This window comes from Dipteris shenzhenensis, chromosome 20, assembly GCF_047967505.1.
Source record: "Dipteris shenzhenensis isolate YYH24624 ecotype China chromosome 20, Dip_SZ_1.0, whole genome shotgun sequence".
In the NCBI taxonomy this organism is placed as follows: domain Eukaryota; kingdom Viridiplantae; phylum Streptophyta; class Polypodiopsida; order Gleicheniales; family Dipteridaceae; genus Dipteris; species Dipteris shenzhenensis.
Window position 1 is genome coordinate 21,559,154 of NC_141615.1, and position 72,089 is coordinate 21,631,242.

At 41.4% G+C, this 72,089-nt stretch overlaps 1 protein-coding gene across 1 annotated transcript; it reads left to right on the top strand.

Annotated features, from left to right (window-relative positions):
- The first annotated feature begins 10,846 nt into the window (after positions 1-10,846).
- On the top strand, positions 10,847-31,475 carry LOC147889409 (calcium-binding protein CBP-like). The gene is made up of 5 exons (XM_087391509.1): positions 10,847-11,724; positions 14,728-14,774; positions 21,894-22,066; positions 31,049-31,067; positions 31,194-31,475. Exons 1-5 carry the CDS (start codon positions 11,268-11,270, stop codon positions 31,296-31,298), a joined length of 801 nt encoding a protein of 266 aa, XP_087247635.1. The 5' UTR covers positions 10,847-11,267; the 3' UTR covers positions 31,299-31,475.
- The last annotated feature ends 40,614 nt before the right edge of the window (positions 31,476-72,089 follow it).

Consider the following 72,089-nt stretch of genomic DNA (forward strand, 5'->3'; position numbering starts at 1 on the left):
ACTCCACCATCCACTATGGCTTGGAATTCATTATATGCCTTGTGGATCAAAGGCACATTAATGTTGCATATGTCATCTCTCTCACCCATCCGCACAGGGATATCTTCAATGTCATTCATAGGTGGAGAGGGATTTGCGAGTTCAATCCATCCTTTGAAACTCTCCCAGAGATTGGGACAATTTTGTAGGAGGATTCCAATGGGAATTGACACAGGGCAACTTAGGATGCTAGAGAGTGCGGCTCCTTCAAGTTGACGTGATGGTGCATTATGTTGTGGAGTTTGTTGTTGGAACAGAGGCTCGAGTATAGTATTAATACTTTGTGGGGCCAAGTCATGGATTGGGTCTTGAGCTTGTTTCTCAACCTCAAATTGAGCTTGTTTCTCATCGTCAAATTGAGCTTGTTCCTTTTGTACCCATTGTTGAAGTGCCTGAAAACGAGCCTTCTCCACCTCTGCATAGTATCTACGTTAGATCTCAAGCTGATATTGTTGGACTGAGACTTTCGTTGAGGCAGGAAGATGAGATTTTGGACAGTGAGTTGGTAGATGACACGATTGTTTTTTTGGATGCCACACCACAAATGCTCACTTCTTTCAGGACAGCCTTGGATTTGTTTTGCATGGTGGCAAGGGCACATATAAACTACTGCAAATACAATGGCATTTGGATCAACGATGAGGACACTCTAGACTAGAGAGCTGATTTTGGTTTTACATGGATTTAGAGGGGTGTTTCACTTAGGTAGGTGTGGTTCCTATGTGGGTGTTTGGGATACCAGGTAGGTATAGGGGTGTTTCCATTAGGTATTTGGGATGCTAGGTAGGTGTGGGCATCTCTCTTGCACATCAGTTTTCTCATGTGCTGGTGGAGAGCATAAGGAGGAAACTCCTCTTCTAGAGTTCGGCCAAAGTAGACTTGGCATCTAGTGTTGTGGGGGTCAACCAGGTGTTATTGGCCACTGCTTGGTTTGATTGTTCATGCTAGTGCCAATCTAAGGAAATTATCAATCCGCTCAAGAGACCTATAAGAAAAATTATGTGGAGCAGACTTGATGGGACCCAAGCAAGCCATGTATCTTAGCACTTTTGGTCCCTTGTGTTTTTGCCCCTGTAGACGAGGCTCTGTGCAAGGAGTTCATTGAATCTTATGACAAGGCATCTTGCACATTCTTCTACATTGGCTTCAGGTAAGTAGTTACCTATGAATCGTGGTATCTTTTCAGCCCAGGTGGTGCTATTTGGTGACAATAATTTTTGCTAATGTCATATTTCCCTAGCTCTTTTTGCTCTTCATTGTAGTGGAACTGCAAGTTTCACCATTATTAGGTGCATTAAGTACTTTGTTGCATTCTTGTGTCATTCCAAACAAGTGTTTGATTATTACTTAGGAGGTGATCCTTCAATGACTGACTAAATTCAAACTAATAATTCTTTGTAGAATCTGCCACTCAATCATCAAAAGCTCAATAGTACCAGAACCCATAACCTCTATTGGTGCTTTCTGTGAGGGTGATACATAATTTCCATAGTCTCGATATTGTTCAACCTTGCTCAACAACCATCGAGCAGTGCATTGATCACTCCGTAGGCTGCTTATATCATAATGATAGAATCAAACTACATTAACAGATGAGTGAAGAGCTAGCAAATTAATACTAACATCCAGGCATCCACTAAGGCTCTGAAGAGAAGCATTAAATTGCCAAGATCAATGTAAAACAAACAACCCAAAGGAGACCAAAAACCAATTAACATGATAGCCTAGGGAAGAGTATATACTAACTTTGTCTTGCATCATCCTAATGCAAATCGTTATCTTGCTCCTCAATTGATCTTTTTCCTTAAACATGACTAGTAAAATGAACAACTCGCAATTCCAACCGCTATAAGGAGGACAAAATTAAAATTAATTTCTAACCTCAGCTCAAACCACGTTAAAAGGTGAACACTGCTCAAATAAACCGTTGTGAAACTTTACCGTCAGGATTCATAAAAAATGGCAATATCATTGATTATTGTCATGGATACCTAGCCTAAATCTATCAAGTTATTCACAAAATCATTGGCATTCAAAGGTTGCATACCTTCAAAAAAAGTTGCGCATGTTAGGAGCACGACTTCGAATTGAAAGACTAAAATTGTGAGGGACATATATGTTTCATATTCACCACATCAATACTAGTGTTAATGCCGGTGTTGATCGATGAGTAGTCATAGTCAAAATCTAGTGGGATGGTGATCACATCTATTCCACAAAAGCTTGAGGTCGAGATGATGAAGCCCTTCATATTATAACATGTCAGAATTAGTAAGTAAGTGAAGTCGCAATTGAGCTAAGAAACCAACATCGCATATAGAGCAAAGGAGGGCTACTGATCATATCTATCTGACAAAAGTCTGAGATTGAGATGATGAAGCTTTGTACACTATAACGTGTGGGCATTATCGCAACATCTTTGAAACCCAACTGTTTCTTTAGTATATCTCACAGAAAGAAGTGGTCACTGTGCAACTGCAACCCATTCCAATTGTAGTACAAGACCATGAGAGTGTCCACCCCTTTGGCAAGGTCCTCTGAAAGTGAGATTTTGAAGTCCGTCAAAGTTGCCATGGCCATCGTGCAACAAGTACACATCTCTTCCTAGGAGCAAGCATCACTTGCATATCCATTGATGCTAGCAAGAATTTGCAGGCCCTAAGCTTGCGAGTCCAGCAAAAGAAGAAGTTTCAAGATTGCACACTGATCTGATTCTTTATCTACTTAATGGAGACGTGATTGTGGTGATGAGTATGGGAAAGGAATCGAGAGCAATGAGAGGCTGCACACACTGTGGCTCGACTGAAAAAGAGTAGAAGCCAATTAAAATTTCAAACTCTACAATTTGAAGATTCCTTGCAAATTTGGAGCTTGAACTTTATTTAAAGGTGAAGGTGCCAAGTGGCTTCATGCAAGAATGTAGAACACGATAAAACAACAATTTAAAAAACTAATATTAGATACACAAACTGCAAAAATAACAAATAAAATAACCTTGCATCAAAAAAATATAGTACCACACTTAGCTTTGTAAATTACATAGAAACAACACATAATACATTTAAATACCCCAAACATTGTTAAATTATTGCATGTAAAACAAGTCATAATTTAAAACAAACTATTTAATGAAAGTATCATACATGGTAAAACAAATTATAAATGTCAAATAATATCATGGTAAAATGATAGAAAACAAATCACATACACAATAAATAAATTAACTTGCATTTAGCAAAATTAGAGGCACACTTAGTTTTAGTAAATTAAACAAAACACAAATCACATTTGAAAATGACAAACATTATTAAACAGTAACTGTAAAAAACACCAAAAACTTATGAATGAACAAATACCAAATTCTTAGAGCAAGGATCGTTAAAGAAAAAATGTGATTAAACTTGTCCTTCCTAATGGCCCCTCATGTATTCTAGGCTACTAAAGTTGAGGATCTTGCTCCAAAACAAATTATATGCTCCCAAACATCTTGAAATCTAGTTCAAACTAACTTTTATAGAAAACTATAGATAGTAAGATTGTATGTGTTTGAAACTATTTACTTGCTACAGCGATTGAGGGGAAGGAGGGGGATTTGTAGGGCAAAAGTTTACATCTACAGAGCACCAAGCAAAGAGCATCTAATAAAATCTACAAAACAATGGTTGTCCATTGAGACTTTACATAGCCCATTAGAAACAACCAAAACAACCGTTTTTAGCTGAAGATTTTATACCGAGTTTTGATGACTCATTAACATTTATGGTGGCTTGACATTATTAGACAATCAAATTGATATGTTAAGAATAGGATAGATTTAAATAGAGTTAAATCTCCTAAAAAGAATTAAATAGATAGAGTTAAATAGTATAATTTTACATCTATAGAGTACCGGGCAAAGAGCATCTAATAAATTCTATGGAGTACAACATGTTAACAATGAACATAGAAGAATATTCAATTGATCAAAATGCAAGATACAAGCATGCAAGGTAGTGTGCAACCAATTATAGAGAAGGGCACATATGGGTGGAGTTAGATGAAACTGATGGAGTCAGATGAAATTGATGATGTGGACTCTTCCAATGTGGATGCCCATGCATAAGTTTAAGAATTTATTTGTAATTTTAGTTATGTGATTTGCAGTAAAGTCAATGTATAGAGGCTATGAATTGTAATACACAAGGGAAAGTTTTTTTTTTTTTTTTTGTGCAAAAAAGTACTTCTATTGAGTATGAAAGAAAACCATAGAGAGGCCATAGAGCAAGCTCAATGCAGAAGTACATCATGTCAATAAATACACGAGAGGAATAAAAGATCAAAAAAAGCTAGCAAATAACCAAGGATGAGGCTGATAATGCCAAGTCAAATCAGAGAAGAAAGGACATCCCCTTCAAACTGTGAAGAAAGTGTTCCTCATAGTAGAGGTTGGTCTTGATGACCCCTAGATGCTCGCCCAGATGGCCATCAAGGTATGTATAATACCCGTCCAAATACTAGCCAATATCTAAGAGGGGTGAACCTGGGAACCATTCAATGCCTCTGTACATCTGGCTCTCCAAATATGCCAAGTTGTAATACTAGCTAGAATTTTCCATGTGATGTGTTTATCGAAGCATGTGCAGCTCTAAAAGGAGTAAAAGCAACATACTGTAGGAAACATGACTGTACTAAGTATCAACAAACCCAAAAAGCCCCATCTAAATCATGTGCCTCGAAAAAGGCCCGAGGCCCCATAAGAGAATGCCAAGCTACTGAACCCCGGGTCATGAAGAAGGGTAAAGTATGGAAGTATATAATATCCTCGCAACACTCTTCTAGATTGTCCTCACATGTCTATACCCCCAAAGACAATGTTGAAATGTCTTAATCGCAGAATGGCAACGAGGACATGTAGGGTTACCTCCGAACTTGTTAGACCTCCACAGGTTCACCGCGCAATCCCTCTGTGAATAGAAAGCCAAAAGAAGAGAGCGGTTTTTCTATTCCTGAGGGATTTCAAGAGTCTCCTCCAAAAGCTTTTCTGCACATCTGTAGAAATGTGAAAGCTATCCCAATGAGGAGATCTAGAGGGCCCCCAACCTCTACAACTAAGCTGAAATCTCCTATCATTTCTAACCATGTAACAAAAGAAGGGGATGCTCTTCTCTCGGTGCCCTTCATCAATCCACTCACTCTCCAAGGTCCCACTGCAAAGATCTGATAGGGACACGTCCATAGAGCCAAAGTCTCCATGAACCTAGATCTAGAAGAAGAGGGTCAGGATCTAGATACCACTGTGAATTTGTACCTTGCTCCATATAACTCGCAATCTTGACCAGCTGGAAGGGAAACCCCTGAAGGATATCATCAGAAGACATATGTAGCCTCCCTTTAGATTGAACATAAAAAACTAGGGCATCATCATGTGCCTCCTATAAAGCAATAACCTTAATAGGAAAATCGCCCTAGTGAAAGCACCCAACCAAGTGGAATCCATAAGGGGCATATCATTTGTATCCATCCACTCCACTGGAATGGCTGCATCAATCTGCTGAATCCTCCCTACACTTCCTCTGAGATGACCAACTAAAAAAAGCCTCCGATCCTCTGAAAGCTTTTTGAATTCTTTCCAAGATCCCATAGTGGATGCAGGGCCTCTCTCCCATCTAGACCACTGTGTATAGTGCGAACTGCCTAGTGGTCTGCCATGGTCATCAAGTATGCTTTCATTCCACATAATGGGATGCCTATCAATTCATTTGTGAGAGCTGAGTGGAACTCTTTGAATTGTACTTCTAAAGCTATCCCAAGCTTTCAGAATGGTAGCCATAAGAGGACTTGAGTGAGGTCTGAGCGAGGCTGAAGTAAACATCCATCCATCCAGTCTCCTCCCAAGGTGGGAGTACATGTTTGTATGCTACGTATGAAAAAATACTTCCAAGGCTCCTATCTAGGCATCAAGCCTCTAACCACTTTCTTACAGAGCAGGGCCCTGCATTATAAGTATGGATCAATGATATTAAGGACCCCTTCCCCAATGGGGAGTATGAGGGTCTCCCAAGCCACCCTGGCTAGGGAGGGGTGTATAACTAAATCATTCTGAGGAACAAATGTGACTCTAAGTGTCGGTTGAGATGTAAGGGGCCAAGATGTCATGGAAAGTGATTGGGACTACCCGTTTGTGTGGTCCTCATCCATGCTAGTTGAATTCTGAGATGGGTGGTTACTCAGCATCTACATAGTGGTGGGAAGCAGCTTCTTCACCATGAGAACACGATCTCCTAAAATTTGGAGCTGCAAGGTCTTGTTCATCATCGGAATTGGAAAAAGATTTTGTGGGATACTTAAACCCGAACAAGGACCTAGGTCCCCAATAGATGGGGCCCCTATTTGTCTATTTGACTATGCATTGTGACCCGTTGTAGCCGAGTCACATATCCTTAGCTACCTTGTGTTGAGATTTCCAATTTGGAGCCATGAGGTGGAAAGGAATTTGCAAAGGCAGTCGAGTGATGAAGAGGGGGAAGAGGGTCTTATGACCATCAGTCTCAATTAGTATGTACGATTAGGAGTGAGTACTAAGGTACCCATTGCTGTAAATAATTCCTGCCAGAAATGACCCATCAAAATTTGCATCTCTATCATTTACTGAGGGAATCCATGACGCTTAAATACTTGATCAACAAGCAAACTATGAAGTTGAATATCTAGTGAAGTAGGCGTCTTTTGTAAAAATGGACATCTTGCACTATCGATCACGTTTGTAGTACATATTTTGTGGTTCTTAACCATTAGTGTTAGATTGGATGCTGTATTGGCCTTCATGTGGGTAGGATTGATCTAAAATCCTCTTGGCTATTTGTTTACTATGGTATTCAATTTTGTTTTGCAGAGCAAGCTTATTGTGTTATTTCTTCTTCTATTTATCCATAAGTTTCTACCACTATCCTCTATCATAGATTCAAACTGGAGATCATTGACCATGTCTCACAAGGCTTGCTCATGTACTCACACTATCTAACAAACATTCAAAAATGTAATCTATCAATTCAAAACCAATGGACTGATGGATCGTTATATCGATACATCAGGAGGAAAGGGCCCGTTCTTGGTTTTTATAGCTCTCAGAAAGGAAGCAGGCCATATCTCCAACAACACTATGTGTGTCTATATAATATTATATAATAAACTCATATTAACTTAGATATATTTAATACTAAGAAACTGCACTCAAATATCCAATCTAGCTCTATCTTATGTTGATTACCTCATTCTCATTGCTTTAATATGGAGATTGTAATAGCAAGCGGTATTTTTTTTCTAAAGTGAACCATTTCAGGACCATCGCACAGATCGCATCCCTCTTCAAGATAGTGTTGACAGAAGAGCAAGTGGCCATGTTTAAAAACATCAACTAGAGCGAGACTGGCTTGCATGCCAACAACTAAGTTAAACGGGTGTCAAGTACTAATTCATAAAGACACCAAGTATGACTTTAGATGAATGCTACCTAGAAATTCGAACCACGCCTTGCAACATCCTAGTTTAGCATGTTTGATACCATCATTAGATAGTTTGTTTCAAACTTTGATTTATTTTACATGCAATAATTTAACAATGTTTGTGGCATTTAAATGTATCATGTGGTTTTTCTATGTAATTTACTAAGTTAAGTGTGTTACTATATTTTTCTAATGCAAGGTCATTTTATTTATTGTCTTTATGGTTTATGTGATATTAATTTTATCTGTTATCATTTTACCATGTTTTACATATTGATGTTATTGACATTTATATTCTTATGTTTACCATGGTGGTTGATTTGGGTAACCACCATCACGAGATATTTTAATTCTTATTTCTATTGAAACTTTTCATTCTTGTTGCTAAGTATGTGTGTTTTGGAATCTATAGATTTCACTCATTAGCTTTTGTATGCAATTGGGATTTTCTTTTTACTTGCTTTGATACTTTCTTAAAACGTGTCATGTTTGTATGTTGTTTACTGATATCAATGCTATGTTATATTAGGTGGAAAGTGTATGAAACCACGAAGGTTCTTAGGAATAAGAAAAAGGTGGACATCCATTTTCAAATCAATGCATAGAATCCACCATTTTTGGATGAGGAATGAATGCTCCTTAGCAAGTGAAATTGCTTTAGCAACTCTTTGAAATCAAGGAAAAACACATATGGATTCATGGTTAGATGGGAAGATATATCTAGTAGATGCACAAACTTGTTAGGCTCCTCAATTCCATGGGTTGACCAACTTAATAAAGTTTATGTGTAAGGGTGAGAATGGTTTGTTAGTATATTGGTGAAGGTTGATTGCTCAAGGAGTAAATAACTTCACACCCAATATCAATCTTTAATGAAAGAGATAAAAGGATTGCAATGTTACAGACTTGGAATTAACATTTGATATCATCTATGCAAGCTATAAGTGTTCAAATGGCTACGAAAGAAACATAGTATGTTGCCATAGAGAAAAAAATAGGTAAAAGTTCAAACATTAGATACTCAGTTAGAAGAGAGAACTATAAAAGAAATTCACTTATAGATGTAAAACACATCTATGAAAGATGAGATTCAAAAAAAAAAAAAAAAAAAGCATTCAAAAAGATACTCCTATATAAGAGAAAATTGTGTCCAAGGTTATATATCCAAGAAAAGTGGTCACAAAAAGTATTGAGGACTTGCAGGATTGTTTCAGAACTCGTGTCTATCCATAATGAACACGTTGTTGCTATGGGTGAAGTGTTTAGAACAAAGTTGTGGAACAATTCAATGCAACTAATACACATGGATTATATAATACAAGGATACATATAAAGACATGTCGGCTCATATTTAAGACCTTAAAAAAAGCAAGTCTTTCTATGAGTGGGGAAAGAATCATTTCACACAACATATGGTGATCTCTGATTTGGATATTGATATGTACATATTGAATGGTCCTATACTAATTTGTTTCAACACATTTTATATACTCATGTACCATACATGGCGTGGCATTATGATTATGGAAGCATTAGAGTGTGGTCCACTCAAAGCATTGAAAGATCACATTGATGCAAGAACAATACACATGTCACAAGGGCTAACAATGGCCAGCGTAGCATTTGACCCAGAAAACATTCAAAGCCATGGGCTACCCTACACAGCTCTATCATGGATTTTGTGCACAGATAATTTGTTCTCACTCAACACATTAGAGAGAAAACACATCAAAGTTGATAATGTTGTTCTCGACGAGATTTTGCAACTACAAACAATAGCAAAATGGGAATGCTTGCAAAGAAACATGCCATCTCGCACACAGTCATAGAATCTCTAAACTCAAGTCACTCAATGCAAACATCCATGACATACTACAGATAATAATCTCATGGTTGCGGACATTCTATGTCTTCAAACAAAACAATAACTAAAACCCTCACAAGCAATTTCGATGAAATATCGTGCTTTGCCAAAAATGGTCTTTTGCTTCTATACAAGACAACACATCTTCTTACTAGTGTAGTGATAACAAGAAATGACATTGAGATGATAAGTGCTACATTCAAGAACCAAATATTTGATAGAACACAAAATCACCAAAAGCACCGATCTCAAAATTCCTGGTAAGCATTCAAAGAGATCCTATCCACTTTGGATAACAATAAGCCAACGGAGACTTCAACACTAGCTGGGCTCACACCTCACATGCTTCCAATGCCCTCTCTAGTACCTTGCAACAAGTCTCTTGCTATACTGAGTTATTAATCAACCAACAACAATTTATCGCTTGACACTGGACCACATTTGGACAAACATCTACAATGAAACAACCATTGTAGAGTCAAATCCCTTGTGTCACTCTACTGCCACCTACATCTGCTTAGGTTTTGAGAGTGGTGAGAGATCACAGATGCCCCCGCTCCCCTCCTAGATCCCACACTTTGCCTCCATGCTTTCGTGGCTCTCCAAACAACTTTGTAGCCCTTGAAAAGGGTGAGGAGAAGGAGCCTCTTTAAGAGGAGGGTGGAGCTGATGATGCCATAGTTGGAGATCTTGGTCCTTAAGACTGGTGATGAGGTTTGGGACCTTTGCTGAGGATCTTGGTATATCAAGATCTTTTTACCTCTCATGGTATTCTTTAGACTCCAGTTCCCCATGCAGCCCAACGTGCCGATCCTCACTCTTTAGCTTGGATCATCAGACCTTCTCTCTCTCAAATGGAATAATTCATCTCATCCCAAAAGGGGGACACATGATCCTCATCTCATAATGGAGTTAAGGCGGTGAGCTTGAGATGTGAGCCCCTTATTTGTGAGCTTATACATTGCTAAATAAACACAATAAACCCACATAACTACAGCATGAGTATAACTACCTTCTTGTAGCCTTAGCAACGCTTCAAATTTGGCAAAGCAGAAATTAGGCATTTTTAGAAATTTTGGAAGTGCATTTTTCCTACAGGACAATATGTTAACTCTTCTTCATTGGACTTGAATGCAGACTTTAAAGTGGTTGACTCTCTCTCTCTCTCTCTCTCTCTCTCTCTCTCCCCTTCTTTGTCTAATTCAAGCCATGTGTCTAATTCAGCTTCCTTGCATCTCTCTCTCTCTCTCTCTCTCTCTCTCTCTCCTCAAGCACTATATGACTCATTCCTCGTTATCTCCTCAAGTCCTCTTACAAACCATCTCCACGTTTTCTCCCTCCCCCCCAAGCCCCTCCTTCCCCCGCCCCCCTCTCTCTCTTGGGCAGGCCTTATGAATGATCCTTGTTCCCTCCATGAGAAAGGGAGAAGTGAGAAATATCCTTCTAGAAATGGCAAGGAGTGGTAGCTCGAATGGGGTGGCAAAAACGAGGAACGAGCTTGAGAAGAGAGAGATAGAGAGAGAGAGAGAGAGTGCAAGGAAGCTGAATTAGACACACGGCTTGAATTAGACACACGAGGAATGAGGTCGGCGTGGAGGTTTGTTCATCTTCTTCAGGCAACACTTCAAGGTTTCCTGCGTGCAATTCAGCTCTGCTGCATCGCTTGCTCCACCTGCCTCATGCCCAGAACCCGAGTCCTTGTTGCCATCTGACAGCATCTAAACAACCTCTTTGAAGCGCCCACAAACATTTGGTTTTGAAGCAATTGCTATCCGATTGTCCCTTCCAGATCTCCAAGCACGCAGCATCAAGATTTGTCCTCGGGAAATCTGAAAGCAAGCACCCACAATTGCTCTCGAGCCAGCCAGTGTTTTTGAATCAGTATGTCTTACCCAGATGGATACCCCTCTGCCCCCCCTCTTCCGCCCTCCTGGGAGCCTGATCAACAGACCCCTCCTCCCCAATATGGCTATGGCCACCCCCGTGCTCCTGCCTCCTCCTCCTCCTCCCCTTATTCGCATCCCCCTTCCACTTCTCCCTACTCCCAGCCTTACAGTGCTCCCTGGGGTCAACAGTCTGGCCCTGGTGCAGCTTCCCTTGCTGACTACCCTCCTCCTTACGGATACCCTCCGCAAGCCTACGGTGCCCAGGTGCAATCACACTTCCCTCCAGGCACTGACCCAGAGATCGTTAGGGCTTTTCAAGCTGCCGACAGGGACGGCAGTGGGCTTGTGGACGAATTCGAGTTGCAAAAGACGCTCTCTGTTGGTCAGCCTTTTAACTTGCGAACTGTTCGATTGATGATCCTTCTGTACAGTACCAAGGATTCTCGAAAGATAGGCGAGTATCTAACTTTGACTCGCTAATGTGGATTCTTTAACAGCAAACCAAGCGTTCTGATTGCCGCGCGTCTGTGTTGAGAGAGAGAGAGAGAGAGAGAGAAAGAGAGAAGAGAGAGAGAGAGAGATTGATTTTGGGTCCACAGATGCCAAATTTTCAAAGTCACCATGAAGGAAAAATTGCCCTACCTGGATTTATCCTAATAAAAAATATTGGAGCATGCAAATGAAATAACCCATGTGGGCTGCGATATGCCATTAAAACTAGCGAGCACATGTGGTAAGAAAGAAAGTCTATTAATGTCCACAGGAGGCCAACAGGTGTGTCCAGCTGTCAAAAGAAAGAAAGAAAGTCTATTAATGTCTATAGGAGGCCAACAGGTCTGTGGGACAACAAAAAAACACAGTTAATACACCCGTTCAGGGAGGGCACAAGGCAACTCACAAGGAGTGCATAAAGGGAAAAAAATTTGAAAATGCACATATTACGTTTAGGTTTATGAATTCAACTTTTTTCTTTGCCATAATGTGCAGAAAATGTGGAGCATCCTGTGTACAGGGCTTGACGGACTGCTACTCAACCCATTTTCCCCTTGTCGTATGAAGATGATGTGCAGCTCTGACTCCGCCTCTGCTAATGGCATATGCAATACTTAATCCAATCCCTTGTTCTTTTATGCTCCTTCAAAGAGTTTCTTAGAAGAGGATAGACCCACAAAACCAAAAGTGAGGCATCCAATCACCAGCTTCTACAAGGCCCACAAATGGCATCAACATCCACGAGGAAACTTCTGCCAGAGCTGCTTGAGATTGGGCAGAGGTGGTGGAAGAGTTTCTGGCATCAATTCTCTCAGCTGTTATTGCCTTGTCTCCATATATTCTGGCACAAGTTATGCAGAGATACTGTTGGAAAACTCAATGCTCTCAAAGGAGTCATTAGGCTGGTTATTGATCACCTTTAGGGCCATTTGTAGGTGAACTGGGATGGGGCCAAGCGTGGGATCAATTGGGGAACTCACAAGGACCAGCAAGCATGACGGTTGGACAGACCAGATAGCTGGCTGAAGGGCTGATGCAATTAAGGGTTGGCTTGGTTAGTCAGCCAGGTTCATTTAGGACAGGTGGTTGGATGTATAGGGCAGGACATGAGGTTGCGAAAAGGTGCCCCTACTGGGCTATAAATTGGGATCCTGGAAGAACAGCAGTTGGAGTGCTATTGTAAATTGCAATTGCTGACTTTGTAACACCTATTCTCCTCCTAGATAGAGCCCCCTTTTTGTTGTGGCTTTTCAAAAATTTACAACGCTTGAGCACACAGCTTAGTATCAGAGGATGCGATTGACTTGAAGACAGATGTGACTTTGTCCTGTTGAGGGATATCCAGCCCTATTGACCTTGGGCTGATGTGGCAGCCAGTTGTGCTGGCCACATGGCAAGCTATAGTTGTCAAATAAGTGCTCATGCAGAAGCATGATTAACTTAGCCTAACTTGGAATTTAAATAGCCTTTGAACTGAAAGCACTATTGACAACATAGATCATTCAATACTCGAACAAGAGGTAGGTTTTCGAGATAAAAGTGACATGAGTACTGTTGGTAAACTGAAAAGAAATCATGGAGTGAACACAAACTCAGAATTCTTGCTTATGGAATGAAGAAAGGTGAGGTCCTTAAGTAGGCACCTCTTACATGATCACTGACATCACTGATGACCTCTGAGCTCCACAATCATCTCCTCAATCTGCTCCTAGATTCTCTCAATCATCCTATGTGGCTTCTATCACCACCTAACTGTGCTTATGGGCACCTAACTGTGCCTCTAGCACACACACATAGAAACCAAGGTGTGCCTGAGGCATACACCTTGAGATATCCCAACAAAACCCCCCCTCAAGGGAATGCCTCAGGCTATGTCAAGGATACAGCTAGCACAAGGTGTCACATGCCATCTCATGGTGGTCATGGATCTATCAATGGCTAGGATCTCAAGCTAGCAAGGGTTCCCATGGGTGTAAGGTAAACAAAAGGGATACAAAAGACCTTCCAATGGTTATCTCCCCTGCATGTACATGCACACAATGTCTGCAGGAGGTACCATGGAGCAAAAAACACATACACATGGCCTACATCATATGGTGACCAGAGGTGTTTACAAAACACAATAGTTTATTTCATTAATTTTGGAGGACCATCCAGGCTGAGTACCTTGACTCAACAAAAAGAGAGATCTGGAGCATACATGGAGATGATTCAAAAAGCATAATCTTCAAAGGATGCCTCATCTTGTGGAGGCACATCAACTGAAAGTAGATTGGCATTTTCTGTCTTTGAAGTTGCTTCCTTTTTTGCTCTACAAAACTTTTCATGATGATTGTTTTTGCCACAGTGTTTGCATGGATTGATCTTGAAGCAGTCTTTTGAGAGGTGATTAGTCTTCCCACAATGATTGCAAGGTGAAAACTTGCCCTTCTGGATTTTTATGGCATAGGCTGTGTCATTGCCTCTCCGGAGTTCCATGTGTCTTTCTTCTTCTTGAAGAGCAGAGATAAGATCTTCAAGATTAGGATTAGGAAGATTTTTCAAAGTGGTAACAAAATGATCCAAAGAGGTCACGGCACATGACAAAATCACTTATTAAGGGATGTACTAAGCACTTGATGATGTAGCGAGTGTGTCACAATGCACTCAAGTGCAGGGGTGCATGTGACAGGCCCTCCAATGAGGAGCCATGAGCAGCCTAAGTTATAAACTACCTTCATACCATAGTGGATTTCAATTGTCCATAGTGGACCACTCTCTACTCCAAGAATGCACACTTGGGACCCTTGGGACTCTTGTTTGTTCAAGAGTGTTGTTGAATCAGCATGAAGTGGATTGTGCTTAGGTTATTATTCTTTCGAAGGTCCTTTTTCTTTCTTAAGTAATTTGCTGATCTGTCAATGTATATTTAGGTGCTAGTTAACTGTGCTCCAAAATTATATTCTCACACTCATATAGAATGCAGGTCCGAAGGATTTTATGGCATTGTGGAGAGCTTTGGAGGACTGGAAGGTACTTCTGCATCTAATGTACTGAGCCACTTCCATCTGTATCTATCAATTGAATTTTCGTTGTACAAGTAAACCTCTTCTGGTTATGGGTTCGCCAAATGGTGAGTGGAAGGGTTTTGATGGTTTTTGATTTGTACAGCTGTGTAATCTAATATGAAACACACTATTGACCTCTTGACAAACTGTAAATATGATTTGATTCAAGTTTTCACTAAGCCTCTCTTAATATATGTATGGTAAATTGTGTATTTGTGATAACACCTCTTTGAACTTCAATAGCTGCTGTTCTCATGCTCCATCTTGAAAAAATGTATATGTGTTTTTTCCAACCAACAATGGTCCTTGTATCCTGTTTGAAAGGTATTCTATTGTTTTCTTCAACTTACAAAGAGGTTTAGAAAGTGAAATGCTTGGCTGCAAAATAGTTCTGAAGTTTAAACGCTCTCATCACAGATAATGGGACATTTAATTCACCCGTGAAAGACATTTGTTTCCTTGTGTTGCATTTTTTCTAGACATCTTCGTAGCTCCATTATACTAGTCTTAAGCCTTCCATTGTCAACAAAGTTTAAACATAATAAAAATCAACGTACATGTGTGCTTAATGTGCTTAATGATGACCGAGAGTTTATGATAACAGTTGCCAGCTTAGTGCATGGCTCAGTAAAGTATTCTGGACTACTATCATGTCTGTATCATGTAGCTTGTAACAAGCCAGTTGAATAGACCTTTGGTGTTTTTTCCTGCCACATGCATGGACTTCAAGGACAATTGGGATCTTGATTAAAGGTAGAGGTTTGAAGTTTCTTGGAGAAATAGGGTCAATGCCCCACCTGTGAGCCCCCAAATGAGGAGAGCTCAGGGACTTGACACCTCAGCATTGTTGGAACTATCGGAGTCCTAGTGTGTGTGGTCCTAGAGTCCCAGGAGTGTCCTACAGTTGTGTGAGTGTGAAGAGTCTTGAGGCCACTTGTGCCACCTCATGTGGTAGGTGTGATTCCTCCCCTAGATTATAGGATCTAGATTCTCTTGTGTGTGACCTCATCTATGAGGTGTCTGTGTGGGAAGATAAGGCTTGCCCAGCCTATAAATGAGGCTATGTACTTGCTATGATAACACAATCTATCAACATCAGTTCATGCCTCAGCTCTTGTCTCTAACCCGTGATTGAGTGTCTCTCACCCTCTCCCCATTTTCAACAGTTGGTATCAGAGCCACCTTGAAGCTCCTGCTTGATGGCATTCCTCTTCGATTGAGCAGCTCTATGTTGTTCATCGAGTTGATGTTGTTTGTTGTGCCATCAGCCTCAAGAATGCCGAAGTCGCGGCAGTAATCCTACCCACATTGATGCTACTTCTTTCCTGCTAAGTCCTCTACCCGCTACCTCTCTCCTCCGCTGGGCCACTCTTCCGCCATCTCCACGTTGCTGTCTAGATGGCCGCTTCAGTTCTGCCCATTGCTGCTGCCGCCTCTCAGCTCTCCTCCTTCCGCCCCTGATCTGCGCAATCTCCAGCAGCAGCATTCTGCCCCAATGACCTGCGACAGCTCCTGTGAAGGTGTCGTTGCGATGATTTGACCTTGTGAGGGCCGTGGCCATTGACTCGCACGTCAACGCAGCTCTTCTGCAAACAGTTCCGCCTTTGCTCAGCTTGACTGCCCAGTCCATTTCCCCGCTGTGAACTCGGAGGTAAGCTGCACTATCTTGCTGCCCGGGAGTCGTCTTTCAGCTGCCCGTGTCAAAATCGCCGCCACATTTGGAGGGGATTCAGACTGACCTTGAAGCCCAGCATTTCTGCTCCATGACGACCTAAAGAGCGGCTTGTTCCAGCCCATTTCTGAGCCCAAAATCCTAAATTGTGATTTTCAAGAATTTTGCCTCATTTTGGGTGAATTTGTTGGGGCTTTTATGATATGAAGCTTCCCTAGTATTGCTAGAACACTATGCTCTAGGAAATTTTGAGAAGCCCCAATTTTCTGCAAACCCTAATTTTGCAGCAACCCTAACCCTAAAATTTAGGGCTTTTCTGTCGTGTGTCTTCCTTTGGCATAATTGAAGCTTCTACCATGTAAATCTTTTGGGGATTTTGCCAAATTCGTGTAATTTCATCACCATTTGGTACATTCATTTGGGAATTTTGCCCCCCCTTGGGCCTAATTGCTCAAACTTGAGATTCTTCTCCAACATTTGGTGACTCTCACTGTGTCACTTTGAGAGTCATGGGCTGATTGTCCCATGTAGCTGCTCCCATGGCCGACATCGACATATCTTCCGGGCATTCCTGTCATGCGCTTCATCGACACTTCATCGATACAGGGGAATGTGCACACTCTTGAGCAAGCATTTACTTCGGGCTTATACGGGTTCTCTGCCCTTGCTATGCATAAAATGAATATATATTTTCTATATTCCTCATGTGTGTAAGGTACTCTGCCTTGGGTAGTCCCCCTAAAATGATGTAATAATTTGTCATTTTGTGTGCCTTGTCCTATAAAAGACTCCACTTATTTCCATGTACCCAGTTAGGAGACAGGGGGGTTGTTATGTTTTTCCTTTATCAGGCCTGGCCGAGTTCTAGGATGTTGGTGTACTCCCTAGACCTATGAGTTAGTCATGCATCCATGCTCAGATTTGAGTCTTTGATCACGTTGACACCTAAGCCATGAGAGTGCTTGGTTCAACCTCTGAATTATGCTTAGCTGTTAGCCTCTGAGATTGCCTAGGATGCACAATCTAGATGATGTCATAGTTTCTCACCCTAGCTCCGAAGGGGGGTTTGTTGGAACTATCGGAGTCCTAGTGTGTGTGGTCCTAGAGTCCTAGGAGTGTCCTACAGTTGTGTGAGTGTGAAGAGTCTTGAGGCCACTTGTGCCACCTCATGTGGTAGGTGTGATTCCTCCCCTAGATTATAGGATCTAGATTCTCTTGTGTGTGACCTCATCTATGAGGTGTCTGTGTGGGAAGATAAGGCTTGCCCAGCCTATAAATGAGGCTATGTACTTGCTATGATAACACAATCTATCAACATCAGTTCGTGCCTCAACTCTTGTCTCTAACCCGTGATTGAGTGTCTCTCACCCTCTCCCCATTTTCAACAAGCATGCATATGGGTAGATGAAGCTGTAGGGGGAAGGGGTGAGGCTGCTATGGTGGGCAGCAACATGGCTGCCACATGGGGAGCAGACCATAGGGCTACCACGCATAACCTGCAGCAGCAAGAGAGAGGGGCTGGTGCAGGCCATGGATTAGACAAGCGCTGCATCAAAAGGGCTGTACAGAAGTTACAACAGCAGATCAGAGCTGCACTGCAGTAGCCAGAGGCAGACTGACAGCTGGCAAACAGGCAGCAGAAAGCCTACATGAAGGGCCTTATATAGGCCAAGGAACTGGAGCAGCTGGCAGCTGACCTGGCTGCTGTTTTGCTGCGTACAGACGCCCTGGTCTGTGAGATCTACGGACTGGCCAGTCGGCCAGTCCTGGGGGAATACGACCCTTAAACAGCCCATTGTGGGGGCACTTCACATGCAGGAGTGTGCAGCCTTGAACAGCTGCTGAAGCCTGCCACAGAGATGTGTGGCAGAAAGGAAGAGTTTCCTACAGAGGGTGCAGCAAAACAGAGCCTGTTTCAGTACCTTACCTCCTAGAGGTGTTGGTACATAGGTTGGCAAGTTTTTCTACTTGAGATTCATCTATATATATCTTTTTGTTTTGGCTATACATCTGAGTACTCTTTCAAATCTGGATTGCCCTCTTACATTTAAGTAAAGCATGTAGTTCCACGTTAAGGGTTTACCTTCCGCTGCAGAGTAGTGTTGGCCTTATGCAAGCAACCTACCTTTACGTTTTCTAACAAGGTTGGATTTGCCTGAATTGTCCACACAACAGGAGACTTAGCTGATTGCTAAATCAGATCAGGCTTTTTTATCTTCATTTTGCGAGTAATGTGCCCAGAGTATCAGCTTGCCATATTCATAAATGTCTGCATTGTCAGCATGGCCAGGAACCTCAAAGAGCTGGATCTGATAAGAGAATGGTCTTCCATGCGTGCTTCTAATGTGAGAAAATGGGCATGTTTAAGAGTTCCCTTGATATTATGTCTGCAGGAGATATTGGGGTGTATTGAGATTTTGAAACTGAAGTTTGTGTCGTCACAGAGCTTGGTGCTTTAATGACCTCCAGAGAGCTTTTTTCAAGGCATTCTTGTACCTCCCTTATACTGGTATTGACCGTTCTTTTTGTGCAGAGTTCTAAGAATTATACATTCTAATTTCACTTCCAGGTTTTTTTGTCAGCTTGTTGCAGGGCTTTGTGATCTGCATTTGGTCATGTTAATTACTGCAGTTAGAATTGCCAATAGTAAAGATTTCGCATGAAAGTTCATGATCATAGTTGCCTGCTTAGTGTATGGCTGAGTAAACTATTTTGTGCAATCAGGGATGTTCAGATAGCTTACATAGAGTCCCAACAACAGAGTCAGAAGTTTTCATACTGTGATATGTGCATGATAGCCTATGCTCACAGAGTCCACGGATGATGGCCAGCAGCAGGCAGCTGTGGGTCACAAAAGTGTTTAGATTTGGTTGCCCTTTGGTTGCTTGTTACAGTTGTATGGGGTGGCAGAAATGTTGTTAATAGATTTCCAGTGCAATTTCTTGCATATTCAATTGAAATTTTAGTCAAGGATTCAGGCAATTCATGTAATTCAAGACTAAGCAGTTTGTTACTCTGTACATGTGTTCAGTAAAAGGTGGCACGTTTTTGCTATTCTATGCAATCTTTGGATCACAATGAATAAAACAGCCATTTGGTGACTGTGGTGCCTGAGGCTGGAAATAACTCCTTAGGCTGTAAATAACTCCTCCCAAAATGACCATAAAGTTTGCATCCCTTTCATTGGCAGTCTCCTAAGGCAACCCATGGTGCCTAAACACATGGCCAGTGAATTGCTAGGCAACTTGAGATATGAAATACACATCTTGGTAGGGATAAAAGGAGCGGGGCTTGTTAACGCTGTTGACCAATACGTAATGTTGTCCGTTCTCCTATGAGTTGGGGGTAGTCTTGTAATGAAATCCATAGTGATATGTGTCCACTTGCCGTCATGGGCAATGACTGCAACAAGCCTGCTGTCCATTTTGTTTTCCTGGCAAACATCGTTGTGAAACCTGAACGTCTTGCCATTGAGCAACATGCATTTTATATTGCATGTCTGGTACTAGGTAAGTGGTGTTTCTGAAACTGCAAATCTTAGTTTTGATGGGTTTTGCAAATGCTGCTGCTCTTAAATTCTATACCTACTTCTCCTAACCCCATGTACCCAGTTTGGGTAGATAGTGAAGCTCACATTCTTTACAACTGCATTTTCTTATGCAAATGTCAAAGCCGCAGGACTCCACTGTGTCACCATTTTTTCTGCTTCACTACTGAAGCTGGGCTGTGGTCTGTCTTGACTGTGATTTTACTCGCATAATGATAGTGATGCCACTTCTAAAGGTAGGTAGGTTTGCCGACGTTTCCCGGGCATGCACATTGTCAGTGAGTGTTACGGGCATCCAACAGCCCGTGGTAATCCCCTTGACGACAAGCAACCTCAAGGTATGCCAAGCGCTGAGCCAGGGTTAGATTCAGTCAACAGGAGACATGGCAACAGTTCAGCAGGAAGGAGGACGGTCCCTAATACAAGAAGCTATGTAGCAGCTGAGCCAGGATCCGGGATCAAAAGAGGGGATTGCAAGCCCAGTCCATACCTGGTTGGGTCTGATGTGGGTGAGAAAAGGATTGCTTGCTAAGCCAGCCCTAATGCAGTTGAATAAAGGTGGTCTTGAGGTCTCATAACAAAAAGTTTAGTGTCATCTCTCTTCGTGTGCTTATAGAGAGAGAACACTTGAATATGGAGAGAATACACAGAGATACTCAGCCAAACAAATCTCATAAATAGAGGTAATATCCATGCATTCTTAATTGGTGTTCCGGCAACCCTTACTCAGCATGTAGGGAATCCTTCGCTGTATTTAACAGGCTGATTGCATCCTCTTTTCCCCTAACCATTTTCAGGCTCAAAGCTTTGTTCTTTCTTCTGTTTGCTTCGACTGGGGTTTGTGTCTTTTTATCACGTCCGACCAAGTCTTTACCTCGTAGGTTTTGGCATCCATTTTTTCCTCCATTTCCTTGGAATCTTCCATACATCCCCCCGAGTTTGTGCAATTCCTCCAGACTCTTTTTCAGATCTGCCTTTTCTTGTTGCAAAGCGCAGACTGTCTTCTAGTGTCATTACCCGTGCCTTTTTGCAGTTTCTTGTATCTCTGCCTCGAGTGCTTTGAGGTTGGAAGCTTGCTCTTTCACCTTCCTTTGAACCACACATTTTATTCGCCCATGGTATCTTGTGTGTCCATGAGGATGATCATCCTCTCCATGCACAAGGTGTTACAATCCTTCATTTTGTTACTGCGGTCCTGGACTGCTCTCGATGATAGGCTTGGGGTCTCGAGCGTGACCTATCATCAGTCCTGTGAAGATGCTGTAATCTCCTGGTGTTTGATGACCTCGCGTGCAAAGAGTGTGGGGCATTGTGGTCAGTTTAATCAATGACCCCGCTCGTGTCTAGATAACTTGAGTACATGCAATGAAATTGTCCTCGAATCTTGTGGCATATGGGGCATCTCACTATTACGTGTTGCGCGATACCTGCTATTGGGTCTCTTTTTGGTACATGTCTAGTTGTGCCACATTTAGGTATTTCAGGCTTTTTTGTTACTAGACATTTGTCCACCACCCATCTCACAGAAAAGTCAAATTGTTTGAGATTTTATGGCCAGATATGAGATATAGATTGACATCTTTTTAGCATGGCTCCCATTTGGCTCATAGCAGTATCACATTTAGAGGTTGTGACATGAAGGCTATGTGTTGGTCAATCATAAATAAAGTTTGTGGTATTCTCATTTTTTGAGTCTGTGAATGCAATTGGTATTGCTTTTATCATCAGAGGTACTGTTTGACATGTAACTTGTACACTTCTGTATTCCTTCTGTGAATCCGTGACTGCTCTATGACTGCAGCAGCTGTTTCCCGTGGATGTGCTACAGTATTATTATTCTCACATCAGAGGTGGTGCATATACAGGTTATTTTTCAGAGGTTTGACAGAGATCGCAGTGGTTCTATCGATAAGGGTGAAATGAGAGAGGCTCTTCTAAGCCTTGGATATGCGATCTCACCTCCCATCCTGGATTGCCTTCTTCAGAAGCATGATCGAACTGGTCAAGCCAAGGCGATGGACTACGACTGCTTTGTGGAGTATTGTCACTTTATCCTTTCATCGCTTTGCGCATTTATTGGTTGCAACTGTAATTGCAATTGTGTGGAACATTGTTTTACTGTGCATTTTCTTAAATGGCTGTTATTGGGTTTGGAATTGTGCATTTCAAAACTAGAAGTGTCTTTACTAGCTGCTCCTGCGAGCCTCCCCTCCCCTCCCGCAACCTCTACCTCCCCCTAGCTCCTCCTCGCCTCGACCACCCCCACCCCCCTGCCTCTCCGCCCTCACCCCCCCCTCACCCGCCGCCTCACCTCGCCGCTGCCGCTGCGCCCCCTCGCCTTCCGCTCTCACCCCCTCATCCCCCTCCGCTCTCACCCCTCGCCTCTCTGCCTCACCCCTCGCCTCTCCGCTCCCTCACCCCTCGCCCCTCCGCCTCACCCCGTCTCACGCCGCCCCCCCTCGCTACGCCTCACCCCCCCCCTCGCCGCTCCGCCTCACCCCCCCGCCCCCTCGCTTCACCCGCCCCGCCGCTCCACTCGGCTCCTCCCCCGCCCCCCCGCTTCACCCCCCCGCCCCCTCGCCACACCGCCCCCGCCCCTCCCGCCCTTCTGCCCTTCCGCTCCACCCCCGCCCCTTCCACCCCGCCCCTTCCGCTCCGCCCCGCCCCTCCCGCCCTTCCGCTCCGCCCCGCCCCTTCCGCCCTGCCCTTCCACCCCACCCCCTCCCGCCCTCCCGTCCCGCCCCGCCTCTCCCCCGCCCCCGCCTCCTCACCTCACCCGCTCTCCGTCCTCACCTCCCCCAGCACCACCTCCGCCTCCCGGCCTCTGCCCCGTTTCCTCCGCCCTCCGTCCTCCATCCTTCCCGCTTTCCGCCTCCGCACCCGTCTTCTTCACACCCAGGCTCCACCCTCCCGCATCTATCCCCCCCTTTTCTGGGTGGCAGCCTCTTCTTCATCGGAAGCCTCGCAGTTTGTCTTGGCGGTATGGCGGCTCCCTGCCCGGAACCGGAGGCCCAGTCGGACCCTCTCTCTCCAGATGCCTACCGCGTCATCCTGACAGAGCAACAATCGTCTCGGATTCAGGAGGTTGCCAATGACTTTGTCCTTACCTCTGTTTATGGCAGAGTCATTGGACATTCCCCCTCCAGATCAGCCATCAGGGACTGGCTCCAGTCCACTCTCATGCTAGAGGACGGCCATATTGAGGAGGTGGCCCTTATGGGAAGGGGCATCTTCTGGCTCAAACTCTCCAATGCAAAAGCTGCGAGCAACCTGATTGCTGGTTCCCCCACGTCGGTGGATGGAAAGATTATTATGATAGTCCCGTGGTACCGTGGATTCAGCGCAGCGGATTTTGATGCTCGGTTCCGTATACCTCGCCATCCAGTGGCGCTAGTTTTTTCAGGTCTTGCTGCTGAGCTGCGGTCGATTGTTAGGGACCTGGGCTCCCACTTTGGCTGGGTTATGCACGACACTTTCGCCGACGCGGTGACTACGGCAGGAGCCCCCCAAGTCCGTGTGGCTGTGGCGGATCCTGCGACTCTCCTTGCAGTGATCGAGATCGTGACAGATGCCGGCAGCATCACCCAGAGCATGGTAGTCACCGGACAGCCAGGCCAGTGCCTGAGGTGTCACGGCTTTGGGCACTTGGCGGCTGTTTGTCCACGATTCGCCAGCTCTTCTCGGCCTCCCTCCGCCCCCTCTCCCTCCGCCCCCCCTCTCCTCCGGGCAGCCATGTCAGGAGGAGCAGAGGGAGCCGGAGTCCGGTCCAGAGTTAGTTGGCGGTTGGACTGAGGTTAGAAGGAAAAGAGGAAAGAACAAGAAGATTTCTGATAAAGGCAAGGAGGCAGAGGTTACCCAACCTGCAGCAGCACCTCAGAGACCTGACAGGCAGCCGCCTCAGGGACCTGGGAGAGCTTCTTCTTCGACGGTAGCCTGCCCTTCACAGCCTCAGGTCCCCCTCTCTTCCGCTCCCCAGCCCCTTTCCACTCAGTCCCAGCCCCTTCCCCAGTTGCACCCCCCTTCTTCCGACCCGCAGCTTCAGCCCCCGCCTCTTCCTCCTCAGTCTCCTCCTCCTCCTTCTCAGCCCCAGTTCCAGATGCATCCCCATCCCCCCCACCTCTCTCAGCTCTCCTGCGGAGTTAGCTGCACCGACGGCTCCTCAACCGAGGGCAGCCCCCGCTCCCCCTCCTCCACCTCCTCCGCTAGTCGCCTCCGTGGAGTCTGAGTCGCCTACCCCCCAGCCTTCTCCCCCTCTCCCTCCACTGGCAGGACACCCTGAGTCTACACCACCACTGGAGCAGGCTTCCCTGTCCGCTAGCCCCTCAGTGGCAGACTCTGATGGGCCTCAGCTTCAGGAGAGAGAGCTTCCTCGCGACTTTTACAGATCTGGCCCCTGGGACTACTTTGATGTGGCCGACCTCGGGACCTTCCCTGCTTGTCTCGACATCAGTATCTTTCTGCTCCGCAAAGGGACGGATGGGAAGATAGCCGCCTTGGCCCCTAGGGATGGCCCTAGCTTTGCTTTCACGTTCCTTAGCGATGGCACCGAGACTTGGACAGACGACTCGGTCTGGGAGGCTCTCAGAGAGCAGACGCAGGCTCAGGTTTGCTCTTGGATAGGCCCGTCCGGTGGGCAGCTTCTCGAGACTTAGTGGTCCGAGGGTGACGTGTGCCTGCGGTGGCGTTGCGCCGCCAAACACTTCAGACTGATTGTGATCCTCAGGCCCCCCTGTCATGGCCCCTCCCCCAGGATGTCAGAGCCTGGACCCCTCAGAAACTCCGAGCCTTCTACGGGATGACTACTTCAGAGATCTCGAGCTGGCTCGAGAAAGCATTTGCTCATGGCACCAAAGGCCTCTCGCCTTTGTTGAAGGTGTTGAAGAACGGGCAGGACGACTCCGCCTCCCCCTCCAAACCTTCTCATAAGCGTCAGCGCCTCCACTCCGAAATGTCAGCTTCTTCATCGACTTCGACCGCGAGCAGACAGTTGTTCGCAGCCTCCCAGTCCTCACCATGAGCCTACACCTTGTATCCTGGAATGTGAACGGGTTTCATTCTTCTGGCACCCGTGGTCCTAGGAAGCTCATTTTGAGACAGGAACTTCAGCCAACAGTGATTGGTCGTTTGGATGTACTTCTGCTCCAGGAGCACAAGCTTTCTGCGGCTTACTCCCGTAGCTGCAGGAAGATTCTCCCTGGACGTTCTCACACTTATTGGGAGCCCTCGATCGGCGCACAGGGGAGGAGTGGAGGTGTCTGTACTTTCGTGTGCGAGCAGCTAGCTTAGGGAGTTTTCGGTCATGGCACGTTGATCCCAGGCCGTGCCCTTTGGGTAGGCCTGAAACTGGAGGGTTCCAGAATAGGAATCCTCAACATTTATGCTCCCACAGACCTCCGTTGCAGAGCCACCTTCTGGAGGACACTTACAGGGATTCTCCCAGACATGGATTCGTGGATTGTTGGAGGTGACTTGAACAATCTGGAGACCTTGGAGGACCAGCAGGGCAGAGGACCGGAGTTTACAGGTATGTCTTAGGCAGAGCAGTCCGCTTGGGACTCATTCATCTTCGCGACAGGAGGTAGGGACAGTTGGAGAGACCCGTCCTTCCGGCGTTGGCACGGGAGCTTGGACTTCTCGTGGGGCTTCCGCAGGGAAGGGGGCAGACTCCTGGAGAGGCTGGATAGATTTTATGTCAGTGATTGGGCCATCAGCAGAGGCGGTCAGGTGGGTATAGTTCCAGGGATGACACTTTCCGACCATGCGCCTGTGCTCTTATCTTTAGACTCGGCAGTTTAGGCCCTTCCCCCCCGTTCATGCCGGATTTCCGACTCCATTTTCTCGAGGGTGGACGTGCGCAGTAGTATATGCAGTCTTTGGGACAGAGATTGGGACGAGTGCGTGGATCTGGTTGATTCGGTGGCGCAGGCTTTGCAGGAGTCCAGCCAGATTTGCCAGCTCGCAGCCCTACAGGTTCGACAGGAGTGGTGGGGCAGAGAGAGCTCTTCGGAGGGACCTCGCCTCCATTCAGCGACTCCAGCAGGCAGCCCCGGGCTCGGAGGAGCTTCGGATCCAGGCCCTTCGAGCCAGAGTCCTTCTTAAGGAGACCCTCCAGCGCCGTTCAGAGTTTTCCTATCACGCCTCTCTCTTCTTCTGGGCTCGGAAGGGTGACCGGATGTGCAAGGAGTTCTTCAGGACGCATGGCCAGAGAGCAGCAGGTGATCAGCTTCGGAGTCTCAGGACAGCGGAGGGGCACATCGTTACGGATCCGGGTGAGGTCTTGGGGTTGGCTACCGACTTCTACAGAACTCTTTTCCAGCAGGAGCCGCTTGCCCCTCGCACTCGACGCTCCCGTGAGGAGGTGTGGAGGCACATTCCATCCCTAGTTCAGCCCAGCATGCAGGCGACGTTGGCACCGTTCAATACGGACGAGATGTTGGAGGCCTTGATGGCCATCGACGGGCAGAAATGCCCGGGCGAGGATGGGCTTTCCTGGGCATTCTTCACCTCCTTCTGGGATCAAATCCATCAGCCCCTCGTAGCAGCTCTTCAAAGGATTTTTAGCAGCGGTTATATGCCAGAGAGCCTCTCCTCGGGACTGATTTGTCTCATCCCGAAGGGAGGAGATAGACAGGAGATCCGTCAGTGGCGCCCGATCACCCTCCTTACCACTGCCTACAAAATCCTTGCCAAGATGATCAGCGTCAGAGTTCGGCCTCTACTTCCAGACCTCAGTCATGACACTCAGACAGGCTTTGTTCAGGATCGCAGTATCCTGGATAATGTCTTCACCTTCTCAGAGGCGGCGGAGTGGGCTCAGCACAGTGGGTCACACCTAGCCATCCTACTTCTCGACTTTGAGAAGGTCTACGATCGAGTGGACTGGTCCTTCTGGAGGGGACTCTGGAGCGACTAGGTTTCCCAGCAGGATGGATTCAGGGTATTTCAGCGTTGTACAGGACAGCTTCTAGCAGGGTCATCATTGGCGGCAGGATGGGTGAGCATTTTCGTTTGGAGAGATCAGTGCGTCAGGGTTGTCCCCTTGCTCCTTACCTGTTTCTCTTCTTCGCTGAGGCTATGACATACTACCTTCGGGCGAGGTCTACTGGGATCAGGGGTGTTCGCCTTCCACTCCGGGAGGACACGGAGCTCCTGGACTCGGAGTATGCGGATGACACAGCACTGTATGTCCAGGATGATGAGATGATGCTGGAGAGGGTGAGGATGGCCCTAGAGGTCTTCTGTTCGGCTGCCGGTGCGAAAATCAACTGGAACAAATCAGTTGGTTTTCTCACAGACCCCGGGACGTGCTCTCAGTGGGGGAGGCTTTTGGGTTTCAGGTGGATTCCGCGGGGACATACAGCTAGATATCTCGGTTTTCAGATCGGCCTGGATATCACGCCAGCTCAGCAGTTTCTCCCGGTGCTAGATTCCATCCGACGGAAGCTGGCTTTCTGGAGCACTGCTAAGCTCTCCCTTGCAGGTCGTGTCCTGGTAGTCAACTAGGTCCTCCTAGCCACGGCTTGGTATGTTGCTTCCTGTTAGTGTTTCTCGAGATCCAGCGTGGCACAGCTTAGGAGGTTGGTTCGGAACTTCCTTTGGTCCGGGGAGGATGGCCTCAGAGATACCAGAGCCAGGGTTGCTTGGCAGACAGTCATTCTTCCGCAGGCTGAGGGTGGCCTGGGGGTCATCGATCCAGAGCTTCAGAGTCAGGCCCTGTTAGGCAAGCTAGTCATCCGCGGTTTGACCCCGGGGGGGCAAACGTGGAAGATGTTACTTCAGCAGGGGGTCGGTTCTTGTGTCTTGCGCCGAGGTGGAGAGTGGCTTCCGTCCCTCAAGTGGATCTTCACTTCAGCCCCGCTCACTCAGCCCCGCTCCCCACTCGTTCGTAGCCTCCTCATGGTTTGGAGGCGGCTCCGCCTCAGTCTCATTCAGTTCCCTCCTAGCTGTCAGGAGGAGATCGATCGCCAGCCGCTTATCTGGAACGATCAGGTCAGAGATGCCGAGGGCCTTCAGTTGGGGGAGAGATCACACATCAGGTGGGACGGTTGGATGCGGGGGCCAGCCCGGTCCCTTCGAGTTTGGAGGGACACGTACAGACATTTGGAGACGGCTGATCTTGCAGACGCAGCTGGAGGTGCCCGTGGAGCCCAGGCGAGACGTACGGAGATCGACGGTGCGATTCCAGCTGATTGGTTGGTTCCACCTGAGCTTCAGATCCTCATGCCTGGTGATGACCGTTGGTTGGGACAGTTTACCCCCCGTGGCATCCCACTGGTGGTCGCAGGGCGGATGGACGACTCCTCTGTTTTTTTCTTCGCGGTTATGGGGGATGGACGACTCCGGAGAGAGGATGTGCTCATCGACCCCCTACTCCCATGGCAGAGGGTTCGGGTCGTAGGCCTCGTGGGGAAGGTCTGGCGGACCGATCCTAGCATAGAGCAGGATCAGCTGCAACTTTGGCGACTCTGGCTCTGGGAGGGGCGGGCCTTGTCAGAGCTTGATTGGGACCCAGGAGAGTGGAGATGGCCAGAGTTTGTGACAGGTCAGGGGCCGACCTCTTTCTTTGCCTACAGCACGACATTGGGCAGGCGAGTTCTCGGGAGGATGCAGAGCCGCCCTCCCACCCAGCGGACCAGTTGGTATGCACAGGGTATTTCCAGGTTCTTTTTGCAGGCCTTCTGGAAGGCCTTGTGGGAGAGCTGGCGGCCGCGGAAGATCTCCTACTTCCTGTGGCTTCTTGCCCACAAAGGTCTTCCAGTGGGGAGCTGGTTGCGGCAGATAGGCCAGGACAGACGTTGTCAGATCTGTCATGAGGACGAGGAGTCACCAGAACACTGCCTATGGAGTTGCACTCGCGTCCAGGAAGTGTGGAGGTGGACTTTCGGGATCCTTACTCGTGCAGCACCGGAGCTAGGATTGATCACTTGGGGCGCGTTCTGCTGGTGCAGCACCGCACCTGGTTTTCATCACTTATTTGAGGCATGTCTGCAGGACCCCACATTCCTTATCACACAGGGGACGTGGGGGCCGCTCGAGAGTATCCCGCAGCACCTGGCAGAGGTTGACACAGGAGCTCAGGAGAGGCAGCCAGTATGGGAGATTATTAGCAGCATTGCAGGATGTCACATTTGGACCTCACGCTGCACGTAGATCCTCGGTGGCACCTCCTTATCGACTGCCCAGATCATGACTGACATCTGGAGTGAGATTATACACACCCTCAGAGGCCAGTGGGACTAGATACAGGGGGACTCCCGGGCCGGTCGGGAGAAGCGGAGACGTTTCCTCCGGGTTTGGGACACACAGGGCCTCTTCTTCGAGCAGGCTTCGCAGGGCCTTCAGTGGTGCTACTCACCACCTCTCTGGCTGTTCATTCACACTCGCCTTATCCCTCCGTGAGAGAGAGCTTTACTTTTGTTACCTTTTTGGGCTGCGTCCGATTTGTGAACGCAGCCCGTCAGCTGCAATGCTGACCTCTTGTATCTTGTTTTCGAAGTAATATAATTAGCACTGTTTTTTCGGCAAAAAAAAAAATTTGTGCATTTCAACTAACATTAAAGAGTGATGACTAGTAGTTTGAAGAGTTTCCATATGGTGTACAACAGTACAGTTCTGCGATTGTAAAAGGTGGTGGTCACAGGATTCTTGTTACAAAGAGAGAGAAGAGAGGCTGAGGTTCTTTGTGTGAGAGCGTTTTGATGTGAGAGCACAAGCCCTTGCCCTTGTCAAGGCGAAAGCCCTTGCTCCGTCAAGGCAGCAAGCCCTCCTTTGTGAGGCATCTTCATCTCTACTAGAGCTCTTCGTTTATAGCTCTTTCCTCTCTCCATTTTGGTCCAAGAAGCTCAAGATTCTCCCTTACGGAGCTTGAGATATCATCATTTATGTCTCTGTGTTTCGAGTTGAGAGAGATGGTTTAAGGTTCATTCTAGATAACACAAGAGCCATTTGGATCCTGTATATGGATAACACAAGAGCCATTTGAGGATAGAGAGAAGGTTGAGAGAATCAGCATATGCCTTGGTGCCATACGGGCCCAAGAAGTTGTAACAAAAGAGAGAGAGTGGTATAAGGAATAGGGTTGGCCCTCCCTTCAAAAGATGACATGTATAAAAGGCCAAGTAGTTGACTTTGGTCTTCATTGTTGTATGCAACCTTTGAGAAATACAAGCTCTTTTCTTGCTCATGTGTTGAGATTGAGGTTTGCTTGCTCTCCTTGTTTGCCTTCGGTGTTTGCCACAATCCAGGTTCTTCATGAGATCTCCTAAGGTTCATTCTCGATTCATTTTTTTGAGAGTATCGCTTCCTTGGGAACCACCCGTGAGCTTCATGCTCTTTCAGTCTTTGTAAGATAGAAGGGTTTGTACTAGGTACAATGAAAAATACCTCGATGGATTGGGCTACTATGTGGGCATCCATACCCGAGACGAATACTGATATCTAAAACCAATGGAAAAAAAGGCAGATATATAATTTGGTGACGGTTCTCTGTATGCTATCTGAGGAGCTAGATCTATGTGCCGGTCAAGAATGGATAGGAGTGTTGAGGCTCCGGCGGAGGCCAGTGTCATTGAAAACCTGTGGTTAGGCGTTGCTGTCGATTGACCTCTGTGGTCATTTGTCGTCTCTTCGTAGTAGCTCTCCATGAGATGTCACCCCTATCAATTGTGTCCCTGAGCAATTGTAAATTTGATGAGAGAACCTGGACTACTTTTGAAGTGTTTTTCTCTCTAGAGTTTTGGTACAAGACATTTGTATAAATGGATGCTCATGTCAGTGTGTACGTGAGAGCATATGTTCACACTATGGAATTTCTTGATGCTGGTCCGAATGTCACAAGAGCCCCTCGCCGTTATGCGTGATGTCTGGAGGTTCAAATGTCCAATTAAATCTGCTCTTGTAGTTATTTTTTTACAAAATACGTGGCTAAAGTACCTTCTAATTTTTAAATGCATTGATTGTTCTTTTGTTTGAGATCTCAAGACAAGGACATACTGATTTTATTTTGTATGACAAATCGCAGGTGTGGGCTCCTTGTGAAGGTATATAAGCTACCTATTACTTTCTAGGGATGTCCTTAAAGAATTTCTGCGTGAAGTTATAGACTTGGTTTTTAACACTTCTGTGTCCATACTCTCTTCACAAAGTGTTTCCCTCAAAATGTGCAGGGATTGACTGAAAAGTTCAAAGAACAGGATACTCGACTCACGGGTTCTGCAACTTTGAGCTATCAGACCTTCATGCTCATGGTGCTTCCATTCATAGTTGCATGAACTGAAGAGGGATTTCTTTTTGCTGCTAGATGTAAAGGAATGTGTGAATAAAACTCTTGCTGCCCGAGGAATCAGTTTTCAGCATGTACCCATGATAGCGCCCAACAGATCACCACATAGGAACAGATGCAAAATTCATGTGTTGATTTGTTTGATAAGGCAATGGGCTCTGCAACCCATTCATAGTTCTGACCTGCAAGAGGGGGTGTGAATGACATCTTTGTTGCCATCTTAATGCAATATGTAAAATACAAACTTTTTCTGCCTTCCAGGAGCTCGTTTCCAGCATGTAAATGCATGAATGGTCTGCTTTTGTAACCCCTTTTTACCAAATTCATGGCTCAATTTCATTTGTCAAGGCAGTGTGTGTGACCATTTGAAAACCCTTTTACCATTGAACTGGCTGCAATTGAGCTCTTGTACTCTTCTGTTTGGCAATAAATGCAGCTTCATGTGTAATACATACTACTGTGATTCACTTTGTATCAATGCTGACTTTCTTGAACACACAAGACAAGTGTGAGTCTAACACACTCTTGAGCATGTGGTGTAAGGGGATCACGTAATATTTTGTTTGTGGACCTTTTTTTGTGTGTGGGGGCACAGGGGCGGGGGCGGGGGCGGGGGCGGGGGTGGGGGCGGGGGCGGGGTGGGGTTAAATCTATCCCATGCATAACATATGAAGATTGTTGTCTAATGATGTCAAGCCACCGTATAGCTACTAGTGCATGCTAGGTCTAAAAACTTCAGCTGAAAAGGGTAGCTTAAGTTGTTTTTATTGGACTTTTTATATATAAAGTCTCAATGGACAACCATTGTTTTGTGGGATACTGATGGCTCTTTGAATGCTAGTGTTACATCTAGTCTTATTTTCATACGCCTGTACCATATTGAATTGAACCCTCGAGCTAGAATAATTGAACACTTGGTTGTGTCTTACGTTTTGATGAATTGTATATTCTTTTTCTACATTCGGCAATAATATCGCGGAATTGAACCCTCGAGTTAGAATAATTAAACACTTGGTTGTGTCTTACGTTTTAATGCAGATCATTTGGGTCATCCCCGCCTATAGCTCGATGCAACATTCCAGGTCATCACTTATTTATACCGGGTCAGAGGATACGGCGATTGCACTTCAGTTGTATTTTTTTTTTCTACATTCAACATTAATATCCCGCATTGCATAGGGACACTAAAAACTCTTTGAATACTAGAGTTGCAATTGCTCTTAGTTCGACATGCCTATATCACCATTGAATCAATTGAACCTTGTGACTAGACTTAGTTCTATCACCCTCATGTGATGTCGCTTTATTATATGTACAACGTGCTTGCAATGTGATCTTTTAATGCTTTGAGTGGACCACACTCTAATGCTTCCATAATCATAATGCCATGCCATGTATGGTGCATTGAGTATATAAAATGTGTTGAAACAAATTAGTATGGGATCATTTAATATGTACATATCAATATCCAAATCATATATTGTGCGAAATGATTCTTTCTACACTCATAGAGAGACTTGCTTTTTTTAAGGTCTTAAATATGAGTTGACATGTCTTTATATGTATCCTTGTATTATATAATCCATGTGTATTAGTTGCATTGAATTGTTCCACAACTTTATTCATTGACTCGGATGTTTTATCTGATTTTAGACTTTTGAATTTGGAATGTTGTATAGCACTCTTTTAACATTTTCTTTGTAAACACTTCACCCATAGTACCAAAGTGTTCATTATGGATAGACATGAGTTCTAAAACAGTCCTGCAAGACCTCACTTAATACTTTCTGTGACCACTTTTCTTGGATATATAACCTTAGACACAATTTTCTCTTATGTAGGAGTATCTTTTTGAGTGCTAAATTTTTTTCAAATTTTGGATCTCATCTTTCATAGATGTGTTTTACATCTATAAGTGAATTTCTTTTATAGTTCTCTCTTCTAATTGAGTATCTAATGTTTGAACTTTTATCTATTTTTTTCTCTATGGCAGCATACTATGTTTCTTTCATAGTCATTTAAACAGTTATAGCTTGCATAGATGATACCAAATGCTAATTCCAAGCCTGTAACATTGCAATTCACTTATAGCTTCTATAGATGATACCAAATGTTAATTCCAAGCTTGTAACAATTGTTAATTTCTTTTATAGTTCTCTCTTCTAACTGAGTATCTAATGTTTGAACTTTTACCTATTTTTTTTCTCTATGGTAGCATAGTATGTTTCTTTCATAGCCATTTAAACATTTATAGCTTGCATAGATGACACCAAATGTTAATTTCAAAGCCTGTAACATTGCAATCCTTTTATCTCTTTCATTAAGGATTGATATTGGGTGTGAAGTTATTTGCTCCATGAGCAATCAACCTTCGTCAATATACTAACAAACCATTCTCACCTTTACACAGAAACTTTATTAAGTTGGTCAACCCATGGAATTGAGGAGCCTAACAAGTTTGTGCATCTACTAGATATACCTTTCCATCTAAGCATGAATCCATATGTGTTTTTCATTGATTTCAAAGAGTTGCTAAATCAATTTCACTTGCTAAGGAGGATTTATTCCTCGTCAGAAATGGTGGATTTTATGCATCGATTTGAAAATGGATGTCCACCTTTTTCTTATTCCTAAGAACCTTCGTGGTTTCATACACTTTCCACCTAATATAACATAGTATTGATATCAGCAAACAATATACAAACGTGATACGTTTTAAGAAAGTATAAAAGCAAGTAAAAATAGAATCCCAATTGCATACAAAAGCTAATGATTGAAATCTAAAGATTTCAAAACACACATACTTACCAACAAGACTAAAAAGTTTCAATAGAAACAAGAATTAAAATATCTTGTGATGGTGGCTACCCAAATCAACCACTATGGTAAACATAAGAATATAAATGTTAAAACATGGTAAAATGATAACAACAGAATTTATATCACATAAACCATAAAGACAATACATAAAATGGCCTTGCATTAGAAAAATATAGTGACACACTTAACCTAGTAAATTACATAGAAAAACCATATAATACATTTAAATACCACAAACATGGTTAAATTATTGCATGTAAAATAAATAAGAGACAAAGTATCTAATGATGGTATCAAACATGCTAAACTAGGATGTCGCAAGGCGTGGTTCGAATTTTTAGGTAGCATTCATCTAAAACCGTTCTTGGTGTCTTTATGAATTAGTACTTGACACCCGTTTAACTTAGTTGTTGGCATGCAAGCTAGTCTCGCTCTGGTTGATGTTTTTAAACGAACATGGCCACCTGCTCTTCTGTCAACACTGTCTTGAAGAGGGATGCGATCGGTGCGACAGTCTTGAAATGGTTCGCTCTAGCAGAAAAATGCCACTTGCTATTACAATCTTCATACAAAAGCAGTGAGAATGAGGTAATCAACATAAGATAGAGCTAGATTGGATATTTGAGTGCAGTTTCTTAGTATTAAATATATCTAAGTTAATATGAGTTTATTATATAATATTATATAGCCCACACATAGTGTTGTTGGGGATATGGCGTGCTTCCTTTTCGAGAGCTATAAAAACCAAGAACGGGCCCTTTCCTTGTGATGTATCGGTATAATGATCCATCAGTCCATTGGTTTTGGTCCATTGGTTTTGAATTGATAGATTACATTTTCGAATGTTTGTTAGATACTGTGAGTATATGAGCAAGCCTTGTGAGACATGGTCAATGATCTCCGGTTCGAATCTCTGATAGAGGATAGTGGTACAAACTTATGGATAAATAGAAGAAGAAATAACACAATAAGCTTGTTGCAAAACAAAATTGAATACCATAGCAAACAAATAGCCAAGAGAATTTTAGATCAATCCTACCCACATGAAGACCAATATAGCATCCAATTTAACACTAATGGTTAAGAACCACAAAATATGTACTACGAACGTGATCGATAGTGCAAGATGTCCATTTTTACGAAAGACGCCTACTTCACTAGATATTCAACTTCACAGTTTGCTTGTTGATCAGGTGTTTAAGCATCATGGATTCCCTCAAGAAATTGTCAGTGATAGAGATGCAAATTTGATGGGTCATTTCTGGCAAGAATTATTTACAGCAATGGGTACCTTACTCACTCCTAATCCTGTATACCAATTGAGATTGATGGTCATAAGACCGTCTTCCCCCTCTTCATTGCGTAACTGCCTTTGCAAATTCCTTTCCACCTCATGGCTCCAAATTGGAAATCTCAACAGAAGGTAGCTAAGGATATGTGACTTGGCTACAACGGGTCACAATGCATAGTCAAATAGACAAATAGGTGCCCTATCCATTGGGGACCTAGGTCCTTGTTCGGGTTTAAGTATCCCACAAAATCCTTTTCCAATTCCGATGATGAACAAGACCTTGTAGCTCCAAATTTTAAGAGATCGTGTTCTCATGGTGAAGCTGCTTCCCACCACTGTGTAGATGCTGAGTAACCACCCATCTCAGAATTCAACTGACATGGATGAGGACCACACAGACGGGTAGTCCCAATCACTTTCCATGACATCTTGGCCCCTTACATCTCAACCGACACTTAGAGTCACATTTGTTCTTCAGAATGATTTAGTTATACACCCCTCCACACTAATATCCTAAGCGGGCCACGTATCTCAGCACTTTTAATCCCTTGTGTTGTTGCCCCTGTAGACGAGGCTTTATGCAAGGAGTTCATTAAATCTTATGACAAGGCGTCTAGCACATTCTTCTACATTGGCTTCAGGTAAGTAGTTACCATAGGCACGTTAAGAGCTAGCTATTTGGTTTGCAATCCTATACACTCCAATCACACTATCATTTCAGCCCAGGTGGTGCTATTTGGTGACATTAATTTTTGCTAATGTCATATTTCCCTAGCTCTTTTTGCTCTTCATTGTAGTGGAAATTGTAGTGGAACTGCAAGTTTCACCATTATTAGGTGCATTCAGTACTTTGTTGCATTCCTGTGTCATTCCAAACAAGTGTTTGATTATTACTTAGGAGGTGATCCTTCAATGACTGACTAAATTCAAACCAATAATTCTTTGTAGAATCTGCCACTCAATCATCAAAAGCTCAATAGTACTAGAACCCATAACCTCTAATGGTGCTTTCTGTGAGGGTGATACATAATTTACATCCATGTTATGTAGTCTTGATATTGTTCAACCTTGCTCGACAACCATCATCACTCCATAGGTTTCTTATGTCATAATGATAGAATCAAACCAGGTTAGCAGATGAGTGAAGAGCTCAAAAATTAATACTAAGATCCAGGCATCCACTAAGGCTCTGAAGAGAAGCATTAAATTGCCAGGACCAATGTAAAGCAAATAACAGAAAGGAGACCAAAAACCAATTAACATGATAGCCTAGGGAAGAGTATATACTAACTTTGTCTTGCATCATCCTGATGCAAATCGTTATCTTGCTCCTCAGTTGATCTTTTTCCTTAAACATGACTAGTATTCAAAGATCAATACAAGGTAGAGCAAGTCCCCCTTTTATAGGAATATGCCTAGGCACAAATTACCACAATGCTTATGGGGAGCATCTATAACCAAGATAAAGAGGGGAAGACAGTGGATATAATTCCGTTCATGAGAGCCTTTAAGGACTAAAAGACCGAAAAAGTGGAAAATGTCAGAACCAACTTTTGAATTTAGTATGTCAATTAATGATCAACACGACTTTTCCAATTAGAAATAAGCAGATAGGGCCTGGTATCCTTAATGAAGTGAGTCAGCATTAGGGCAAGGACTAGCAGTCCCATTAATCATGGTGTTACACAAGGTTAGACCCACTTGGATCAAATAGAAAAGAGGCCCTTTTGGATCCATGACAAAACATCACCTTGGCCTTTATTTTTGCAATCATGAAATTCTGGCTCTGCTACAGGATCATATGAAATGTGGTCATCTTCAATATCAATTATCATGCTTGACAGCACAATTTTACATCTATAGAGTACTAGGCAAAGAGCATCTAATAAATTCTATGGAGAATGAACTTGGAAGAATATACAATTGATCAAAATGCAAGATACAAGCATGCAAGGTAGCGTGCAACCAATCATAGAGAAGGGCACATACGGGTGGAGTTAGATGAAATCAATGGAGTCATATGAAATTGATGGTGTGGACTCATCCAATGTGGATGCCCATGCATAAGTTTAAGAATTTATTTGTAATTTTAGTTATGTGATTTGTAGTAAAGTCAATGTATAGAGGATATGAATTGTAATACACAAGGGAAAGTTTTTTTTATTGTGCACACAAAAAAGTACTTCTATTAAGTATGAAAGAAAACCATAGAGAGGCCATAGAACAAGCCCAATGCAGAAGTACATCATGTCAATAAATATATGAGAGGAATAAAAGATCAAAAAAAGCTAGCAAATAACCAAGGATGAGGCTGATAATGCCAAGTCAACCATGAGACAAAATCAGAGAAGAAAGGACATCCCCTCCAAACTTTGAAGAAAGTGTTCCTCGTAGTAGAGGCTACTCTCGATGATGCCTGGATGGTCGCCCAGATGGCCATCAAGGTATGTATAGTATCCATCCAAATACTAGCCATCAAATACTGGCCAATGTCTAAGAGGGGTGAACCTGGGAACCATTCAATGCCTCTGTACATCTAGCTCTCCGAATATGCCAAGCTGCAATACTAGCCAGAATCTCCCATGTGATGTGTTTATCGAAGCATGTGCAGCTCTAAAAGTAGTAAAAGCAACATACTATAGGAAACATGACTATACTAAGTATCGACGAACCAAAAAGGCCCAATCTGAATCATGCCCCTCAAAAAAGGCCTGAGGCCCCGTAAGAGAAAGCCAAGCTACTGAACCCCAGGTCATGAAGTAAAGTATGGAAAGTACATAATATCCTTGCAACACTGTTAAGGATTGTCCTCGCTTGTATGCACCCCCAAAGACAATGTTGAACTGTCTTAATTGTAGAATGGCAATGAGGACATGTAGGGTTACCCTCGAACTTGCTGGACCTCCACAAGTTCACCTCAATCCCTCTGTGAATAGAAAGCCAAAAGAAGAGAGCGATTTTTCTATTCTTGAGGGATTTCAAGAGCCTACTCCAAAAGTTTTTTTGCACATTTGTAGAAATGTGAAAGATGTCCCAATGAGGACATCTAGAGGGCCTCCAACCTCTACAACTAAGGTGAAATCTCCTATCATTTCTAACCATGTAACGAAAGAAGGGGATGCTCTTCTCTTGATGCCCTTCATCAATCCACACTCACTCTCCAAGGTCCCACTACAAAGATCTGATAGGTATTCCATCAAATGGAGGTTGGGGTACTTATTTTGCAACCACGTGGACTCTAACTGGACTTGGTCACTACTATCAAGTATGACCAGGGGCTTGGCATTTTGCGAGTAAGTTTTTGCAAGTTTTGTGAGTTTTTATTGAATTTTTTCTATAGCTCATGGCATACCATTAAAGATCATATGGTGTAGAACTCTTACAACCACCTTGATCTCTAGCTACAAGGATTGATTTGACTCAACCATAATGATTTTTTCTAATGGGAAAATTTAAGCAGAACTATGCATTTAGCATTGGGAGAAATTTGAAATACTATTTCATGTGCAACATGTATTCTTACATACAAAGGAACCAATACAAACAAACACATCTTCCACAAAACTAGAAATTACAGATGTTCAAATATTTGACCCATGGATGACCATCGTTACTCTGCTCCATTGGTACAAATTCCTTGGAACAAAACAAAACTCAAACTATGTTGCCAGAGGGGTATAAATTCCTTGGAAGAAACAAAACTTTTGATACATGCACAATTTGACCTCTTTGATGCTAGAAATGAGCTCAAAAGGCCCAAAAACCTTGAAAACGATTGCAAACATGGGTACCTTTAGATGAAACCCTAAAAATGCCATATGGGAAAAGAGTTTTTGGCACCTTGTCTTTATAGCTCGCCGGTGAGCTATTGTTTCGGCTATTTATGGTTGGATCAACCACAAATGCAATGATGCTTGGCTACTACTTGCTTGCCTTTATAGCTTAACAATGATCTATTGATCCAAGGTATTTATGATGAGATCTTGTCCTCTAATATAATTAACTCCATGGTTTCCATTGAGTGTTTCCTATATTTATGAAATATATTTTTTGGTCTTATTATTAGTTTATACTTGCATGGTGATATGCGAGAATTATAATTAGCCACTAGCTATAAAATTCACACATAAAAATACTTGGAAAACTCGCAAACTCACAAAAAAATTTACTCGCAAAATGTCAAATCCTATATGACCACAACTTGGTGTCAATTCAAGATTGGATGTTCTTTTTCTTGGTGATGGTGTAGTCCATTGACTTAATGTTGTTTTATGCTAGTTCAACTATTTACTTGACTCAATTTTCTTATTATGAACTTGGCCAAGGCCACGACTTTGTTTGTATCCACCTTTAACTTTAGGGCAAATCTTCTTTATTGTTCTTGGTTTGAGACATGTTCGACCTTTATGCTACTGGATTCTTGTCTTCTACTTGGGGATCCATGCTCCATAGGAATACTCATTGCTCTCCTTAGAATCCATACTCCCTGTTGATGAATTGTTTGGAGTCCTCCTACCAAAACTAGAAAGTTGCTTCTATGTTGAAGGGCTCAGGTAATCTCAGATGCAAATATGAGATCGGTTTACTCCTAGTACCATCATGATAGTCAAAAGCTATCTCTCTTTACACATGGCTAGGGCTTCTTCTACCTGGAGTTCTTTACTGGAGGGGACTCTTTGCCACTGCATTGTGGATCCATCATTGGCTTGAAATTTATTACATCCTCTTGGTCATCTAGATTCTACCAACCTCTTCTGCCTAGCAATTTCTCTTCTTTGTTGTTGTGTATCTTTCTCTTATTTCCAAGTGTGTTTTAGATACTATTTAAAACCAAAATGATACAAAGGGTTTTCTAAGAACAATCCTTAGTCTAGATACCAATCACCAAGTAGATTTGTAAGTCTCTGAAGTCCTCAAGGAAAGTGTCGACATGACCCAGGAGCCACAAGAGTCCAAACCCCCTCGACAACCAAAAACTATCTTGGGTCAATTGATGATGGGGATTCCTCTTTCTCCTTGGTGCTTGCACCAAAGGTCACACAGTATGTGCATGCTTGATCCTGGTTTTATCCTTGTTGATTTTCCCAATTCTGTTGATTGGGTCTTCTTGGTTGTGGATTGTTGAATCTTTGTTGTCCTTGCCTGCCTAGTACAATATAATTAGTTGCCATCACGGGTGGGGCTTGGTTGTTTGAGTTTTGTACATGAGGAGGAACTCTCCCCCTGTAAACCAAACCTAAGTATCCCTAGATCACCTAAGATGTATAACTGACTGCATATCCTTTGTGAACACGATGACCCTATTCCTATGGATGGTAGCCATTTGGACATGATCTACCAAGTAGGCCTCAGTTACATGCTATAAGGTAAGTAGGGCATCTACCAGTATATGCCAAGAAGCCTCCACAATCCCTTATCGATACTGCCTAGACATTTGGCTATTGTTAAGATCTTGCATGATCTCACGCACCACTTTGGAAAAGCTCGCCTTTGGGATAAGGAGATTGATAGATTTCTAATATTTGTGAATCTCCCTAAGTGCCATAGTTCTTAGTTTGAATCTATGGTTCCTCACTATTGAAGGACCTCTAGTGGGAAGCCTTTGGCCTAGACATAGTGGTGGCCTAGACATAGTAGTGGATGAGGCACCTGTTGTGTTGTCCCCCTGCCCCCCTCCTCCTTTCCCCCCAATGTTGAGGTTGGGGTCACAGATCTAACCTTCTAGTCTACCTCCTCTCAGTAGATTTTCTCGTTCAAGTGAATCCTCTACTCTGCTGGTTGTAGCACTTCTTCACCTACTTCTTCTTGATCCTCTTGCCTTCGGCCAAGAATCTTCTTATGGGATTGTGGCCCTCCCCTCCTCTCCTAGCCTCAATTTCCTCCACCTAGCCCCTTTCCCACTCAGCCCCCCACCCTCTTCCTTCCTCTCTACACTCCTCTAACCCCTCTCTTTGCCCCTTCCCTATCCCACTCTCCTCTCATTGCCCCTCCTTGCTTCTTCAACCTCCTCCCTACCCTTCACAAGCTCTCCTAGCTCACAGAAAGGTTTGGACGGAGCTCATTGTGTTCGAGTTGGCCTTACTGCCCTGATTGACTAATGGATCCTCATTCAACATACGCTTCCACCGACTATGAAAACTACTATTTTTTTAAAAGACGAGTTGCAGCAACTCAAGAAAGTTTGCATGTATCCATGGGTCCCATCCTTCCATATTACAAGCAAGGGATTGGATGCTATCTACATTACCTTGGGATCTTGCAAATCACTTGATAGATGTTCGCTTGCTAGGATGAGGTTTCTTCTAGGTGGTCTTTGACTCTCCTACTACTACAGTGCTCAAGGCCAGTCCCTTGGCACTTAGCTCTCAGAGGATATTATTGATGCCCTTTTCTTTGGGTTTTGCTCCTATGTGGAGGAGGATAGTCTGGTCACTTCTCTTTTCATCGCATTCCCTGGCCTCCCACAAGTATACCACCGACTCCTTGCTTCTATTAGAGCAAATTTTGGTTTGGGAGATCCCCCCCTTCTTCCTGCCATGCCCTCTTTAGCAGCAGAAGCAGTTCAATTTGATGGGGTGCCACGAGTTAGGGTTATTGTTTCTTACCCTAATATGATGGATGACCATATCATGCTTTAGTGCCCTGCCATTGGCTGATTCTTTAGATAGAGGATAGAGGTAGCAAGGAGACAGGACCAGTGCATGATATGTAGGATTCTTGGGCATTTTGCCAAAGATTGCCCAAGGAAAAAGAAAAGACCTAAAAGGTTTTTTTGGTGTAGCTAATTCTTGTACCACTACTTTAGCACAGACTACACGTTTTGCACCTCTAACACATGCTACTAGACCTCTAAAAGATCATCTTAGACCTTCGACACCAGCCACTTTCCCAGGACCTTCAGTACCAACATGTCTAGGACCTCGTCCTATTCCTATTGTCATCCATTGGGTGCCAGTGAGGTTGTCTCTTCTATTTCTACATAAGAGGACGCCATTGGTGCCATGGACCATTCATTTTTACAAGTAGGTGACATCCCATTCATAGTTTCTAGTGGTGATGTGGTGGCCTCCATTCCCCCAGTTCTAGATCAAGAGGGATTACCCACTCATGGTTCAACCATGGAGAGAGTTAGAGCTGACATTCACACTGATAGTTAGTCCCTTGACCTTCCACCTCAGCAGCCCCCTTCTTCTGTGCATCGTCATGTTACTTCTGTTAATAGAGTTAAGGGGGTTATCTCTTCCACATCACTGAGTGTAGGGATTCTTCGCACTCTAACTCCAGACTTGGCTCACAGGACAGCTCTGGCAGAGATGGCAGAGTTGGATATGAAGGAGTTTGTTCCCTCCACTTTAGGGGAGACTGTTATCCTCCCCCCCTCTAAGGCTGTGGGGATCATTTCCCCTATTGATTTTCCTCCACTTGACAGGAGGGGTTTTATTTGGTAGTGTATACCTACGTTGGCGAAACCTGATGTGAGAGTCTCACTTGATGCACATTTCACCAACACAGAATTTAGAACTCCTCTTACTGCCCTTCACAAGGGCAAGTGTCCAAGTTTAGATGGTCTTACTCCTTTTTTCATTGCTTTTTAGTATCAGATTGGGGATTACATTACCTTAGTCATGCAAGGAGTTTGGGACTCTAGTGAGATGCCTAACTTGCTTACGAAGGGTCTCATTCATCTTGTTCTGAAAGGCGGTTGTAGGAATTTAGTGCCCCAATGGAGACCTATCACCACTCTGTACAAGATTTTGGTGAAAGAAATTAGTCTTCATTTGCAGACCATTCTTCCGTACCTCATTCATGATTTGCAAACGGGCTTTGTACATGGTAGAAACATATTTGATAACATATTCTCATTTTGGGAGGCTTCTAAGTGAGCCATGCACAGTGGCACAAGGCTAGCCATTCTACTTCTGGAGCTTATGACAGGGTAGATTGGAGCTTTTTGGAGGAAACTCTTCTTCATTTTGGATTTACAGATGCTTGGATTAGAGGGCTCTCTGCTCTCTATAGGTCAACCCATAGCTAGGTGCTTATTGGAGGAGTTAGGGGAGACAGGTTTCGGATCTCTAGATCAGTCTGTCAGGGATGCCCTTTAGCCCCTTTTCATTTTTTGTTTATGGATGAAGCTATGAGTATCTACATTAGATCTCAAGCTGATATTGTTGGGCTGAGACTTCCATTGAGGCAGGAAGATGAGATTTTGGATAGTGAGTTAGCAGATGACACGATTGTTTTTTTGGATGCCACACCACAAACGCTCACTTCTTTCAGGACGGCCTTGGATTTGTTTTGCATGGTGGCAGGGGCACATATAAACTACCACAAATACAATGGCATTTGGATCAATGATGAGGACACTCCATACTAGAGAGCCGATTTTGGTTTTACATGGATTTAGAGGGGTGTTTCAATTAGGTAGGTATGGGCCCTATGTGGGCATTTGGGATGCCAAGTGGGTATAGGGGTGTTTCCATCAAGTATTTTGGGATGCTAGGTAGGTTTGGGCATCTCTCCTACACATCAGTTTTCTCATGTACTAGAGAGCATAAGGAGGAAACTCCTCTTCTAAAGTTTAGCCAAACTAGACTTGGCATCTAGTGTTATGGTGGTCAACCAGGTGTTATTGGCCACTGCTTGGTTTGTTTGTTCATGCTAGTTCCAATCTAAGGAAATTATTAATCAGCTCAAGAGACCTATAAGAAAAAATTTGTGGAGTGGACTTGATGGGATAGCAGATGCCCTAGCCAGGGTGGCTTGGGAGACCCTCATACTCCCCACTGGGGAAGGAGGTCTTAATATCATTGATCCAGACTTACAGTGCAGGGCCCTGCTCTATAAGAAATTGGTTAGAGGCTTGATGCCTTGATAGGAGCCTTGAAAGTATTTTTCCATACGTAACATACAAACGTGTACTCCCACCTTGGGAGGAGATTAGATGGATGGATGTTTACTTCAGCCTCGCTCAGACCTCACTCAAGTCCTCTCATGGCTGCCATTCTAAAAGCTTGGGATAACTTCAAAAGTACAATTCAGAGAGTCCCACTCTCCTCTCGCAAAGAAATTGATAGGCATCCCATTATGTGGAATGAAAGCATACTTGATGGCCATGGTAGACCACTAGGCACTTTGCACTATACGCAATGGTCTAGATGGGAGAGAGGCCCTGCATCCACTATGGGATCTTGGAAAGCTTTCAGAGGATCAGAGACTTTTTTCAGTTGGTCATCTAAAAGGGAGTGCAGGGAGGATTCAGCAGATTGATGTAGCCATTCCAGTGGAGTGGATGGATACAAATGATATGCCCCTTACGGATTCCACTTGGTTGGGTGCTTTCACTAGGACGGTATTCCTATGCAGGTTATTGCTTTGCAAGAGGCACATGATGATGCCATGGTTTTTTATGTTCAATCTATAGGGAGGCTACATATGTCTTCTGTTGATATCCTTCAGGGGGTTCCCTTCCAACCGGTCAAGATTGCGAGTTATATGGAGCAGGGTACAGATTCATAGTGGTATCTAGATCGTGACCCTCTTCTTCTAGATCTAGGTTCATGGAGACTTTGGCTCTATGGTTGCCATCATGACTTACACCATAAAGAAAACTGTGAGGCTAGGAACAACCCAAGACTCCCAAGTTAGCAACTATCAAGGTAAAGGTAGCTATGCCTATCAAAGCTAAGTTTCAAGATCTGAAAGGAACCAAGGATGAAGCAACATATAATTATTTATAGAGTTTCCTAGGAGTATGTCACATTAATGGTGCTATGACCAAGGAATAATACATTGAACAAGACAACACAACACAACACTGGTTTAATCAATTTCCAATCGGTACTTCAAGGGTTGTTAACAAATATCTAAGGCTTTTCTCAAACAGTTTAGATAAGAAATCAATAATGAAGATGTCCACACCAATCTCAATGAGTTGAAACATAAGGAGGATAAATCCATTCAAGATTTTGTGCTGAGAGTGCAAACTCTTATCAATCAACTCATCATACCACCAATCATTGCATGCATGGTTGATTATAGGTTGTACTCATATTGATCTAAGATCTCCAAAAATTATCAACCTAACAAAGACATATGAGGAGTTGTTGAACCGAGCTGTTTCATTGGAGAAAAGTGGACTTGCCAAGACTAGAGATGGGAAAAGAACTAGAGACATTCCATAATGTGAAGTTGAACCTCACAGTTGGTTGAATTACTTAAGATTTTTCCATATTGCAAGTTCTTTTTGCATCAACTCCAAGCTAAGGAGAAGCCTATTAAAGAAGTGGATTCTCTTTTGAGAATCTTGGTAATTGATAACGCAATGGTGGATGCTCAGGGAGTGCACCTCCTAAGAAACCCTAGCTTTTTAAAACCCCTTCTATAAATGAAAATTTGTGATTTTACCTTAATTTTTTGAATCTACATGGTAACTTACTTATATGTTATGTGAACCCCTCGAGGGTGGATGAAGAATTTCTAGTGATCATAATGAAGATCAAGAAGTAGAATGCTTTGGGTGCGATTGTGGATGGTAGTTTTGGAGTAAATATAATCTAGAAAGCTATTGTGAAGGACTAAAGCTTAAGAATATGAAGCCTTATACATTTTGATTTTGCATCATAGATCAATGACCATGGAATACAAGTTGATTTTACATCATGGATCAATGACCGTGGAACCACCAAGCATGCTTTTTGATATTGTTATTACCACTGGTGGAGTGCATTTTATTATTAGCCTCCTCATAATTCCCATGGAAGAAAATGCCTAACAAATACTACTCATTAGACGCTGGCTAAAATGGACGAAGGTGTTGCATGACTAGGGCTCCAATTTGTTGATGACCATCAAGAATGAAAAAGCAAAAGTCCAAATTCCAACGAATTTGAGAGAAGTCCCAAGAAGTTGTAGACCAAAAGACTTTGGATTCTGAGATCAATTTCCATGGGATGTTGAAACTTGGGTGGGGGGGAGCTCCACATATTACTTGTTGGAAAGCTTGACCTATTCCAAGTAGTTGCTAAGCTCAAGCAAAAGATAAAATCTAAAAAGCTAGTAGAACAAGAAAATCTCTATCCAAGAAATTTCACTAAAGATGTGATTGGTGAAAGAGAATCAGCTTGCTTTCAAACATTTGACTTTGGAACCAACACAAAACTAAATCTAAGACCAGATGAGGAACAATGTATGGTAGTAATCAGTGCCCATGTGATTGTTGATGAACTTCAAGTGGTAAAAGAGTTGTTCATATAGTATAGACATGTCTTTGCCTGAAGTTACACTACTTTTAAGAGGGGTCCCTCGAGAATGCACAACAAGACTAGGACTAATACAAGAAAGAGTTTCAAAATTTGCATTCAATTTCCTATATACTAAGACTCTCAACTTAGACTTAATCATTCAAGCTAAACCACCTTCTAAGCTCATCCTTGCAAATCAATTGAACTACTCTTGTCAATTGATCTGTTGATGCTCCTAAACTTTTGCCATTTTGAGAAGCTTGGAGGTGCACCACATGCCCATTTTGTGTTGGACAAATCCTATTCCAGCTCACTTGGTTGGTCTTGGCCTGAGATGTTGTGATCTAAGTGATGGTTACTTGACTTGAATCTCCTCTTAACCAAGGGTTTTAACACACCTTGAATTCTCAAATAGGATATTTAGTAGGTTTCTCTCAACCTCATCTCCCTTTTGCTGAGCCCCCCTCTCATGCCAAATATGTTTTTGTTATCCCTTTCTTCCTCAATGGACACATTGTGGGAAATCCCTAGTAAGAAAGGCTTCCATGTGTCTTATTGCACCTTGGACCCATCAATAGAAAAAGCCTGTGGTGAAGCTTCAACTTCCCACCCCCACCTGTCTCAACCTTGAGCTAGTTTTATCCCCATGGATTATCTCTCGATCGATATCTCTATCTATGATTTTGCCAACCGTGATTTCAATTTGGTAGTTAAAGAGAAGGCCTGCAATGGAAATGGTGACTTACAAAGTAGATTAGTAGGCCATAATGATCATGGGCCAACCACATTGACCCTACCTATGTATTATAACAAGCTAACTTTAGCCATCGAGTAGCTCCTCATATGTTTTGCAAGACTCAAGTAATGTGCTCTGTGGCTCTTTAGTTCCTCCCCCTCATCTTTCGGCTAACTCCCGTTGATGACAAACGCTAGCCTCCAAATGTCCTAAGACTTCCATAGCATCTTTTTTTTGTTATTAGGTTGTTCAACCTTTGATTTTTGGATTTCCTCATTTGTGACAATCCATGACTTTGTTCCACATCCACAAGGACATAGATGATGTTAAGGTAAAATGTTGTCCTTGGGTCAACATAGCTGGCAACCTAAGTTCTAGATGACCAAGCACCAAGGTTTTGCCTTCCCAATACCCAAGCAATGATAAACTGAGTGGCTAAGGCACATGGAAGGAATCCACAATAGTAGTCAAACTAGGTGGTAGCGGTGAATAAAAGATCTTGACCAAGAATTAGGAAGTCGGTTCATGGAAGTGCCAACTCTAGAGAGTCATAGATTTATTTAAGTGTGGAATCCAATGTAGAATGGGTTCTCTTGAGTTGTCTAGGTTTGAGTATCTATGTAGGGTCCTAGATCTTATTGCTCTTGTAATAGTTGTGCCTCAAGATAAGGTGAGTATCTATGAGGATTGCACTTGACATCTTGCTAATGAGCACCACTGTAGCTATGGCTATTCATAACATGGCAAGCTCCTTCTTATAATATGAGTTTTCAGCTTTCATTACTAGTTTGCTGTTAGAGTTAGCTCAAATGTCCACCTCTCATGTAACCCACCAATATTCTGTGTACCCAATGTTGTAAGGCCCCCATATGAGGAGAAGCCATGATGGGTATCAGATATTGGGAGGGATCCCCAGTTTAGACACTGGAAGGGGTCTTAGAGTAGACTAGATGGTTATGAGATGGCTTAGGAGCCAAGAGTAGATACCCGTCTGCACAAAGGGGGGGTTCGGGGGGGCGATAGCCCCCCCGATAGCAGGGTGTCCGGGGGGCGCAGGCCCCCGGTGGGGGTCTGGGGGCAAAGCCCCCAGCGGCAGGGTCCGGGGGCTGCCAGTAGCCCCAGGCCCGACGGTATGACCTATGCGCGATCCTTTATCTGCCCGCCGGCATGTTTTCTGAAGGGTCGGTGGTCTTCCAGGCCGACTGTCTATTAGGCCGACTGCCTATTACAGGGCCGACCGTCAACCACTTACACTATATAAGTGGCCACCCCCTATCATCAGATCACCAGTTCTTCACGCTCATAGTCCTCCGTCCAGCATCTGTCTAGATCACCATCGAAGCTCTGTCTGTAGAGCGCACGGGTGGACAGCCAACCATCAGTTGTATCAGCAGTTTGGTATATCAGAATTTTTGTATTCTCTCCAGCTTTCCATCGTGTACTTGCGTTTTGTTGTTATCTTCCGCTGCGTACTATTTTCTTACATTTGCAACTTTGGTACTTCTTGCAATTCTTCTATTTATTTGTACCTTTTCAAATACCCATTTTCATATGGTTCGAATCACCATAGCACAACTCCATGATACATGATGACCAATTCTCTACATCCAATCACTGTGGAGTTCATTACATGCTAAACATATCCCAAAGTGCAAGATAGGGCATCTTTTGCATTAAGCACTTAGTCACTCATCAAGCTCCATGCACACACAAAGCCCTAGATATACTTGGTCAATTGAGGGGTAAGGGAAAAAGATAGTCAACACACCAAGAGTGTGAGTGTCCAAACCCTAAGTACGTTAGAGAGGGTTGTAACAAACATGGCAAAGCACAAAGCAAGTATGGTATCTATCCATAGGCCATAAGCCTAAAAGAGAATTTAGTTTTTAACTAAGGATTTTGAGTTTTAGCTCTATATAATGGAGCATCATCTTAAGAGAATCATTGGGATAGCCACTACAATGTATTTTTTTAATCTAATATTGTAATAGGTTTCTTTTCTAGATCGCTTACGCAAGTTCTATTTTTGCAGCCTTTACATCATCCTACTAGAATGTATTTTTTGAATCTAATATTGTAATGAGAATATCTTATGGAGCTCTTATGCAGGTTCTATTTTTTAACCCTTTGAGAGAGTAATTGTATGAACATATATAAATCTTATAACATTTGATGAATAATGGGGTGGGATTTTTTAGTACTTTTGATTACATTTGTGACTTTTTGGATGGAAGATGAATAATCTGATGGTCTTTTTGATTGCTATGTGACTACTTTTAGAGTGTTTATGGGGATGCAGAGTCATATATGAAATATATGTAAAAAATTATAGGAGCTATTTGATTATTTATCATTGTAGTGTGATTGCTTAGAGTAATGAGTCTATCAAAGTAGTTAAAAGTATGTAGATACTACTTTGTAAAAATCTAAAAATAGTTTTTCTTTCAAATCTTGTAGACAATCAAGAAATATGTTTTATTCCAAATCTATCGAGGGTGGTAGATATATTTGCATGTGTATAAACCTGTTGTCTTTTTAAACTTTACAATAAGAAAGTGAGAGAGAGGGAGTTGTAAGAACAACTACAAGGTTGAATGATGTGGTGGTTTGTATAGGTTTTTAAGAATTGTCTTTATGTAAAGGTCCATCTAAATTTAAGCCTAAGAAATGTCCTTTAAAAGCATGTGGGTCCAATCCACACACATGAAGGAAATGCTTCAAAGGGGCAACAATAAGCTTGGGTTGAGTTTTAGTAGCATTGAAACCCTGATGCCACTGCTAAGCTAGGAGATTTGAGTTGCACCACTACCCCCTCACTCAACTTTGACATCATTGAGAGTAAGAACATTGCACATCACAATCAATATTAGACTTCAATGGGGTACTTCTTCAAATGCATCATCATGGCAAGGAGCTATCATGGACTAATTGGCATGTAAACATGAGGCAAGTAGAAGCGGGCCTTATATTAAAGTCACATTTCTTTGGCCAAAGATGTAGATAAATTTTTATGTTGGGCAACACTATGGTTTAATGTGTACATATGGAGTTTGCAACATTTAGGCAATCTAATATGGGGGTTAAAATTTCATTTTCCTAGTTTGGTAGATTATATTTTAGGATTCATGGGAATATTGGCTGGTTTACTCCTTTGGGTGGGAAGCCAATATTTTTTAAGCATCTTTGGTACTTTTGGGACAGATTCCCTTTCTATGATAACTTGTAAGTGTATTACTTGTTGACAATTATTACAAATGTGTGGGAATTTTGATGGAACATATACGGTACTTTCAAAGATCGAAGCAATCCTAGGTAGATTTCTTACTACATGTGTGGCATAATACTTGAGCCAATGCCTGTTGTCATGGGACTGGCTATAGTTTGCATCCAAAGGTACTTTTGGGTGTTTAGGGACTCAGTCGTATGTTGCAAACTATATTGTTAAAAATGCAAGAAGGTTTATAGCTCCAGAGACCAAGGTGGGGATAGGAGCAAAACCTGGTACCTATGTAAATATTCATGACTTGTTGAATGTATTGTAACCATGTCAAAAATAGAGACATGCTTTGTGACATTATGTTTTGTGATTGCTTTGCCATTGCTTTGATATTGCTTCTTGATCTATTTGTTCTACATCTATTTCATAATGATCTGATGGGGAAAAGAAATATTTTTATAAATCTTGGATCCCAACCACCACACTCATGGCTACTAGAACCTAGATATTGATTCTTATAAATAGAAGGATCACAAGTATAGAATTTAGGTTTGTGACACAATACTTTGTGATTTCTTTGCTACACTTTCAAAGCTCTTGTGCTTTGTGAATGTGTACTTTTGCCTTGTGATATTTTTTTAACTACTTTTTGATTCATTTGTCATATCTTTCTAATTGCTTTTAAATGCTTGTGCTTTGTGAATACAAGTAAATAATGTGTCCTTGTGCTTTATGACTACTTTGTGACTGCTTGTTGGCATTATCCTTTGTGACTACTTTCTAATCACTTTAAGATAGTCATTTGTGCTTATTATTTGGGATTGCTTTATGACTGCTATGAATGCTTTGGGATTACAAGTTGTGCTTTGTAAATAGTATTGTTGTATTTTAATGAACCAAACCCACCTGAACAAATTCACAAACACTAAAAATATAGGCACATTGACTAACCAAACCCTCATGCATCATACTGCTGGAAAATGAAACCAAGGTAGTAGGGAAGTAAATGAAAAAATTGAAATTAAAAGCTCATAAGGCATACTATTGTCAATTGCTATGTATGATTCAAGTGAAAGGAAGTACAACTTGCTCTCTCCCTCAATGGGTTCCAATGAAAACGTGATTGAGATTACAAGATGGGAGTATAATAAAACATCAAGTTGATAATTTAGAAGCTTATAGCAGTGGTCACCTTGATGGCCATAGAAGATACCGTTTAGAATAGGTGAGCCCACTTTGCAATTAGGTTGCCCTAGCAATCCTTTAATGCCTTTTTTCTCAACTCTGTAGCTTTCATACATTTCATAATGTAGACATCTACATCCTCTTCATTGTGCATTTAGCATTTATTGCAAAGTTGTCCCCTATGCAAAGAGCATTACTAAGTGCATCATGATGCCATATATATAGGATCATCAGTGATTTCATCCTCATCATTGATCAAGCCATCTACATCAAGAACAAGGGAAACTTTTTCTTGATTAAAAACACCATTTTTGTTGGTGTAGCTACTCCAAGGCTATTGGATACATGCATTGTAGTATCATGACAAACTTTTTTTGCTAGTCTTATCCCCTTGTATATCTCCTTGTATATAGTGCAAGTATTGTGTCTTGAACATTGTTTTATAGTTCCATTGTCTAGATCTATCAAAATCTTCTTCCTTAAGCTCCCAAAAGATTAATTCTATATTCTTTTCCTTGCGTGCATAGCTAGCTTGAGGCCCATGAAACAAGGTGGTCCTCTAGAAGTCCATAAAATCTACTACACATTTCAAGGTTGCTCCATTTTCCTTGGTTGTTCATGTTTCAATGTTCTCTTTACAATAGCATCAACTCCATCATGCTTTCCCTTGCTATTCTCAGATCCAAAGAAATTCCATGTCATTTGCATACCTCCTAGGGGGAAAAAACCATGTATCTCTCTCTATAGTAAAGAAATAGAAAGGCCCCCAACCTAGAAAAAGAAATAAAAAGGTCTCCTAACCTTACATTATGACACTACCCTATTTGACTGAACCCAATGCTTGGTAAAACCAAACCCTTGACCTATCGACCACCACCACTGGTGTCCCAATGTAAAATAATGCTATGCACCTTGTCATCTTATACAAAGAAGTGGGATGTCTTCTTCACTTCAATTCCTTTGAGAATGTATGTTATGTGTACATTAATGTTTCCCTGGCTCAAATACCAACGCATGGATTGAATCTCATTTTACTTCTTAAAAGAGAAATTTTCTACAAAGTCCACCACTAAAACCATCACATCTTTAGGGAACCTTATCACTCACTCTTTGAATTATTCAGCTTTCCACCTACAAATGTAACTATTCTTAAAGAGTTTTGTGAGGTGATTCTTCAATAACAATGAAATACTATGGCAATACATCTACTTGGCTGCAAGATCATCCCTTTGCTTCTTTTCCCCTCCATTGTGGTGCTTGATTTCATTTCTTGAAGAGCTCAACCTATGTCTACATGCAAAAGAGATACAAACAAAGGGAACTCTTACAGGTAGTAACACAAACTGCATAATTTATGCTCCTACAATACACTAACCTCATAAAAGGCTAATAGAATGACCTACACAGTGCTACCTAAAGCACTCTAAAAAGGGGAAAATTAACATTCAATGCAGGACCAAAACACTTAGTAGAAACCAAAAAGCACCTACACGTAGTCATAAAGCAGTTAGAAGCAATAACAAAGCACTAAGAAGTAGTTTAACTAGGTGGCCTTACTTCTTGGGGGACTCATCAAGACCCTAAGTAGTCACAAAATTTGGTGGCTTTACAACTTGGGGAGCCCATCATCTATTCAATCAATCATAAGGTAGCATAACTAGTCACCAAATGCACTCAAAATGCACGTAGAGTGCTCACAAATTGGTTGAAAGTTGTCACTAAAGAGTCACAATGTAGTGATAAGCAGTGACAAGCAGTCCCAAAGCAATGACAAGCAATCAAAAATTAGCTTCACTTGGGAGACCCATCATTTGATCAAGCCATAAAAAGTAGCAAAAATTTTCACAAACTAGTTAAAAGAAATAAAAAAGGACCTAGAAGTAGTAAAAAAACAGGTAAAAGTAATTACCAAAGCAGTCCCAAAATAGTGACTAGTAGTGCCAATGCAATAACAACCAGTGCCAATGCAATAACAACCAGTCCCAAAGCAATGACAAGTAGTCAAAAAGTAGCTTTTCTTGGTGGTTTTATTTCTTGGTAGACTCCCAATCAATCTTAAGAAGTGATAAAGCAATGACAAGCAATCAAAAAGCAGCTTTTCTTGGTGGTTTTATTTCTTGGTAGACTCCCAATTAGTCTTAAGTATTGATAAAGCATGAACTCCTAGTGGCTTTATTACTTGAGAGACCCATCAAAAGAATAGTTTAATTGCTTGGTGTACTGGTCACCCCCCTAAGCAGTCTCAAGTAGTAAAGGAACAATAACATCGGATGGCTTTACTTCTTGAGCACCCATGATCCCACCAAGTAGTCTGAAAGCAATCAGAACCAATCACAAAGCAACCAAATTCCTAGCTTTTCTTATGGTTGGAGAAACTAGGGGGGTACTCAAAGCTTTTTTCAATCAAAATCTCCCCTAGAGTGAAGGTTACAAAATATTTATGCTTTAGTAAATGGAAGCTTTATTGTTGTTATAGCATTCAAATGTTTAATCAAGATGCTTTTTTACTATCTAGGCATAAAAGAATTTTTGAATGAATTGTTATATTGTATAAAGGCCCTACACAATAGAGGATACATAATTCACATGAAAAATAGTCGTGGTTTAATTATATCATCCAAGAAGGCAATTCTATAATGTTTTAATCTCATGTTCAAGTTCGGGATGTGTTGATTAATTTAGATACCAGTTTTATCAAATTTCATGCCTACAAGCATCTTTAAGATGTAGTTAAGAGACTTAACATAACTAGACCCCCTTAATCCCATAAAGTTGAGTAGATATTAGCATAAAGTTGAATAGTTGAGATTTAATATAAAGTTAAGTAGCAGCACATATTAGCATGATTCCAAAGCTAATATTTTTTCAAAAATGCATATAAAAATCACATGCGAAGAAAAAATCAATCTACAACTTCAAGATTTACATAAATGAGACTTTTATTAAGGTAAGGCTAATCAAACATAAAAGATTTGTAAGCAAACTAATGTAAATAATTTAACCTAAACCGATATAAACTAGCCTATAATAACCTAATGTAACGCAAAATTTAACTAACCTAAACCAACATAAACTAACTTACAGTAACCTAGCCTAATCTAGCCTAAGTAACTTGGGTTAAACTAGCATCCTCTCCCCTCCTTGTACTGCCCTCTCCCTTGTCGTGCCTCCCCGTGCCCTTTTGCACTGTGTCCATCGCCTCACAAGCTTGCCTACAAATTGTTTTGAAAGACTTGCAATTCAATGTAGTGCCATCTCAAACTAAAAGCATTAAGAAATTTGCAAGAAAAGGGGTAGTTTCTCATTGTAAGATTAGTTTTAAGAAACCTTCGAACGGGTCCCAAGTCAACATAGTAATGGAACTAACCTTCCATCGATCCCAAGTTGATAGAAACGCAGTGCAGAGAATCATTAAGCATGTCGATGCTTAAGAATGATGACCATGCTGGAAACTATTTGCACTTGCTTTCCAAAAATTCATACTCGAAGAGTTCCAATAACAAAAGACGATACTGCAATGGCTGGAAGGGGGGGGGTTCGCTCTTCATTAATCCCATATAGCACATGCGATCAAGTAGGTATGAAAAACATTCTTTCATTTTTATGTTTTCTCATGTAGTTGATGTATACATCGTTTTCAATCGTACAATTCAGAAGCCCCTCCGTAGACACATAGCACTGAGGAGGAGAGATTGCGATGATTTCGAGTGAGGAGGGGTTTAACGCTAGTAATTTATTGGGGCCAATCAACTTCACATAATGGGACTAATTTTTTTGCATACCGAGGAGTCCGCAAATTTCGAAGACGTTGGCTTGATTATTGTTCACATGTAACGTGGTTTAATTAAGTTCATTCAGTGAGGGGGGAGACATAATAAATTTCAGTCAGGTGAGAATTGAGTTAAAAATATTTAGCTAAATTAATATGTTATGTAACGTAATAAATATGTAACTTAATTAATAATAGTTTAGCCGATGATGCACCGATGATTACAAGAAGCCGCAACAAAGCTTTCCGAAATGACACGCCGGCCTTCCATCTCGATGATTCCTCGCATTCCCATCGCTCTCTAATTAGCTGTTTCTCATTCCCTCCTTCGTGTTTCACACCTAGCTGCCAGCTACCTCCATCAGCAGCAACGACGCCCTCCACAATGTTGCAGTTGAATCCAGACCGAGCCCGCCTTCTGCTCGGCATCTTAGGTGATGCAATGCGATTTTATTTGGCAGTTAGTTCTTCTTTTTTAGGAAAGTAAGCTCTTGACAATGTAGACGTGATTGTGTGATCGTGACATCGATGACTGATGAGAGGGGTGGATCGCAGGGCAGGCAATATTGCAAACTTCGCTTTCTTCAGCTCCTCTGCGTAAGTCATAAGAGAACGGATTTTTTGACCCTTTATTTTCAGAACTCAATGCTTCATTGCTGTCATCAGATTTCGGCGGATAACCCATTTTCGCTTCCCCTTTTGTTGGCATCAGGCCGGTGGCCTACCGGATCTTTAAGGAGAAATCGACTGGAGATCTGTCAGCTACTCTCTATGTATTCAAGCTTATGAATTGCTTGCTCTGGGCGTTTTACGGGTTACCGGTGATTCATCCACACGACTCTCCGGTGTCGATCACCAATCTCATTGGCGCAGTCTTTGCAATCATATACCTATGTATATATATATACTTTTCTGAACTTAAAGATCAGGTGCCGTCTGCGTTTCTCCCTCTCAAATCTTTTTCAGTAGATCAAGTAGGATTACAACACCAAACTTTCTCTTGGATTGTATTTGAAGCAGGTTAAAGTTATGTGCGAGTTGGTGATCGTAGTATCGGGTCTGGCGATCGTGGCTTTGCTGTTTATAGCTATTGATGATACGCATACGATGCGGATAGCTCACGTCGGCTTTCTATGCGCCATTGTCAGCAGCGGCATGCATCTAGCACTACTTTCTCAACTGGTTAGTATTAAGTCTAAGTGCCCCATGGCTTTGAAGTTGGCTTGGCTTGCCTCCTTGTTCAATATGGATTTTAAGGGGTATCTCTCTCCCCTCTCAGCCCCCCATCTCTCTCTCTCTCTCTCTCTCTCTCTCTCTCACACACACACACACACACACACACATATTTTTTTTTGAAAATATTGTTGCTTTTATATTACAAGATGAGCATCCCAAAGCAAGATATGCTCAAAATACATGAAGCAAAGATGTGAATATATGACAAATATACATCGTGATCTAGAGACCCTGTTTGCAAACAATCATAAAACGATTATTGCAAAGAGTGCCTAAAGAAAGAGTAAGCTGAGAAAGTCAAGTCACCAAAAACTCTATGATTCCTATCCTTCCACAGAGTCCAAAGTGCCCAATATCGAACCCAAATAAAGAAAAAAACAAACTGATGTCGAGGGGGATGTATCCCAAACAGCCAAAAGTACTTGCCAAAAGTAAAGCGTGGAAATTTGGCACATAAAGTTTGATCCAATAATGCCAAGAAATCACATGTATGAGAACAGTGCCAAAAGAGATGAGACACTATTTCCTTGGGAGCCAAACATCGGCGACAAAGTGGTGGAGCAACACAGCGTTGTGCCAAAAACTGTCCACTTAGAAAGACTCCCAATAAAACACACCACAGAAACACTTGTTGCCGAAGATGAAATTTTGCTTTCCAAACCCCACTCGATCTTCTTCGCCACCACCTTGCCGTACTATTCATATGCCAAATTTTATTTGCCCTCTGTGCAGCCCAAGGCAAAGGCAAAAGAACTTTACAGAGTGCTGAAACTGTAATATTGGATAGCTGCAAAGCATGACATGTCGATCCTGGCAAATAAAGAGTCCAGTCGTGTAGTCGATCCTCCACTTCCAAAGCAGGTACAGGAGTAAAATTCTGAATCAAGGAGATAATCTTATGCCAAACCGGACAATAATACAATCCAAGATTATATTTTGCAGCAGCCTGAGGGAAAGAAAGAAGGATCCCATCATCATGAACAATATCTAAAACCAAAAGGATCCCTTTAGACTCAAAAAATAAGACCGTCGAGGCTCTTGCAAGGCCAGCGGATGGGAAAAGACCTGAGACTAGTGTACACTTTCAGCCCTCAAGGAATTACCCTGTAAAGTATCCGGGCCATCCCATTTCAAATGCGAAAGGACATGTTTCCAACATATTGGAAACTAGAGGGCAACCTTTGATTTTCCCTTGAAGAGCACCGAAAAGAAAGTCCCAAGGAGTGGGCTGCCAAAAACGAAAAGTAGAAGTAGTAATCTAAGAAAGCAAGTGATGTGTCATGGCAGCCCATGGCTGTGATCCTTGCAGAAATTGTAGCATCATGTTGCCCTTATGAGCCAGAATATGCACATGAAGGTTCAGAATATTGAGGCCTCCATGCATCTTAGGTGAACACAGATGCTGCATAGAAAGAAAATGCATGTGTGTGCATGCGCGCACACACACACACACAAATGTAGAATATCCCATAGCATCCTCCTCATTCTACCTCCGGCATCAATTCTAGTGACATAGAAGTTAAGAAACCTGCAACAACATTCCATGACAAAGATACCTACTTTAGTGTCAGAGTAGCTAACAATTTTGAAACTCTTTAATATTATTTTTCCAGAAAAAACTCTTTTACATAATGGAAATAGGTACAACCCAAAATATAACTAAAATATTGCATAAACATTCCAATGCTGAAGATATCAATTTTGGTGGCATAATAGTTAATGATCTTGACATTCTTTTCTATAAAGGAAATGGACAAAGCCCAATCTATATAAATATGTATATGTATAGTTGTTAAAAAGGAAAAAAGATAAGAGATCCAACGACCATTTCTATACCATATATTTCATCATTGCTTTCTCCACATGTGCAAGTCTTAGAGATCCACATAAGATTGTCAAAAATATGCTAGATGGAATGATTCATAAATATGTGAGATATTCACCTTATATGGGAAAATCCCCCGCCCATTATACATAACATAGGATTATTGACATATAGATGTTGTGGAAATGTAGTCTGCAGAGCCATCACATTGAGCATACTTGTGGATATTACATGGATCTCCTTTAGAGGAACGGGGAAAAGAGGCGGCAATGGAATACAAAGTAATTAACTGAGCATGTAGTATACATATACCTTATAAGTACAAGATTTGAATTTAAATATCCATTGCCAATTACATTTAGAGCTTCCATTTCAAGTTCCCCATGCCTTACTGCACATTTTCTTTCATCATCACACTCATGTCACCATGTAGTTTAAATTAGCACAGTGGCCTATTGACCAAGTTAGACATTGCGGTGGTTATAGTTTGCATTACTTGGAATTCTTATAGACCATCAGGCTTGTTTATTAGCCTCCATTATTAATTCTTGCATTGCATGCAATCAATAGAGAATCCTTAGTATCACCATATTTTGAGCCATGTCCTTTCACAAGCAATTCAAAGTAGTCTAGTGGCCTAAGTAGCCACTGCATTGTGGCTAACTAGAATTTCATTGTTCATCATCAATTAAATTTGTAGCCATTAATTTAGATCTCTCTTACATTACTAGATTTTACATTCATACCAATTTGTGTAATTCAAACCAGCATGATGCCCTACTACCAAGTTAGGCAGCGGAGAGTAGAATGACTTTCTAGTATACCACCTACTTAAAGGTTGCTTAAAGTTTTAAGTAGTCTTAGAACAATTAGAGGACTTGAATAACACTAAATTTTGCAAAGAAAGAAACTCATGGTTGATAGACAATGTCTACACCCTCAAGTTGAGGGTGTAGATGGTCAAGAAACACCTTGCTAGTGAGCAAAGTGAGACAACGATTCTCACAATAGCATACAATAAAGTAGGAAAGAGATGTGATGGGGTCATTAGTGCATGTTTTACAACAATGGACACATCATGGATGAGTCTCAGGCCTAATGACCATAGTGTGGTCACACTTGGCATGCGTTTTGCTTAAGGGTGTTTGTGAAGGAAACATTGACATCATGTAGGATTTGTTATATACCATTTCCTAGGTAGTGGACAAAACAATTATTCCTATTTAGTGAAACTATCTGAAATAAGAGAGCTAATATTTTCTAGGCAATATATGGAAAGCTACCATAGGGTCCTCTACCCAAGGAAGTTGCAAAAGACAAATATCCTGACGAAGGGAGGATGCTCAGTGTAAGACAAGCTCTTGAAGTTTTTAAAAAAATGATATGTATAATAAAATTGTTAGACTTGAGATGAATATAAACTATGAGAGTGCTTAAAATATTTCAATATAATCATTGCTTAGGACATTTTTTCGCATTATTGAATATATCTAGGAGGCTCAATTATTATTGAATAATCGAATCAATTTCATAATGTTTTGCAATGAACTCAAAAAAATAGGATACAAAATAGCTTCAACAGGCATGTAAATAATGATATTTATTTATATTATTGAGTAATTAGAGTATATTTCTTGCTAAAAAAGTTATATGCATAAATTAGTCATTGATTAGTTAATGCATGCAACCTAGTGGTTTCTAGTCATTACATGTAGCTTAGTTCTTCATGATGTCTACATCCATTTTAAGACCCTAGTGCTCTTCTTCTCTCTAGGCCCAAATTGTATTTGAAATTTAATATCTCTAACTAGATAAGAGTAGATGCCTATGGAATCTTGTGTAATATCATATATTTGTGGCCTTTATTGGATGTTTTTTAGTACTAGATACCTCCAACTACTACATCCTACTTCTCATAGGTGGTCCTAACTATCTTGAAATGCTTCCTCAAACTTATGTGTGGGAACTTTGCTACAATGTAACACAAATTATGGCTCATCTTTCTTACTCTACTCAAATGCAACAATAACTACAAAGTTATCTCCCTCATCTAGTGCATTAGTGAGGTCATTAAACACTCTCCAAACTATGGTTAAGGGTTTCTCTCTTATGTAGTCTCCATATCGAGGGAAACTATCACATAGCTCCCATTGTTTCACAGCTATAGTGTCCTCACACTTGTCATGATCTCCCATAACAATGCATTGTAAAAATAGGAAAGATGATGTGTTTTGAGATGAATATGGTTGCGTTGCACACACTACATTTCTCTCGATGGCATGGTAGTTGTAGGGTGGATGCATGTTAAGGTGGACCTTTTCTTTTACTAGTAAGAAAAGTGGTCCATCTTAACATGCATCCACCCTACAACTACCATACAAGGGAAAACAGTGCAGCATGTCCCCTGTAATTCAAAATGTACAAATGTTATGTGCAATACACTTAACTAAACTCCTTGGAGTCAATAGGCAAACTGATATCAATCATAGAATTTAGGTAGATTTCTATAGGTAATTTGCATTAAAATTGTGATTTCTTGTTGTATCAATGTGCACTCTATATCTCATCTTATTCTTGAAATAAGTAAAATTGCAAGCACCGTGAATGAAATTTGGCATTGAATCCAGGTAGGATTTTGGGACGACTCTTTGACTAGAAGTCAGGGATTAGTCACCCTAATTTCCAGAAGGGCAACTAGCTCCTATTGTGGATTGGAAGTGTCATTAGCTTTCAAGATAATGAAAGGGAGGGAGCTTGCTTGATAAGGGCACCAAATGGATAGTAGATATTGCTTGTTGATAAGGGCACCAAAATGGATAGTAGAGCTTTCTTGATAAGGGCACCGAAATGGATAGTATAGAGATCCACACTAGTAAATAATGAGAGCAAAGTGAGGTAGTTGCATAGCATAGTCTAGTTGAGAAGAGATACACACATAGAAGCTAGAAGAATGAAGTAGATACATAGTGGTGGCAAGCTCAAAAGCATTAGCCCAATTTAAGCAACATGACATGGTTTCATAGTGGGGCAAGTCATAAGGTGAGTCAGAACCGAGAATTGATCAAGTGTATGGATCTCACTAAAGCCCTCATTGGAGGCATGTAGGTTCTAGACCATCCCTTGAGTAGTCATAGTTGTAGCTACCTAGTGCTAATATGCATTCCTTTAGTGGTTATGATGGATGAAGCTTCTCGATAAGATAATTGTAAACAAGGAATTGGTTGGTGTGATTTTTTGGAATGAATCCAACATAGGAAATATTGTGTATTGTTTTGTTGATTGATGCAGTATTAATCCTAAATTACCAGACCGGTAATCCAACATAGAAATTCAGAGAGAGGATTTAGGCTACTCCTTTGGAAAATAGTTTACATCACATATCTTGGGGGTTGGTTCTCCAACATGGTGGTTGCTAATAGCTCTTGTGGTCTACATTGACTCATTGAGAAAGAGGAAGTCCTCTTGGTATCAAATCATGGCTGCTTATAGCTCCTGTGGTCTACATTGACTGATTCAACCAAAAGAATTCCTCTTGGAATGAGGAAACTCTATGTGCATTTAAGTACTAATTAAGATTGACCTCAAGATGGCTAGCTAGTTGCCCAAAATAGAATTGATACCGATAGATATTAGAAATACTACCAATGTGATGGCCATTATAATAGTAGCTCTAGACACAAGGTAGTGCAAGATGCAAAGGCCTTTACCATCATCATTGGAAATACTATGGACAATATCCTTTTGGACATATCTAGTTGTCCAAAACATCAGTAGTCTCATGGAGGGTGCTCAAGGAAATGTTCAATGTGAAAAATGAAACTCGGATACTCAACCTTAAAGCCGATGCATACAGTATGAAGATAGATGAAGAGATTCGATGCAAGACTACATCATGAAGGGCAGTAGAAAAGGTGGGTGACCTTGCAAAAAAGAGGGAAATTTAATTTTTAAAATTCAAAATAAAGGGCAACTACTTCAACTTTGCTTTCTTGCTTCCTACCTGGGCAACATAGACAAGATATCCTTTTGGAGAAAGGGAAGCCCTAAAAATTTTCCGTATAAAACTAAGGATTCCTCTAAAGGATGATCACCTAATCTTCCCTATGCATGGTCTTAAAGGGTAGTTTTAGGCTGCCCTATGAGACCATAAGTCCAATAGTGCAATTGAAAGTGAAACATACAAGTGAGATGAAAGGATTAAACTTTGATATTTTGGTGCTAATATTTCATTTGGTTTATATAGTATCCCAAGTTACATCTTACATATTTATATTTCCAAATCTAAGAAGGTATAAAGAAGTATTCAAATGTAGAGATGCACATGATAAAATACGTACAACTATATTCAATTTACTAATTATCTACCACCAAATTGAAAAAATTTAGGCCATAAATCTAGTTCATCAGTAGCTATCTTGGGAGTGCATTGATAAAGAATTGTAAAATATGCTAAGTATATACATAACATTCCAAAATGCATTCCATAAGAATCTTGAAAGCATAGTCTTATAAATCCTTACATAACATGAGTTGATGAGTAGATAAGGAAACCTGATTGGAATACATTTGTCAGCTATAAAGTTGGCATGACCTAAGCAGTGTACTTTGAAATGTGTGTCTTCTTGTAGAACAATTGAAACACATTAGCTTACATGAAGGAGTGTTAGAAAGGTAATAATTAGATAATATTTTACTATCATAAAGAATCTATATATGTGATTAGAATGGTGTCCTATTTAAATGGAGTCTAAATGTGTGTGTCTCTATGTGTGTATATATGTGTGTGTGTGTGTGTGTGTGTGCACATGTGTGTGCATGCGTGTTTCTATGTGGGGGGGGCATGCACGCCTATGTGTGTTTTTATGCATGTGCACATGAGAGATCACATTTGTGTGTGTGTGTGTGTGTGCACGTGCATGCGTATGCACATGTGTGTGTGCATCTGTGTCTACGTGCAAGCGTGCATGCATGCATATGTGTATGTGCATGCATGTGCATGTGCATGTGTTTGTACGTGTGCATATGCGTGTGTGTGTGTGCATGTGCGTGCATGTGCATGTGCGTGTGTGTCCATGCACACACGTGCATGTACGCATGCATGCATGTGTGTTTGTGTGTGTGTGCATGCACGCGCGCACACATGGGCATGTGCGTGTGCACACACGCATGTGTGCATGCTTATGCATGTGCACATAACTCTACCCTGTTGTAATAAAAAATATCATGGGCTATGTTATAATGCATGTCCTAGAAGAATTGGTCCTCTAATGTATTATTATGTTTGCCAAATTATACAAACACACTATCAATTGATATGCCTTGAATTTGATGATTTGGGGGAAAAGGGGGCCCAAATATACTACACTATGTTTGCTTTAGAAACTTAATTATGGATCTGCATTGTGTGTGTGTGTGTGTGTGTGTGTGTGTGTGTGTGTGCATGTGCATGCATGAATGCACGTAGCATGCATGTGCATTTGTGTGTGCGCATGCATGCATATGTGTGTGCGCATGCATGCACATGTGCGTATGTGCACGTGTTTGTGTGTGCACATGCATGTCTGTTTGCATTGCATGTGCATGTGTGTGTGCACGCATGCATGTGATTGTGTGTGTGCCCTTATGTGAGTGTGAACATGTGCACATGTACCTTTACCCTACAATGATCATTGGCCATATTATGGTGCACTCCCTAAAAGAGTTGATCCTGAAACATGCACAACACTATCGATCGAGATGCCTTGAGACTATGGAGATCTAGGGAAAATGAGGCCCGACTATCTTGAAGAACTATTGATATTTTCGATATATTTACCTTGCAGTTATCATTGATCAATGATCTATACATATTCTTGTCTAAGATGCCTTTAAGACTATGGATTTTTCTTTAAAAAAATCATCTAACTTGAAGAACTATTTGATACTTTCCATATATTTACCTTGAAGTTATAAATGATTTATGCACATTGTTATCTAAGATGCCTTGAGGCTATGGGATCTTAAGAAAAAATGTTGCATACATACATTGGAGAGCTGTACGCACCTCAATCAAGATTGAGGCATTATTACATTTTACATTGGAGAGCTTTATGCACCTAATGGAGATTGAGGGATCATTGCATTTTATAAAATGTGACTCACTATTTCGTCAAAATATTGTATGAGATAAGGAAATTTTAGCTACACACCTCTTCATTTCGAATGCCTTATAGAAAAATTGAATGCCTTTGAATAAGTTTGTTGATGTATCACTGACTTCATTGAAAAAATGGCCATATACATTCTAAGCTAAGAGGATAGGTGCATGACGTTTCGTATCTTACTATGATCATTATTATGGATTTTTTTAAAGCATGTAAAAATTACAATTAGGCCTTCAATTTTTTGACCATGTTTTGCATTTCTCTACATGAACATATAGGTATGCTAAAAACATACATCCCACAAATATTTCTTTATAGGGGCTTGCATTTAAGACTAAAGACACAATGTATCTTCGACCAACAACATCTATACTTGCATTTGGGAAGGCAACCATTTGGACACTGTATGGACTAGTATACTTTGATCTAAATATTGTGGTGAGTCTCTCTCTCTCTCTCTCTCTCTCTATCTCTATCTCTCTCTCTCTCTCTCTCTCTCTCTCTCTCTCTCACACACACACACACACACACACGTGTGTCTATGTGCATCTAAATTCATGTGCAATCATTTAGGAAAATATGTACACACAACATGGCTCATAATAGAGACATTTATACATTTAAAAGGTGCAAATAAGTTAAGGTGAATTTGCTATGTTATGAAGAATATTGAACCATTTTTTGTTATAATTATTTAAGAATAAAGGCTCATATAAGTATTATAATCTTTTCTATTATTTCAAACCATAAATATGAGCCAAAAAAGTTAAAAAGTACAAGTATTTATATAACATAATTCCTCATGAGTACCATTATCTCACATGAAAATTGAGGATACGTACCTAAACCTCTATGTACTTCATCCTTTCATGGAATGTTGGGTTCTTGGTCATTGAGATGAAAGTGTAGTTGTCATAGTAGGTCTCCACCACATTCACTCTGTTGGGAGACCTTCATGTCTTCATATAGCTTAGCATAATGACCTTCATGATGCCATGCACACTCATTGGTACTCCACCACCACCATTGAGAACAAAGACACTATGGCTTGCTAAGTCATGAGAAGGCCTCAAAGCACAAACCAATATCCAAACTTGATGTGGAGCTCCTCTAAGCTAGCAACATGTGGGACTTCACTAACCATTGAGCTTCCTTAACATGAGAAGAACTTCATTCAATGTTGATTTAAAAAAAAATGAGAATACTTTAGTAAACAATGCCGATTCCATGTCAAAAAACATGATAATATTTTTAGTGTGCATCTAAGGGCAAGTCACCTCTTGAAATCCAATGTAATATTGGATCATATCATCATCATCTCAGGGATCACGTTGGATTTTAAGACGTGACTTACCCTTAGATTCACAATAAAAATCCAACACTAGAGTCAAACAAAATTTCCCCAGTCTTATGCTCTTCAACTAGTGTTGTGTCTACGATTGGGAGTAATGTTAGGGTTTCAAGCTCTTTCTCCTTTTTAGCACTCTTAATGTTGTAGTGATTATCCATATTATAACACCCGCTCTTCAAATCAATATTCAACACCTTCCCTCAAGACTAACACCATGAGGCCTTCTATCAATATGATGGAGTGTGGGGTTTGAAGCAGTAGTAATCATTACCACTCTATCATGTCCCCTTAATTGGAATGTCCTTCCTTTGGGTTAAACCAAGAGCTTGTTATTTTCTCAAAAATCTATTTTCCCATTTGTTAGTAAAAATATATGTAGCATTATCTTTGATTACATGGAATTGTAGTATAGTATCACCATTGAGTACTCTTTCATGGATGAAATTCTCTCTAACATCAATATAATTTGTCCTTCAATGTATACTAGATTCTTTATCCTAGTTATTTATCACAGTATGTAGTAGTAGCCTTTGCTTCATTAAAGTAATCTATTTTTTACAAGATTCTTTGAGGCAAAGAGCTTCACATGGACCTATTATGGGATCTTTATACCTTTCTTCCATTGAGGTTCTTTGTTTGATAGCTAAGGAATAACACATTGTGCTAAGAAAAATGTATGTCCTTGTGTTGATCTTCTTGTTCAATGATCATTGGCATTATCACTATCATAATATCCATTAAATATGAATGACTTCCTATATGTTCTAGTCCATGAGTTTGTGCCTTTGAAATATCTCAACACTCATTTTCCTACATTCCAATTTGTTTATTTTAATTTGAAATAAACTAAGCTAGAGTGCTGATTGCATAACATATATCTAGCCTAGTGATTGTCATATAGAACAATGAGCCAATGAGTTGTCTATAGTGTGTATCATTGACTATAGGAATTTATCATTCTGAAGTCTCAAATTCATGTTCCATATGTGTAGCTACAAACTTGCATTATTGCATATAGAATTACTCCAATAGAGTATCCTTATATTTGTATTAACTCATGAAGCTGCCTTTTAAATCTCTCCAGAACTCTATGCCAAAAAAATAGACCTTGTTTTATCCTACTCATGAAGTTTTCATTAGGTCCTATGACAAGTTGGTCATCTATATACAAGATTTCAATGATGATATCCTCCCCTTAAACATTGTCCTAGAGAGTATCTTTCACATAAGTTTGTGTATCCTACTATATCAATTTCTTGATTCTTATTCAAACCATAGAGAGTATTTTTTGCATAAGGTTGTGTATCCAAGATTAGAAAAATATTGTGAATTCTACTATATCAATTTCTTGATTCTTATTCAAACCATAGAGACTCTTACTTAGATTGCATACGTGATTCAATTTTCTAGTTGCAACATATCCCTGAGGTTTTTGCATGTAAACCTCTTTATCCAAATATCTATCAAGAAATGCACTCTTGACATCTCTCATGCAAGACAAGAGTTCTTTCCATTTTTTATTTTCAAGAAGTGTAATTCGAGTTGTCTAGCTTTATTAAAGTCTAAAGATTGATTTTACTTATGATTTTGGTGTCAAATGATCTAAGTAAAAATGAAATAGTTCAAGGTTGATGTTTTTTAATAATGTTATCCAAACCAAAATCCCAAAGTTATCTTAAGTATGTCAATTTTAACTTGGTGAAGTCATTGGTGGAGATGGAATTTGATTTTGATCAAAATCAATTAGATATGGCTAAAATTGCTGAAAGTAGTGTCTAGAACTAATGTTGGTGTATGCATAATAATGATGCCTAAAAATGGTCAAAAGTACTAGAAATGATGCCAAAAATATTGCTTTTTGTCTGTAAACATTGCTTTCAACAACTGATGCTTGAATCAAATAGATATACCAAGATATGATATGGTAAAAATTAGATGTTTTTTAGGTTACCAAAAGCAAACTTAATTGAGGCACCTAGGCATCTTGTAACCAAACTCATAGAAAGTAGGTTCCCCAATCAATCTCTGATATTTGTGCTTTTGTGGGATTGTTTCTACAACTAACCTAGAGGCTCAAATTTTGCATCAAGCAAGTTTAAAAATGCTTGCAAAATGCTAGATGTATGAAATAATGATGTGGCATTCATGTGCACATGCATATGTGTGTTAATGAGGGGTGCACTTATGAAGCACAATGATAATATACTAGGTGTGTGAATATGCTTGCAATGCATTGTGTGCTCAAGTGGTACTACTAACTCGCCTGCCACATGGTAATGATGAAATAGAATGCCATATCTCAATGACATGGCATGCTACCACATGTTAGACGTTGGTGGTGCCCTTATCCTATCACATGGATGCCACATGTCACTATCATATGGCTCTTCCTTTTCTCTTACCACATGACACCTAATCTACCATGTGATATTCTACTGATCCTTATCTTGTCTACTTGCCACATATCTTGCTTCTTTCCTATGGCTATTTTTTGGTACCGATGTTTGCTTGAATGTGTGTTATGTGTTTGTATCTTGTGGTGATATTGTTTCTCATGTCATCTATTTATTGATGCTATATATACTTTTTGCTTCTTTGTCATTGACTTGCATTGAATTTTGCTTGTTGTGCTTGTGGTCATTTATATCCACCTACTAGGGTCTCACTTGACTACTACATGTTAGTCATGTGCTCTATTACCCATTGTTGCTTTTGTATAAAGGTAGTAGCCTAATTGCAAGGTATTATGTGCATAGATTTCAATCATTGAAACGATTGCTAAGGCAAGACACCTCAATTTAGGGAAACTAGTAGACTTCTTCCTTGTCATAGAGTTTCAAAATCGTGGAATCCAACATGACCATGGATTGCTCTGTATTAAAAATGCACCAACATTCCAAAAGCCACAAACATAGAAATAGAGCAGTTTGTCTCGACAAGTACATTACAAGGGCTGTCCAACAAAGACATACAAACACACAAACACACAAACATAAGAAGACATGTAAAAAACATAACAAAGTTTGCTGTTTCAACTTCCCACATTGATTGGGAACATTAGGAATAACTGGTTCTTATTCAGCTCCAGTAATGAACTCCCAATAGCCTTTTCCCTTAAGGAAATTTGTCATTCTAAACTTCCATGCTTGGAAGTTGTTCTTGTCAAAAATTTCCTTACTCATTATGCATTGTTCCTTGGTAATTTTGTCTTTTGTAGATGCATTGGTACTTGATTCTATGCTTTTGGTCATTGCATCATCTGTTGTCTTGCTTGCATTAAATGATTATAGATAGATGATTACGTTTATGACTATAGATAGAGCCTATTGGAGTAATTGCCTATCCATATCATAGTAGAGTTGTTGTTGGGTTGAGAGTTGTTGAATTGCCTCCTATGTTTGCTGGGTGTTTGTTGGAGGTTGTTGTATTTGGATCTTCTATTTAGCTGTAGGACTTAATAGGTACTATGTATGATTGTATAGAGCTCAATAGATACAAGTAGTACATAAATGAAACTCTTGAAAAATATAGCAATATAAAATGGAGGCTACAAAACTACTTCAAAGATGAAGGAGGATATGAATCCCACAACACCATCTTTGCACTCAAAAGATCAATCAAAGCATCCATGGAACATTAGTAAGTTTAAGGGAACTCTCTCCCTACTCCTTTCCTTCATGTAGCTCTTGAGATGACACTGCATGCTGCTTTTCATTGATGATCTACTCATCCTCCTTGGTCGTGGGATCACACAGATGCCCATCGACTATGGACCCCTTGTTGCCAGCCTACTATTCTTGCACTGGGAAGGGCACAATCCCTGGCAAAATGGCCCGGTCCTCCTATCCCAAATTATACTCTTTGACATTCATAATCTCTCTATCATTCAAAAGAAACACTAATAAACACTTCAAGAATGTATGCATCTTTAAATTATAATAGCTTGAATGCTCACTGTTGGAATGAAGATGTTTTTGAAACTACTCAAATAAGAGAAGGATCTCTACACTCTTCATAAAGACAATGCCTCAGCTAAAGGCATGAAGAAGCTCTAATACCATGATAAAGTATGAAGAGGGAGAGAAGAAGAGTGGAAATGAGGAGTGAGGGTGTAGCTACATAGATTAGTTGTAAATACATTAGTCTTTCCAAGTTTGTTTCCACTTTGGCACTCTAAAGTGTTAAAACTAATCCACAATATAACACATGATGTTGAGATGAATATTCAACAAATCATACTCAATACCTTGGAGTCACTAGTTGTATGAGATTGACCTACAACTTCTCCACACGTCTAAGTCAAGTTGTCTCTAATACAATCTAATGAGACTACTTTTGTTGACTGGTAATGCACTTCTCTTATCAAAATTTCCTCGCCCTCCTTAGCCTAGCTACCTCTCCTACTTGCAATCATGGAAATAATAGTGGTATATACTCTTGATTGACTTTGGGGAATATTCTATGATTACCAATTGGAATCCATGAATTATCATCATATTTCTAGCCCATTAGGTCAACACTTGAACCAACTCTCTAACTCATCTGGCAGATGTCAACCAAATCTTTGTCATCTTAAGTTCCACCCAAGAATTATACCCAATAGTGGTGATTTGTTCTTGACTAAATTTGGGGATCAATCTATGATACCAATTGGAATCCATACATTATCATCATATCTTAATACTATTAGGTCAACACTTGAATGAACTCTCTAACTCATCTTGGGGATGTCAACCAAATCTTCATCATCTAAGTTACACCATACAATTATAAAGCCTTGGAACCCTTGCAAGGTTACTGTTCATTCAACTCCAATATAGGACTTGTGCCTTCAAGAGCCTAGTTTCAGATTACCTATCAATGTCTAGTTTCCATTTCATATCTAAAACTTAATCTTAGTTCCAATCTAGATCAATGTTCTTCACCCGAGGGAGGCACCATGTTAAACTCCCCAATAGCATGTGCAATCAAGGGGTATTTTAAAAACCCTACCTATGGAACTTTATAACCTATATACACCCCTTCTATAAATTTTCAGATGATAAAAGTATCCCTTATGTATGGAATTTTCACTTTTTGAATTTTAAAAATCCTTTTGTATGTATATTTTATGTGACTCCATAAAATTATAAATCCCCTTATGTTGATTGCATATGCTATCTTACATATTACTTAGTGACCCCTGGAGTTCTTTAGATTACATTTGGATTTAATTTTGGGTCTTCATTTATAGCCCTATCCAAGTTAACATTTCATACTTGACTTCATTATGGGGCTTGAATCTAGACTATTCTATCACTTGCTAGTTTGTTTTGTCCTCTCGTATGGGGGCTCACAAGTGGGGCAGCAATCTCCAACAAATTACTACAATTCTCTTTGCTTGTTTTGATTTTGAATATTATATTAACAAAAGGATAGTTTAACATTGGAAAAGTAAAATTATGAAAGGCCTAACTTTTTCCTATGCATAATCAAGGTTCCAAGATCACCAATTCTAGGTTTATTTATTTTAAGCATTCGATTCCAATTTATTTTTTGGGGGAATTTTATTCTTGATTTAATTCTTTAGAGCATCTAATTACAAGTTGCAAAGTCATTCCTTGAAAATTTTGTAATATTTATAGTAAGTGATATCAATTGTTCTAGATTTTAGATTTTGGGGTAGTCCTTAAAAAAGATCCAAGATACCATCCTCAAAAGGGAATTGGTTAACTATTAAGACTACCATTCCCCCAAAATTATGTAGTAAATCCAAAAAAGTTCACATGCAAGCTATGTGCCTTGGTGTATAACTAGAGACATGATGGAATAATAGAAGAAAAGCCAATATTATGTGTAGAGAGTAGTAAGAAATTCTCGAGGTGATCCATTATGTGCAAAGAGGAGTAGGAAATTCCAAATATGATCTGTCTATTGTAGAGTGTAGAGAGTAATACAAAATTTAGACAAAGGACCAAAATGGAC

Excerpts from the sequence above, each read along its gene's own strand:
- LOC147889409 (XM_087391509.1), top strand. The coding sequence starts at position 11,268 with ATGTCTTACCCAGATGGATACCCCTCTGCCCCCCCTCTTCCGCCCTCC. Across the intron at positions 11,725-14,727 it reads CAAGGATTCTCGAAAGATAG|GTCCGAAGGATTTTATGGCA; the intron begins GCGAGTATCTAA and ends TATAGAATGCAG. Across the intron at positions 14,775-21,893 it reads GAGCTTTGGAGGACTGGAAG|GTTATTTTTCAGAGGTTTGA; the intron begins GTACTTCTGCAT and ends GTGCATATACAG.